The following is a 72089-nucleotide window of genomic DNA, read 5'->3' on the forward strand; positions in this document are numbered from 1 at the left end:
TTAAGGCTACCAATCCATTAAGAGACTTCCCAGGTGGCACAGTAGTAAAGAACCTGCCTGCCAATGCAAGAGACTCAGGTTCGATCCCTGGGTTGGAAAGATTCTCTGGAGAAGGAACTGGCAACCCACTTCAGTATTCTTGCCTGGAGAATCCCATGGACAGAGGAGCCTGGTGGGCTGCAGTCCATGGGGTCGCAGAGAGTTGGACACTACTGAAGCAACGTAGCACACATGCACACAATCCCATCATGAGGGCTCCACCCTCAAGACCTAATTACTTTCCCTAAGGCCTCACCTCCAAATACCATGACTTTCAGTCTTCAACATATGAATTTTGGGGGCACAGTTATTCAATCCATAGCAGGTAGGAAGGGCTATGCCATCAGGAAAGGACCACTGGGGGTTGCTGAAGTATTGGCAATGTTTTATTTCTTAAGCTACAAGTGGCACACTGGCATTCACGTAATTATTCTTTAAACTCTACATACATATTTTATATGCTTTTCTATATGAAATATAGATTTCAGAGTTAAAAAAAGGAGTGATATCAAAGTCCCTCCGGCTAATCTCAATCAATGCATTGATGTCTTGAAATTTATGACTCTGTTTATTAATATTAACTGAGAAAAGAAAGGCACTCCTGATTTTCTCAAGCTCCTGTTTTCCCCGGCTAGTGTTATGATTAAGAGTTCTCAATCCTCGGAGAACCTAAAGGCCAAAAGATACTAAGAGGGCTGACAGCAGGGGCAGGTCTGGTTGCTGCTGCTGCTAAGTCGCTTCAGTCGTGTCCGACTCTGTGCGACCTCACAGACGGCAGCCCACCAGGCTCCCCCGTCCCTGGGATTCTCCAGGCAAGAACACTGGAGTGGGTTGCCATTTCCTTCTCCAATGCATGAAAGTGAAAAGTGAAAGTGAAGTCGCTCAGTCGTGTCCGACTCTTAGCGACCCCATGGACTGTAGCCTACCAGGCTCCTCCATCCATGGGATTTTCCAGGCAAGAGTACTGGAGTGGGGTGCCATCGCTTCCTCTGCAGGTCTGGTTAGGACCCCGCAGATATATATTCTCCCTCTACTGATCTGGGTTCTCAATAAGGGCGAGCAGTCCTGCAAGGGTGATATCCTCAACTCATATACTTACAGCTTTTAGAGAGCAGGGGTGGTTCACTGGGGGACCGCGCCAGTCTGTACGAACAGAGTTTAGGTCCAAATGACTAAGGTGGTGAACACAGGCCCAGAAGGAAAGGGATTCCAAGGCTCTCAACCCAGATGATTTGGAGAAATGTGTAGACATCCTCAGATGGCACAGAAAAAATATAAAGCCCAATATGGGTTTCTTCACAATAAACAATATCCTCTGCCAGTCACCATGGGCTTCCCAGGTGGCATTAGTGGTAAAGAACCTGCCTGCCAATGTAGGGGACATAAGAGATGCAGGTTCCATCCCTGGGTGGGGAAGATCCCCTGGAGGAGGGCATGGCAACCCACTCCAGTATTCTTGCCTGGAGAATCTCATTGACAGAGGATGGGTGGGCTACAGTCAATTGGGGCACAAAGAGTCAGATACAACTGGAGCAACTTAGCCACGAGCGCACACCAATGACCACAAGTTGAATATGCATAGGATTCACTAGGGTATCTGGTAAAATTGCGGCACAATAGATGTGAGGCCCAGCATGAGAGTCTGCATTTTCAACTAGCTACCAGTTGAGAGCGACAGGGCTGGCCCACTGAGCATATTTTAAGTAGCAATATCCTGGAAACCACCCCCCAAGAGTGGACACACCAACAGACTGTTCTAGCAAACAGCACACTGGTGAGTCTGAGCTAGTCTAATCCCTCTGACAGGCTTTGAGGTGGGAGGGACACCCTGAGAGACACAGTCGGTAGGTGTCAGGGTTGACAAGTGATCTCAGCTCTGGAAAGGGGGCTGTGCTTTTATAAATTCATCTGTATAATACTGAACAGAGTTCAGCCCATATTCAAGAGACATGACTCCTGCTTTTGTGTGTCTTCTTGACAACACATAATCCCATTTCTCTTGTATCAGAAAGCATTGTTTTTTAATATTGAACCCAGTGAACAGGAAGCTTCTCTGCATCATGTGTTACAGGATATGCCTGTGTGAGTCACCTGCCTTCCAGCAGAAGGGCATGATGAACCTCTGCTCATTCACGTCATCTCTGAAGATAATTAGTTTTCATTTTCCCAAAGCTTGATGACTGTGTAGGAACACAAGTCATGACACTTTGCTTTAACTTCCTCATTCTTGGGATGTGGGGTTGTATCTGGGCATTCTCTGGGGTATCTTCCAACTCCAAGAATCCACAACTCTAAGAGAATATTAAATTCTTCATGCTACAATCTGTGCATGCAATAGAACTTTCTTTTCTAACATGGTAGGCAGCATGCTTACAAAGACACATTTCAGAGTTTCTAATAGGAAGAATCACCTGGGCTTTGGGTGGAGCTTTGAGCAATTAACATGGACAGATCTGAAATGTGCCATGTAATCCAGGGACACTAGAGACACAGAGTCTACTTCAGGCACGAAAGTGAATCATGACTTTTAGCGATTTAAAGCACTGACACTTTCAGAGAGCACTTACAATTTAACAGGGAGTTGTAAGTGCTATACGGCAGGGGAAATGGTGCGCCTTCCTCCAGGATGGTCCCATGGTTACACATCCCCTGCAATCCGCAGCCCCCAGACCTGGGTGCCAATGCGCCCCTCCAGGAACTGGCTGACTATACCTGGTGGGCATGCCTGGTTACCCCTTCTCACCTAGGGTGCAGGGAGCATGGACAGCCCCCACTTGCTGCCAGCTGTTTTGTCGTTTCTTTGCTGCTTTCCTGGTCTCTGATGGTTAGGATTATCCCAGAAAACAGAGGCTCTCAAACTTTGGTATTCAAGCCCTAAGGAGAAAAATTTGGAATAACTGTCAAAATTATTAAGATACATTGGTCTCTGGTTCCACGATTCTACGTTTAGGATTTTTTTTTCCCCTGGAGTAACACTTGTCCATACATGAAATTATATATGTTATTCACTGTAACAATGTTCATAACAGCAAAATAATGGAAACAACTTCAATGTTCATCAGTGATAGACTGGACAAATAAATTAGAAGATACTCTATAGGTGTAAGAAAGAAGGAGGAAGAACTTTATATAATGATATGGAAAGATTGCCAAGATAGGTGTGAGGTGAAGTAAGCAAGGGACCAAACAATGCCTATAATATTAAAGTGAAAGTGAAAGTCACTCAGTCATGTCCGACTCTTTGCGACCCCATGGACTATTCAGTCCATGGAATTCCCCAGGCCAGAATGCTGGAGTGAGTAGCTGTTCCCTTCTCCAGGGAACCTTCCCAACCCTGGGATCAAACCCAGGTCTCCCACACTGCAGGTGATTCTTTACCAGCTGAGCCACCAGGGAAGCCCAAGTATAATATGCTATGGTTTCTCTAAAATGTCAAATAGTGGTGGGATGCTGGAAAACACACATTTGTGTTTATTTTCATATGCATACATAATGTCCTGGAGTATACACACGTAAGACGCTAATAACAGTGGCCACCCTTTGGAGGAAGGTGATGATGGATGCTGACCGTGAGGATAGCGGACTGCAGTAGCCTAGTGTCTTCTCACTGATTTCCTTTCTGTGCTTTCAATTTTGAATCATGAGACCAGCTTACTTCTTCAAAAGTTAAATATATATATTTTAGACATTTAATGAAACAAAACTCTCATGTTCTAAGGAGTCTCCTAGGGTGTTTTAAAATGCTGATTTTTAGGCCACATCCTCAGATGTTCCAAAGTCAATAGGAGTTGATTTGGGTGCTTCTGATGTAGATGGTTCTGGAACCAAGGAACTCTGGGGCGTATAGCCACAGACTACACTCATGCAACAGCTATGTTTTTATTGAACACTGCATACATGCATCGGTCCATTTCATAAATTATGCTTTATTATATTAAGAAACAAAACACATTTCTTATCTTCTGTGACTTGAATATTCAGCTTACTACATTGGATTTGACTTAATGTTATACAGGCCAGGTACAATGTAATAGAAGCACTGGGAACATTTCTTGAAAAATAAGAGTACAATTAATGAGCACGCTTCATAGATAGAATTTTACAAGGTCACACAGTTAAGTTTGCACATTTAAAAGGATCTGAATCATTTATATTATTATTGTGAATTTCTTATAAATAATTCATTACTCTTAGGAGTCTAGGCAAAGCCAAGCCATGACATTATTTATACTTGTTCTGAGTTATTTAATACAGTGCACGTTTTTAATGCAATAAATATTTACAGTTAAGAGTAACAAGTACAATTATAATTTACAAAATATGAATCTAATATTTAAAACAAAACAGAAAATGACATTAAATAAGTTTGTGCCAGATATTTTTACAACTCACTGAATTGACCATTTAAACAAATTTTATTACCAAAACCCTGTTGACTCAGATGCAAAAACGTCATGTTTTAATCAGTTAAGCCAAAATTACAGGAAAAAATTTTTCTTTAAGAAAATGAGTTTAACTTCCTTAATGTTGTCAATATCAATAGCTAAAATTGAAGTAAAGTGATGAAAAATCTGGATTCACTACAGGCCCAATTATATAATGCAGTCTGAACACTGAAATCCTGGATTATACCAAAATTTTCAAGCTTGTCTGGGAGTTAATCAGGTGTTGAATGTGTGAGGTTTTACTGTCCATTAAAATGGTCCTTTTAAAAGACCATAAAATTATGTGCGTCCTTCCATGGCACTATATGGCTCTGGGAATGAAATTTAAATTTGAGGGGAAAAGGAAAATAATCTTATCTTCTAGAACACGAGCTGAGAGACAGCAGAGAGGCAGAGGCATCTGGGATTATAACAGGGCCCTTAAGGTCAGGCACCCAGACACCCAGGTCCACATCTGAGCCCACGACGTGGTCCCTTAGTCCAGGAGATAGTTTTGTATTCAAGGCTATTCATGTGGCCGGTGTCTCCAGACTTCAGGAACCATCCACTGTCATGTTTTACTCTTTCTTGGGGAAAGTAAGTGGCTCTACCTCTTCCTGACACCTTTTCCTCAACTAACCCTGATCTGAAGAAGGATGCCTGGACTGACTACTCTCACTGGGGTGCTCTCTGTGAACATGGCCCTTCACCAAGGTTTTCTCCTCCTCAGTAAGTCACAGAACCAGGGCCACCAACTGCAACTGAATTGTGTCTCTGGGGGCAACTGAGCTAACGGACTTCCTTGCCCACTTATTTTGTGCTGTGCTTCAGCTTCTGTCCTTAACTTACGTGCTTACAAACATCTTTGGTGCCCTTATTGTATATTACTTGACATTATCACTAGTTCAGGCCTTTAGACAAAATGCAGAGTGGGTCTATGAGGTTCCATGAACAAACTTCTCATGTGGCCTGGATTTGGGGAGCAACACTGAGCAGTTGAACAGATGAGGACATAAGACAGAGGCAGGCCCAGGTTAATGCTCTGTCATTCAGTTGTTCCAGGTGGCCCTGGAGCCGTGAATCAGTCCCCCTGCACCTCGGCTTCATCTTCTGAATGTTCTTCAAGGTGCTGGTGAGGATGAACAGCAATGTGCTCAGCACTGCATGTGACACATCCTTGGGGCCCGGGGAAGTTGAGCCCCTTCCTTCCAGCACTTCTAGAATGGCAGAACTCCATTCAGATGGAGAATGCTGTTCCAAGTAGTATGCCTCTCTTGAGGCAACCAGTGATGAAACCACTCACTCCCTTGTGCCAAGTTAAATAGACTCACTTGGGCAAGAGACTGTCCTGTAAAATGGGTGGCAATGATCAGCTGTTCTTCAATAGGCACAGAACGGGCCATGAGAATGAATGAGATCACATTACATCGAACCACATGAAATCACCTTTCTGAACATCAGTGTGGGCCAATAGCCAGGTTCATGCTTCAGCCTCATAGTTCCCTAGGCCTTTTAATCTAATCGTGGACGGTCACGAGTCAATGTCCTTTACAAATTTCCACAGGAAAGGATGTACAGCAGCTCTCTGGCCAGCAACAAAGGCTTGGATAAGATGAGTCAATGAGTATAAAAGTGCTTTACAGACCATGAACACTAGGTCACTGCAAAGCCTTTTTTGAATTAATTGTGGATATGTAATACTTCAACTGAGGATTTCTGAAACTTTTTAGAAATTTAGATAAATTCCACCGAATGCATTTCTGATGTCAACTTTCACATGAGAAAAGCTTGTTCTCAGTGTGCAATCTGTTGACTGCCAGTTAATGCTTAGCCCTCACCTAAAAATGGGTGTTTTTGAAGGCCAAAATCATGGTAAGAGATTGCTTGATATGATGATTGTGTTTGTGTTGGGCCTGTGGGGCAGGAGGTGGTTGTTGAGGTGGGGGCTTAGAGAAATGACCATCTAGATTCAGAATGAAGTAGAGTTTGTTAGGGCTTGGTTTCATTGACTAGCTCACACAAAGTTTGGTCCCAGGGGAGTGACTAATTCCTTTGTTTTCATCTGTTAATCCATTTTATGAAAATTCAGTCAAATATTAGACAAATAGGCCAAATGTGTTTCATTCTGCCCAACAACCCAGGGTTAATTCTAAACTACTCTGTGATGACAGCTCCTTCCTGGTGTGGGTGTGAAGGTCACAAATGGCAAGAAAGTTTGTACCTCCCCATCTAATCACAAGAGTTTGTACAATTATACCACTCTTATACAGTCAGGTCACCAGAGCATTGTTTCTACCTGGCTCCTGGGAAAAATGATTTAGCTATCTTGATTTAGCAGTCCATAGATTGAGGATGTCATTCTTGTAGTCCCCAAACAAAGCTAATCACTATTATCAAAAGCTACTTGGCACATGAATAGACTCCAAAAGCAATAACTGGCTGCCACTTTGGGCACAAATGAAGACTTTTAACTTAAGTGGGCCCTGTGGGTAAGTTCATTTATTTCTATTCAATGTATATTTTCATAACAAGCTGAACTTGGTTTGTGCGAAGGAGTCTCTAAACTGTTTGTTTATCCAAGGTTTCTCCATCCTTCTAGAGGAAACCAAACTGTGGAGCAAAGCAGGGAAATCCAGGGCTTGTTAATGAGGCAGAAGATCATGTTCAGTGGGGGAGCGTGAGGGCAGTTAGAAGAAGAGGATTTGGCCATTCACATTTATGGGGAATCATCATGTCAATGACAAGGCGGGGCCTTGTCTGCGCAGGGCAGGGAGGACCATCTTGCTCTGGAAAATCCCTGCCTGCAGCAGCCCTTGGTGGGAAGATTGCTTTGTTTATTGCTTAATCTATCACTGTTGAGCTGCCTGCCTCGGGGAGGCTCAATTTAAGATAGATTGAAAGGTAGTGTCTGTCAATTGAATAAACACAGATGGTTTTCTACAGCCAAAATTGATTTTTTTCCCTCCTCACCAAAGACATAGTGCTAAACGTGATTATCTTTGGAAGCCAGGCGTGAAATGTCTTAGCTCCAGCCCCTGCCATGCTAAACCCTAACACAGACGTGATACCGCATGGGGGCTTGGGTGTCTCACACTGTGATTTTAGGTTCTGGAGGTAAAATAAAAATTTGACTTCTCTAGAGAAGGGCCTGGCTAAGTTCATTCCACTGAGAAGGCTGGCGTCATCAGTTGATTCACAAAATAATGTGACCAGTCCTATAGGTCACTGTCTGGCAAAGACCTCCTCCAACCTTTTCATTCAAGAGTCTCAAAGAGGTGATAAGATTTGCCTAAGAACACATAGCTAGAGCTAGATATCAATCTTCTGTTTATTCAGAAGCTAGAAAGGAAGCCAAAGTCTATGCCTATGATGTTAACTGGAGGCATTAAGATAAGTCCTACTCCCAAAACATCTTTGGAAGCAGGTAGATCAGAGATGCTTGAACAAGTCATGCTAGGAAAACAGACACTTTAGCAACTAACTAGGTATGGAGTCACTTAGACTCAAGAGTTTTGAAGAAAGCTAAGGGTAAAACTGTGAGCAGCAGTTCAAGATAACAGGTGCATGGAGGGTGAAGAACTGTGAACAGGAAGAGTACTCTTTGCACAATGAGGAGATCAAGTAATGTGTTTTCTACTGTCTCTTTCAGCTCTAATTACAAAATACAGCAAGCTAATGGGACGTCATTCATACAGATTATTCCAAGCGATGGAATTCTCTATCTCCTTCCACTCCACTAATGTGAACATGCGTGTAGAATGGCGTAGGATTGGATTTCTCAAGAGGAATTGTTGCAAAGGTGGCAGAGGCAGGACAAATGCGGGCAGGTGGTTACATACATGCTTTAGAGACAGACCTAGAGATGATGGGGCTCAGAGGATCTTAGCAATAGGTGGAACTGTCTTCTCATTCTAGAGATTTTAAAAAATGATACTCATATCTATATATACACACACACACATACATGACTAGAGACAGAGCTGGGACATCAAGCTAAAAATCTTGGTTCTTTCAGCTACACTACCTGTCTTCTTTTCAAATGGCCCCATGTAATATGGAGTGCCAGGAAAGCAGGTGTGTACACTATATAAGTGCATGTGGCAAACAGAAGTGCAGAGGTTCATTCCAGCTAACACAATTATAGGTACGGATCTTGACAACAGTCTTGGTCCCAGCTCCTAAGCTGAAACAAAAATCTTATGAAATACGCCATGTGGAAAAGAGAGCTGGCTCTTCTATCTCACCTGGATAGAGAAACGGAACTAAAACTGTCTTAGTGTGTGAGGGCTACACATGAGGGCACATTTGCAGAATTTGGATTCATCTGAAAGTGGGTTAACACATTTGCAACCTAGCAGAATTGGCCTATCCTTGAGTAAAGAAAAACTTGATTCAGGGTTTCTAAAGTAAGAGAGTCAAATCCTTTTACTCAGTTGGAAAACAAAGGAGATTTAAATCCAGTATTTTCCTGTACATGGGCTGTTTTATAAATATACTTCATAAGTAGAAACTTAATGTATATATATCTGTCTTTCAGTCAGTTCTTAAACCTGAGACCCCTACAACTTTCTCACACATACTGAGACTGAAACATATATTACTGACATTGAATTCATTTCCTGCCACAGACTTTACCTAAAGCAGACATTAAATGTAAACATGTTTCTATTTCCACTCCAATATGATCCTTTTCGTCTCACATTCTTCAGCGTAGCAGACAAGGACAGCCAAATAGACGTCAATACAGTTGGCTGAAAACCTATATGCCTAAAATAAATACTTATTATGCATCTTTATAAATTTTTGATGAATAAATAACATAATCAATCCCACCCACCCCCCAGCCAAAGGATTTCTCTAATATGGTAATGGCACCACAGATGATTATAACTGGGTAATAGCAAAAAGGACCTGCACTGAGTCAGAGCTGTCACTCCACAGGCACATGTGGGTTTGATATATGTGTCAGTGTGTTTGGTTGTGTTTTTGCCTTAAAATGATGTGGTGAGTGTTTTTCCTATATCCTCAGCTATGTCTTTTAAAAATAATCGAAACTCAGGGATTTGTTTGAAATTGGCTTCCAGTGTTATCAATTTGGGGACTGTCCTTTATACATGGGACTCTCCGAGGGTTGGCTTTTCCCATTACAAGTGTAAAAATAAGTCCCTTGGTTTGTGATTATAAATATTCCTGAAAAAATGACTCAAATCACATTCATAAAGCACTCGCTTCTGCTTAAAGAAATGGCAAGGGGCAGTTTTTCAGAAAGCAGTCAGTGTGCAACTTCTCTGCTATATAAATCTGGTTGTTCAGGCAGTTTCTCTGACTTAGTTGAGCACATCTGTATATCTGGGTTTAATGCTTAAAATAAAGATTTCCTATTTGTTCCCTTTTCTTAAAAAGGGAAAGTTTGTTCTACCTTCGAAGCAGCGTCCACAAGTTGAAATGGAAAATGCAAGCCGTGATAGGCCTTCCAAGTGACCCATTTGGGCCTCTCCTCTACCCACCCAGATCACTCACAAGCCTGCCAAAGGGTCTTCGGAGGGTACAGAGACAACCAGCAAAACAAGGGCTCCTCACCAGCCATAAAGCAAAACCAGGGGGGCAGGGTCAAGGATGAGTCTAGACATACCCCTCGTGACAGATGTTTCCATTGATGAGGCTGAAGGTGGCGGCGGAGGGGTTGGTGCTCTTGAAGGAGGTCATGCAGCTGGTACTTCTGCCGGCACTGTGAGACCGGCTCATCAGGCCAGGCCGGCAGCAGAGGAGCTGGGTGTTGAACTGCTTCCTGAAACTCTTGCTCAGCAGGTAGAGGGCAAAAGGGTTCACGCAGGAGTTGGTGAAGGCCAGAAGGCGGGCGCAGATGCTGGTGATGAAGTGGAGCATGGAGGTGTCCACCTCGGAGTAGTGGTAGGAGCGATACAGGTAGATGATATGGTTGGGGAGCCAGCAGAAGGCAAAGAGGCCCACGAACACCAGCACTGTCTTGGCCAGGCGCTTCCTGGATTCGATCTGAGGACAGAGTCACACGCAGAGAGACAGAGGGACCAAGGGACAGGGTGGGGGATGCAGAGACAAAGATGTGGGCAGAGAAAAAGAAGGGGAAAATGCATTAGGGAAATGGACGAGCTCACAAGGCCCAGAAAATGAGTTCCATAGGAGAGAGAAGAGAAGAGAAACAGAGGAGAGAAAAGCAATAGAAACAGACAGAAAAAGAAAACAGTCAGAAACACAAAAAGGCAAATGCCAGGAAGCAGAAATGAATGAGCAGAGTACAGTGAGAGCAGCTCTTTAAACAAAGTTGATTACACACTTGAGTGGACTGCACAATGAAATTCTAGTAAGTGCCCTCTTTTTCCTCAGGAGGGCATTGGTGCAGTTATCAGCCATATGACTTCATGTCTTCCTTGGCTCCACAGTTAATAATTTCTTCTTCCCTCTGATGCTTAAAAAAGGACCAAGCTTTGTTCTTCCCCATTGGCCAAACTAAGATAACTGCCTATTACTTTTTTTTTTTTAATCTCAAGTTATTTCTAACCTATATAATATAGGAAGAGTCTCAAACAAAAGCGGGCTGAGCTTCTCCTTCTGTTCCCAACTCACTTTGCTACGGCAAGAGGAAACATCATTCTCCTTCAAGAATTTGGTATACAATGAATGTTCTCCACTGAGAGCTCCTTCAAGCAGGGAGAGAGTTTCACTGAGGACTGCTGCTTTCCCCCCATAATTGAGTGGAAAAAAAAAGAGAATTTTAGAGGTGAAGCCTCCAACTAAGTCGGCTACACATTTTAAATGAGGGGAGAGTCTTTCTGTCTTTCCATCATAAATACCACTCGATCTACATTTGGACTAGAAGGCCAAAATTGCCACAGAGGAGAAAGCCAGAGTCCGTGGTTTCTACCATTTATACCTCAGGATGAGATTATGGGGGTGATGGGGGGACTGGGGAAGAGAGGCTAACAGAGATGGAGGGCATCCTGCATTCTGGACCACCTGGGGGTATATATGCTCCTCTTGTCATCCTCCAACAGCCTTCTAATATAAGGGTTATTACCCTCATCATGGGTAAGAAACTCAGAGAGGGTAAATGAGTAGGTCAGGAAGCCTGGATTTGAACTCAAATCAATGTGAACCCATCTTAATCAAACTACTTCTTTTTCTTCAACCACCCTCATTTTCCAGCCCTTTCTGCCTTATCACATATGGTGACCCTCTTCCTACCCAAAGAATGCGACTGGAGTTTAAAGCAGGCACATCCTCTGAGACACTACATTTTATCTTTTAAAAAACACTAACATGCTTTTTTTTTTTTGGAGAAGGCAATGGCACCCCACTCCAGTACTCTTGCCTGGAAAATCCCATGGACGGAGGAGCCTGGTAGGCTGCAGTCCATGGGGTTGCACAGAGTCGGACATGACTGAGCGACTTCACTTTCACTTTTCACTTTCATGCATTGGAGAAGGAAATGGCAACCCACTCCAGCGTTCTTGCCTGGAGAATCCCAGGGACGGGGGAGCCTGGTGGGCTGCCGTCTATGGGGTCGCACAGAGTCGGACACGACTGAAGCAACTTAGCAGCAGCAACATGTTTTTCAGATTTTTCTCAGAAACAAACCCATACTCCAAAGCTTTCAGGTTCTCAGCACCTCACTAAACCTAGCCTTAAGTAAAAGAACAAGATTCTAAGGGACATCTGAATGCTGAGTCTTCTGCAGCTAGGAGCCTCTGTTTACCATCTGGCCACAGATCACTCACCTCTTCTACTGTAGAATCAGGCAGCAGGACCACTTAAATATGGAACTTGTCAATGGAGTCCTACACATAAGCAAGGGATCGAATCCCCAAGGAGGAAATGAATTACTCCTAAGCACCCACCTGCTTCTTGACATGTATATTCCCTTCCACGGGGAGATTGTAGGCACTCTGGATCAGATTTCTGGCGATGAAATAGTAGTAAACAGAGATGATCGACAGTGGGATGATGTAGAAGACCAGGAAGGAAGCCATGGAGTGGATTTTGGGATGCAGCTCATTAGAGTGTGGGTATGGGGCACAGCTAATGAAGGTCCGGTTGGTGCTTTCCTCATGGAAGGGATGTAGGTCAGAAAACACGGCCTCTGGGATGGCCAGCAGCATGGAGACAATCCAGATCAGTGCAGCTTTGAGGCAGATTTTCAGCAGGGCATGGGAGGCCTGGATATCCATTGGCCGCACGATGGCTTTGTACCTGGGGCAGAAAAGAGGGAAGTTGCTTAATACTATTACCAACTGGAAGCCAGGATCTGGACTAGGGCAAGGCCAGGGAGGCCCCTAAGGTGCGATACTTTAAGAAAGGTCATCCCAAGGCCAACTCTGAACTCATAGTGAGCGCCTCCTTAAATGCTGCCCACCAAGCTCGTTGCTCACCTCATCCTAGCCCGGCTCTGAAGGATGTCCCCCTCTCCCCATTCTCTCTTGATTTTAAGAATACTTCTCAGAAAAGCTGAAGCTTCTTTTATTTTCTTAAATCACAGAAATGAATAACAGAGCTTGTTTAACAAAGGACACTGGAACAAGACGGTTGGTTGCTTTTTGTTTTTTGGGCAAAGCTTTCATTTTGAGTATTTAAATGCAGTTTAGGAAACTTTAGTCACTGAGTATTTACAGACACCTCTTTTCTTTCTCAAAGGTTGAAGAACACATAGTTCGCTGAAAAAGTTATACACAGATGCATCGCTGTAATTATCAAACTAATTGTTCCCCTGCCCTCCTACTCTCTTTCGGCCTTATCTTCTCTTGCAGTATGCAGGTAGAGCTCTGGGGAGCAGACACTGAGATGAAGTCAGGAGGACAAAGAGTTTATTGTTGATGAACACGTATGGGGAAAGGGGAGGAGGCAGGACTGGGCAGAGGGAGCTGTCAGACCCTGAGGCAGACCTGATAAGGTGTACACCAGCCAAAGTGACCAACCATCCAAGTTTCCCTGGGCATTTCCCAGTTTTAGCACTGGAAGTCCTACATCCCAGGAAATTTCTCAGTCCCAGTAACTGTGACAGCTGGTGACCCTGCACCAGCCCAATGGGAAGCTCAGAAGCAAAGATTGCCCAGTGGGGGAGTCCTATCTCAGTGGAAATGGCCAAGCCCTTGTAGCACCACCTTGCTTGGTTACTGGCTGGGGCCACCCAAAAAGAGGGTGATCTCAATTGCTACCTGGTTCTGTCTCTGGGCAGGAAGTGCCCAAGAAGAGCATGACCATAGCTTGAAAGCTGAAGTGGACCTGGAAGGAGCTGACGTCTGGAGGTTGCCAGCTACCCATACAACACCTACCACAGTGGGCCACACACCTATTTTGGGCCCACTTGTCTGAGAACCCACTAAAAGATGAACTTCTGGTGGGCAAAGACTGGGTCTTTATCTATCTTGGTATCTATCAAGATCTGCACACACTGTACAAACATTTGTTCCACTGCACATGAGCTGCTATAGTGTAGAAGTTGACATGAGTTGGAACCATCTAAGTGTGAGTGTTCAATGCTAAAAATGCTGTGTTGACACCAGGTTCGGCCTCTGATATTCTTTTGTATCATGGCCTTCAGTGAGAGAGGTACAGTTATCTCCACTTGTTTCCAAGTTGGCTAAACCTCCACTGAGTTGCCATTCTTGGCTGCATCCTGACCGCTCCCTCACTTGCTGCCTCCCTCCAGGGAAGGGGGTGTGAGTTTGAGAAAAGGAACCTGGCCTGTGCTTATCTACGTGCCCCTAACTAGGAAAATGGTGCCTCTGATACAGGCGGTTGGTGTCTGCAAGTCCATTATTGCTGTGGACCTAGGTCACAGTCTCCAAACAGCTTTATCAGATGGAGAAGCAATTATTTTTTATCATCTGTCTCATTTTTATATCTAGTTCTCTGTTCCCACTTCAGGTAGGGAAGAAGAGGAGACTATTTATCAGATATCCCCAACACTCCAGAACAACACTATTGTCCTGCTTCAGTATACCTGCGTGTGATTTTCCATCCATAATTTGCATTTGTGCACTTAAAACAATTTAAAAAACAAACATTTCAAAAGTCCTGTGGTGCTTTCTCTAGTCACTAATAATTTCAAACATTTTAATTTCTAATTTAAAATGAAGGAAAGGAATCGATATTTTTAATGAAAGATATGTGAACATCCTCAGCCAAAGATGTATATAATTAAAGATATCTTAGGTAAATCAATTGGAGATAAATGGGTAGTCACAAGTACAATTAACTCTCCAAGGGAAGGTGATCCCCTCATGCATGAAGCGGAAGCCAGAGGGAATGGCTTCCCTCCTTCCCTCTTGGGAATCCTGTATTCCTAAGTGCAAAATGCCATGAGATATTGAGCTACTATTTCAAATTCACAACTTTTAAAACATGTAAGATAGTATAAAACATTTCTTTGATTGCTTTGTCAGAAAAATAATTTGAATCTAAATCTAAATTAGCCTCTGGATCTATGTACCAGTTTTCAAGAAATGTGGGGATAGAAGAACCAGCTAGATAATGCAGTCAGTCAAATCCTGAAACAGAAAATTCTACAGGAATAATGACCCCATTTTTTTCAACAAATATAAGGCATAAAAAAGCAGTGAGAACGGTTACAGACTGACTGATATCAGTAGCGCAATGTGTAGACCCCTTTTGCGTGATTTAAAATTTAGTTTATTTTTCGGCCATGCTGTGCAGCATGTAGGATCTTAGTTCCCTGACCAGGGATCGAACTCAGGCCCCTGGCAGCGAGAACAAGAAGTCCTAACTACTGGACAACCAGGGAAATCCCTTCTTTTGGATTCTGATCCAAATCAAACAACCGTAAGAAGACATTTTTGAGACTACTGAAGAAAATAAAATACAGATTTAGTACTGGTGATATCAAGGAATTATTTTTAATGTAATGGGTTTAATAGTGGTATTGTGATTCTGTTTTAAAAAATACTTTATTAAAAACACACCCTAAAATATTTACCAATGAAATAATATAATATCTATCTAGGGTTTGCTTTAAAATATTCATATATCATTTGTATAATTTAAAAATAAGTAAAAATGCATTGCAAACAATTTTGTTATGGAATATTAATAAAATTTCAAAGAAATTAAGGAAATCCCATTCACTAAGCTCTTGACTTATGCCAGGCAGAGAATAGCATCTACGTGATCTCACTTACGTTTTAACAGGTAGGTGCTATTATCCCTACTCTACAGTGACAAACTGAATGAAATGCAGATGGTTTCAGAAGTGGTGAGGTCAATATTCAATTTAAACCAAGTCTGTTCAGGATACTACAGCTTTTTCAGAAGAATGCTCTGGGTAAATTCTTCCTAGAGATAAACAGATCAGCCATTTCACAAATGTGTATGTAACATACCAAATGTTCCTTGGAAGTCTAATGGTTCTGTAGAGCATGGAACATATCAGTCTATATCTTCTGGTTTAGACTGCTCTGCCTGGAGCTCCCAGTGAAGGGAGATCCCCAAGGGGTGGTTCTTGTTTAGGAGTGATGGCCGGCTGAACTAGGGTGGATACTCAATATTGTAAACCAGCCAATAAACTGTCTGGCCAGCTACCAGAGAGCCTCTCTTTGTCTTAAGCATTTAAACTGAAAAATTGAGAGGATGTAATCAGTCAATCATAGATGCTACAAATAAAAGGTTATGATGTCAAGGAAGCAATCAGGGCAAGATGAATAACCAAAGTAGGTAGAGTGAGAGAAGGAGAATGAGGGAAACATAAAAGAAGAAGCTGAGATGATGTGGCCCTGAGTCCTACAGAGGGTCCTTGGTTCCTGGCCCATGAACTACTTTTGAATGTACAAGAGGTGTCCTGTTATAATCTTAAAATTCTCGTGTTCCCTTTTCACTTGAGTTGGTTTAAGTGGCCACCATTCGCTATCAACAAAAGAGCCTTATCTAGAACAATTAGACATGCTGGTCATTTAAAGCTATCATCAGATTTTATTTCCAGGGTCATTTTGCGTAAATTATCCCCTGCTTGCTGTCCTCTGAAAGAATGAGCTGTCAACTTTCAATTGTTCTCAAGACACAGACCAGTTCCTAAATCCACCATTACTTTCTTGCCTCCTCCTTTCTTCATGCTCCATCCCAGAGGCTCCATTCATCTTAAGGCGATCTTTTCAAATTCCAGCTTACAAGTACCATCTTACAGCTTTTGCTGACCAATCGAGACATCGATGATTCCCTTTCCTTCTAACTTGTCTGATTTTACTCTTCTCATTTTATGCTTCTTCTGCATTACCTTCAATTGCTTCTAGCTTTCCATGGGCATGTCTTTTCTACATAATTTTTTCATAAGTTTCTGAGGTCAAAAGTTTATATCTTCTCCTCTTCTTGTCTTCTGTATCATTGAAAATGCCCCAGGTCCCCTCTTGTGCATACCACTTATTTCAAAGTAGAGGCTCAGCAATGACTTGCTAATCAATTAAAATTAATGATAGGTGACTCGCAGATGTGTCTTTTATTTTCAACTTCACATAAATAAGTGACAACAGATTCACTTTCACACACCTAGTAAGAATCATTCTTCCACAGACTGACCGATTCACTCCTCTGATAAGAGGGGGCTGAAAGTGCTTCCCACTTCTGAAAACATCTGTGCTTCATTTTTCTTATGCAAACACTGGAAAGGTCAAAAATGTCCTCTGTGCCAGATTATTGTGTCAAAGGGGTTCTTGGCAAGTGGAAGTAGTGGGCTCCCACACCCATGGTTGGAAACTTTTGCCCACAGAAGTGTATGTCTTTTATTCAAACACGGGCAGTTTGTTTATGTTTAAGGATCCAGCAGTTCAGCCCTTATGTATTCATAATTACCTACCGAGGTCTGTAGGAATTGTTGAATGACAATATTTTAAAACCTCCATTACAATCCTAATGCACGCTACCTGGAGAGGGCTGAGGTGAAGAGAAAACAAAATGAACTAAAAGGTCTCTAGGGTAACTGATACAGTGTCGGCATTTAAATTAGAATCCTAATACCTAATAAGATTTGACAAGACTATTAAACCTTGGCTTTATTTTCTCCTGAGAATAACACCAAGAACTTTTCTGAAGAAATGTGAGGCAATTATTAGCTGGTTTGTAAAATGACTATAATCCAGAGCAACGGAGTCTTACCTCCATTGAGCCATTACTCTGCAAATGCAGAGCTTGCTGCTCCTTGGTGCCCATCCAACCGTTATCTGTAAGTATGTAACAGATTACAGTCATCCTTTTCTCTTCTTCTCTCTGGACCAAAAAACTCCAGTGCTTCTTTTCACTCGTTCTTAATATACTTCAGTTTCCTCAGGGCTCTACTGTGAATTGGGGAGCAGAGACCTAGTTCCTAATGGTGATTCTAGCCACTAGTTTTATGATCTCAGACAAATCACAGACTCTTGGAACCTCAGTATTCTCATCCCTGGGTCGGGAAGATCCCTTGGAGAAGGAAACGGCAATCCATTCCAGTATTCTTGCCTAGCCAACTCCATGGACAGAGGAGCCTGGGGGGCTACAGTCCATGGGGTCGCAAAGAGGCGGACATGACTGAGCGACTATACTTTCACTTTCACTATTCTCATCCCTGAATAGGATATAACTCCTACAACCTTGAATGTAATGACTGATTCAGGCAAAAATGATAAAACCACTGAGGGAGAGGTTTAGGGGAACAAGATACTCACATAGTCTCAAAGAGCTCCCCACATATTACTACTTAATTACAAAGGGAAAATGTACCTTTATGTAGGGGAGGTCTGGGGGTTACTCCTCTAATCAAGTGGTCAAACCCAGGGTGAACTTCTCCATTAGGTGGAACAGGCATAGGTCTGGGGCCCATGATATTTTTAGAGGCTCAATAGAATATCTTAATTCCTTTTAAAATCAGAAGAAAATAATTTAATACAATCTATCTTGGATTATGGTTATCTTTGTGCCAATACAACTATAAAATAAAAATTTTTATGCTTTTTACGGAGAAAGGATCCCATGAAGGTAAAAGTGCAAAGGGCCCAGGAAATTCATAATGTGGCCCTGATCAAACTTACCATCACCAACAGTGGGACAATATGCGATCTTGTGCCTCTTGATACAATGCAATGGGAAAGACATGGCATTGCCTACAACTGTTCTTGCCTCCAATTTTTAACCTGAATCTACCATGAAGAAACAATCAGACAAATCCAATTCTGGCACATTCTAGTAGATAACTAGCTTGGATTCACCAAAACAGTCAACATTATTGTTTTAGAAGAATGTAGGGGAGCTACTATTCTACCTTAAAGGAGGTGAAAGAGATATAACAAGTAATGTTTTTCCACAATATATAGAATACATACGTATAAACTTCTTCAGGAGTTGGTGATGGACAGGGAAGCTTGGTGTGCTGCTGTCCATGGGGTTGCAAACAGTCGGACATGACTGAGCGACTGAACTGAACTGAAGGAATTATTGTTAATTTCACTGGGTATGATAACAGCACTGGGGTTATATAGAAGAGTGTCCTTGTTCTTAGGAAATATACAAACATACTTAGGAGTGAAAGGTCAGAATGTTTGTACCTTACTTTCTAGAGTTCAGCAAAGTAAAACAAAACAAACAAATATATATATATATATATATGGTAGATATATATTATTATTATATACTTTACATACATATATGCTACAAAGAGCAAGAATAAAATCTAGGAAATGTTCATTGTGGAATGTGGGTGGGTATTATACAGGAATTCATAAACAGCTTGGGGAGAAAACTTACATTAAAATATAGAGTTTGTAAAAGATGAGCTAAGAGTAAAGTAGCAATCTTAAAATAATGTGTTATATATTTTAATAATAGTCCTTTTGTCATCGGAAAGACTTTATTATAATTTTAATGTAATTGAATGTGTCATATCTAATTCGAGTCTCCACCAGGAATGAAGGAAGCGTCTTCTCTGTTATGTTTATATTGTTCTCTTGGACTTGTGGTTTTAGTATCATCTACAGTCTATTGGATTTTATTTTGCTCTGCTTTGCTTTGGCAGTATTATTTTTAAGCTATGTGCTCATTTAGGGAGGTTAATTAAAACTAGGTCATGCACAATCAGATGCCAGTCTGCAGTTCCTCACCATTATCTGGAAAGTGCCGGGAAGAGTCAAGTTGCTGTAGAGACTTGTACACAGTGGGCACCCACCCCTGCTGCCTCAGCTGCACATGACAAGGGATCCTCTGATGTGAATTCAGTGACAGGGTGAGCTATTCACTTTTAATTCATCCTTATTTTTAAATAAAAATAAGAGTAGAAGTAAACTCCACTGTGGGGCCCAATGTCCCCAAACACACTTTCCAGAAGATTTAGCTAAGGTTTCAGGAGATTTTCTAAGGTCTTAATAAGCTAAGATTTCCTAAGTCTGCAGTGAAGACTGTCTTGTCTCTGGAGGAAGTGAGCTTTAAACTCAGACCAAGACAGAGGATCAAGATCCGTGCGACAAAGTGTAATCACGATTTTTCTTTTTCTCATTTTCTTCCAAGAGACCAAGACACAGATTGTGGATCCACGTAGGACCACCTCTGAGTAAAATCCTGAAGTTACTTCTCTGTGAATCAAAATTTCCCCTCCACTGTGTTCACCCACTGTAGAAGGCCACTGTCTGCCTGACATCAAGCCCTGCTTTGAGGAAGGGAGTGTACATCAGTCATTTGCTCTTTAGTATGGGCTGAAGTCAGTGAGATCACCTCCCTGTATGTAGAGTTCTACCTCTGATTATGGAAGGAAAGCTCTGTTTCCCAATAAAGGTATTTTTGTTTATTCCTCCAGCAGATGGAAGAGATATCTGGGGTGCAAGTAGTTAGACTTCTACCTCTTCACTTCCTTCAAAGGCTTACTCTGCAGCTACCAAGTGGGGATTTCTTTCTAATAACAGACTACAGAGGAACAAGACCATTTTGTACCTGGTTTTCAGTTAGATCAATTTTGTTAAAAACAATAATAGTAGCTAAAATTTATTAGAGATTTCATATGGATCAGGTGACTATGCTACGAGTTTTGTTTAAAATGTTGCTTTTTATCTTCACAGCAGTTCTATGTGGCAGGTACTAACATTATCGCTCTTTTACAGATGAGAGAACTGACATGAAGTAAGTTTTCCAAGGCTATCAGTGCTGAGCATTGGATACAAGATTGGAGCCCATGCAGCCTGTCCCCTAAGCCTCTACCACCAGGCCCTACTGCTTCCTATAATGATGGTCCTGAGATTAACCACACAACGTGGGCTTTCAAGTGTGGGGAAGGAAAAATCATTTTCCCTCTACCCTTCTAAGTTCTTGACTAAGACCCCCGTAATAAAAGACAGCTTAACAAGACAAAAACAAACAAGTTTAACAACATGTATACTTCTTTGGGGGCTTCCCAGGTGCCTCAGTGGTAAAGAATCTGCCTGCCAATGTAGCAGATACAAGAGACGTGGGTTCGATCCCTGGGTCGGGAAGATCCCCTGGAGGAGGAAATGGCAACCCACTCCAGTATTCTTGCCTGGGAAATCCCATGGACAAAGGAGCCTGGCGGGCTACTGTCCATGAGGTTGCAAAGAGTTGGACATGACTGAGCAACTAAGCATGCATATCTCCTTGACAACATGGGAGAGACCCAAGAAAACTGAGTAACTCCCTGAAAAGGCCCAAGCCATTGCCTTAAATACCATCTCCACCTAAAGACAAAAAGATAGGGGAGCCAGTAATAGGAGTTTATCAGGCAGAGCACAGTAAATAAGAACAAGCTCATTATATAGATTTAAATCCATACCTTCTACATTGATAAGTTTCTAGACATTCAGAGTCATCCTCTTTTTCCTGGTACCAAGAGAAAGATCACCTTAGAATGGAGATTTCCCTCATAAATGTAAATATGTCCTATAACAGGGTAACTTCTATGCAGTTTTTAAGAGCTTCTCCTATATGTGCTATTTCTTTAAAAAAAAAAAAGTCTAAAATTATTTTTATGCCAATGAGGCACATTTTGGGGCAAATTTTGCTCCCCTTCACTGGTACTAGAAATAAGAAAGAAACCCGAAGAAAGGATCAGGGTGTCTGTTCCCTGCCTGCTACAGCCATGGGGAAAATAGTGTCTTTCTAGACAGACACAAATTTCATATTCTGCCTCTTCAAGTCTGCTATACCTAATTGCCTGCATTTTCACCCTTATATGTACACCCTGATGTTCTCCATGGCCTGAGGCCAAAGTGAGGCCTGGACTCTTCGTATATTGAGAGTCCTCAGGGCCTAAAGAGGCCATCCTAGTGAGACACTGGAGCAGAAGTGAAAAGGCATCAGGGAAGGACTAAAAACCAAAGGCTGGAAGGAGGCTTACAGAAAGAGCCACGGACATGGGGAAGGTTTCAGAAGTGCGGGGTTCTGAGGGATGTAGAAGCTGAGGTATAAAATTGGAAGAGAGACGCAAGTGACTGTTGGACATCTGATGGTGTTTTGGCAGAAAGAGTTGAGCAACTATAGACCTGGGCCCAAAAACGAGTTTCAGTGGGATGATCTAATTCCAAAGCTAGGTGCTAATCCTGCAAGGGAGCCCATCGGAAGGGGTATAAACAGGATGAAACATTACAGTTGCCAGTGGGTATGTTTAAAATGACAAAGGAAAGCAGTAACCCAGTTAAATTTCAGTAGGTTTGCAAACATCCTGGCACAAGTTGTTCGAAGGCCATTCCTCAAAAATGTTATGGAGAGAGGAACATATAACTTGCAAGACTTTTTTCAGCAATTTATGAGCCAAAAAGTTTGAAGAACGTTTATAAGTCCCATCTGTAAATTATTCTTAGACATGGCCTGCATTTACTCTACTGTGTGGCATAGAAGATACACAGAGAATTCAGAAGAAAAATCACCCATGCTCTATGGTGGAGGGTGAAAGTGAAGTCGCTTAGTCGTGTCTGACTCTTTGCGACCCTATGGAATGTAGCCTACCAAGCTCCTCTGTCCATGGGATTTTCCAGGCAAGAGTACTGGAGTGGGTTGCCATTGTGGAGGGTATAATAGGCTCTGGGTCATAAATTGTCTGTATAAATTGTCATTCATCCCCAAACAGAGCCTGGGACAAGGATTTGGGTTCATGTAGTTTATTTGGGAGGGGCTCCCTGGTAGCATGGGGAAGGGGTGGGGAAGTGGCACAGGGAGGGGATGAAAGGCAATGAAGGGTATCACTCAAGGCAACTGAATCACAGGCCGGCTGGGGACCCCCTGAGAGACTATGGTGAGTACATTCCAGAACTTGCCACCAAGGTGTGAGGAGGTTGGGGTGTTTATCCCTTGACTCCTGTTCATCTTTGGTAGAGAACTGTCCTGCAGTATTAATTTGGGGATACTCTGGCCTGCCCCAAATCTTACCTTGGACAGGATCACCCTCTGTCAGAGAAACACAGGAAGCCCAGATCTGTAAGTGACCTCCAGGGACCACTAACAGCATTCACTATGTTAACTCTTCCTCTGATCCAGTCAAATCAAATATATACACAAAAAATGAAACAATTTCAGTTTTTAAGTATATTTCAAATTATTGAGAATAAAAATAGAATTTCTAAGTTTCTAAATTATCTCAATAAAATACATTATCATTTTTTTTCTTCTTCAAATAAGAATCATTAAAGCTCAAAAATACCATCATGGCATATGAGTCATTGTGTATAATTACAAAAATATGAGTACTATATTTAAATTACCTTTTGTGAGAGGTTTTATACAGGGGGAAATGGTGGGCCAACTTTGTAGATTAATCTTTTAATTTTTATTGAACCCAAACTTATTAGCCCTGTGCGCCTGGTACAGCTCCCAACACTTTTCAAGTGACTGTCCACTAGAACATCAATCAGTTGCAATTTCAACCACATCCTCTCAGCTCCCTTATGAACATGAACAACAATCATGCTAATGGTACACTCACTTTTTTGACTGGGAATTCTAACATTTCATAAAGAAGTCAACACATTATTTCATTTCACTCTTACAAAAATTACAAGTCTTATGAAAAGTAAATACCCTATCCCCTTTTAACAGATCAGAAAACTGAGGCCTGTAATTTGCCCAATGTCACACAGCTGATCATTAGAAAAATTAGGGCTCAAATTCAGACATCTCTTCAACCAAATTCAGTACTTTTGAAGTTATCCTTACTATAAATTGGGCTTCCCTGAGAGCTCCGTTGGTAAAGAATCTGCCTGCAATGCAGGAGACCCCGGTTTGATTCTTGGGTTGGGATGATCCCCTGGAGAAGGGAAAGGCTACTCACTCCAGTATTCTGGCCTAGATAATTCCACGGACTGTATAGTCATGGGGTCACAAAGAGTTGGACACAACTGAGCGATTTTCACTTTCACTTTACTATAAATAGTGCTCTATTAAATGTGAACCTCCAAAACATAATAAGTGAAAGGAAGGAAGGAAAAGGGAGGGAGGGAAGGAGGGAGGGAGGGCGGGCGGGCAAAAGAGTTTGGAAGTTTGTCACCATGAAATTTGGGGGGGGGTGTCATAAAAACCAATTGGAAATTTGCTTTGATTCAACAAAGATAATGTCAAGGAAGGTGGTTGAGAGGCAATTAGCTCATTTGAACATTTTTCATTTAAAAATTTAATACAAAAGCATTAACAGCTCATTGTAGACATTTAGTCAGAATTTTTAAAAAAGGGAAGAAAATCATCCAGAAGTCTTACATGTGATGTTTTGGTATATTTCTTTCCAATTTTCCTTTGTCTTTTGTACAGAGCATACAATTTTGTATCTTTCATTAGGGTCTAATAGCCTTGAGATGCCCATGACCCCTCTAGCCAGCAGGCAGCACTTTGCAGATGCCAGCTGGCCTCTCTGGGCACCATGTCTGTTTAGCTCCGAGGAGCCCTGGGGGTCCCTAGAGGACAGGGCTCCAGCCTTCACAGATCCCTCCTAGGGCTAGCTGCAGTGGAACACATCCCACCTAAACGAAGCAAAGCATCCTGACTCCTCAAGCGCTAGCACTTTTAATAGTCAAAAGCGTATCTTAAGCATCTACTTTTGCAGGGTCCTGTACTAGGTACAGACAGATGAGGTGAAGAGAAGCACAAGCCCTGGACACTCAGTGACATTTTCTCTCACTCCATCCTGGAAATTAAAAAGGCTCATACACCCTGGCTCACAGGACTACAAGCTTTCTAAGGGTTGGGTCTATGTCTTGTTCATTTTATGCCTATTTTATTTATTGAACAAATATATAATTAAAACTTAAAATCTTGAACTGTACACCCAATTTGTCTGGCCTGTACTGTCTTACTTTCAGATAACGAAATGGGTTCACGATGTTCAAAATAACCCACTCCTCTGCTGCCACACTCCCAGCCAAATCCTCCTTTAAAGTTCACTTATCCCCAAACCACTCTGGAAGCCATCTTATTAGGCTTTTGCCAAGATATCTCTTATGACGCAAACATTTCCTATTTTTCTAACCATTTCAAGCCCAGAAGAATCCCTAGGGGTACTGAGGCAATGATTCCCCCTGAGCACAATTTCCCTTTGTAACAATTTTAAGGTGACTTGCTTACATGAGGCTATCATGAGAAGACCTTGGAAGAGGCAGTGCCAAGCGTGATGGTGGAATATTAGGAGGAAGTGGTGAGAGGCACAGTGTATGTTTCTATCTTTACTTTCCCCAAAGGAAGGCTCTGCCCCAATGCCCACCTCCCATGGGAGCTGGAACTGACTAAGCCAGGATTTAAAACTCTCATTTTCTTTATTTAAATAACTTTTAGCATCACAGAGGACTCAGGACTTGCTGGAAAAGACACATGGCTTAAAGATGTTGGCTTGATGCTCAAGCTTTTGATGATCCAAAAGCTACTGTGTCTGACATGATGGTGCCTCATAAAGTAAAGCATCACACAGCTGTATGATCTGTCTGTATGATATCCCCTAGGAAATCTATCCTGGCTAACTGGACAAGGGTCATGGATTCCCCAAGGTCCTACTCCATTTAAATTGAAAACTCTCTACTAAATGACCACTTTGGCAAGCAAGTATATGTCTCTGTATCAGGAACAGAAAACTAAGGTCGTCTGGCCAAACCTGGCTTTCTGCCTATTTCATATGGCAGACGAGCTAAGAGTGGTTTTGACATTTTAAATGGTTAGAGAAAAAAATCAAAAGAAAAAGAATACTTTATGATGTGAAAATTACACGAAATTCCCATCTCAGTGTCCATAAATAAGGTTGTACTGAAATTCAACCATGACCATTTGCTGACATCATGTCGATGGCTGCTTTTGCATCATAAAAGCAGAGGTGAGTGGTTGCAACAGGGCCCTGGCCCTCATGGTCCACAAAGCCAAAAATATCCACCACACAGCCCTTTACAGAAAGTTTCCTGGTCCCTGGCCTGTGTGCTTTGCATGTGTGATCAGTGCTCACATTTCTGTTTCTCTCTGCCTGTCCATATTAGAGCTGTTGGTTCCTTCTTTAGACGGAGGAAAGCCCATCTTCCATTACACGCAGCACTGCCTGTTAGGCTTTATTAATTTGTGATAATGAAGATGACAGGCCACTAACCTCTGCCACTGGTCTTCCAGTGTTAAACACTCATGGCTCAAGATGCTTAGTCAATTTATCAGCGCATTAAAATACTAATTTAGTATTTCAGGCTCTCCTTGGCACTATGGATATAAAAGTCCCTGGCCACTAAGAATTTAAAATTTGCTTGAGGGAGTGAGATATACCCAGGGGAGGCTCTTGTAGAACAAGAGAATGGTACTCACATGTATACTCCCCTTCATGGAACACTCAGAACAGATGATGCTAGGCCAGTACACAAAGTGTTGTCACCATGGTACAGACGTAAGAGAATATGTTTGATTATAGTGAAAGTTGCTCAGTCATGTCCAACTCTTTTTGACCCCATGGACTATATCCTTCAGGCTCTTCTGTCCATGGAATTCTCCAGGCAAGAATACTCGAGTGTGTAGCCATTCCCTTCTCCAGGGGATCTTCCCAACACAGGAATCAAACCCAGGTCTCCCACATTGCAGGTGGATTCTTTACTATCTGAGTCACCAAACCTGCTTTAAATATAACTATGGAATATAAAGAGTCTGCCTGCAATGCAGGAGACCTGGGTTGGATTCCTGGGTCAGGAAGATCCCCTAGAGAAGGAAATGGCAACCCACTCCAGTATTCTTGCCTGGAGAATCTCATGGACAGAGGAGCCTAGCAGGCTACAGTCTATGGGGTCGCAAGAGTCAGACATGACTGAGTGACTGAGCATACACACACACACACGGAACATAAAACTTAGGTGTCCTAAAGTTGCATTTCCTTAACTTAAAGAAGAGGAAACTGGTGCCCACTAGTTTCCATAGCTGGTTAGCTGAGAACCAAGACTAGAACATCCATCTCTGGATCCCAAAGTCACTTGTATTTGTCTGCAGCACTTTGGACTTGCAGACTTTTTAAAGAATAAGTGAAGAATGCTTAAAACTAAATATTGACTACATTTATCTTCATCCTGTAGTATATGTATGTATTCCTGAAGCCATCATTTTAACCTTCAATTTCACCTCTGTTGACAATCTAGGAAAGAAAAGATGCCAAATTCTGACTTTTCTGTTCTTCTATGATGTTTCCAATCATTTAAAGGGAAAAGGGAAAAGATAAAAATGAAATCCTTAAAAATCTGTTTTGATCACCATTTATGTTAAAATAAATAAGCATTTCCCATATATCCTGACAGAGAAACTACTGTAATTTTGTTTTTAAATAATTTCATATTCTTATAAAATTATGTTTATAAAGTATCTTTCATAACAGAGGCCTGACCCTGGTATGAAACAGCCTGACAATAAAAACAAACACCACTAAAGAGAAAAAAGAAACTTCAAAAAACTTAAAGTTGACCTGTAGTTATTCTATTTATATGTAGACAGCATAGAAATAAGTGAGTCACATGAATGTATTATCTATTGCCACAGTAAATTCTTCTCACAATGGAAATAAATTTCTTTATGTGCTGCATTTCACATTTCCCCCCTATTTCTTTACTATGTAACTTTTAGCTATCACCACTGGCCAATCGGTCTGAGTACAATACAAAAAAAAGTAATGAAGAAGAGAACTTTAAAGAAGTGTATCTTAGCAACACTTTGGTGCTGTCCTTCCCATGAAATTTCAGCTGTTATTAATCATTGCATAACTACGTGTTGGCTCTAGCTCCTGCTTATTGGGGCTAAGAGACCTGGCCTAGTTGAAAGATCCCAGAGGCTTTGATGTTCCTATAATACTTGGCAGTGTCCACTGCTGAGGGCCTCAGTTGAGATTCCTGACTTACTCACTTTGAGGTTAGCCAGAGCTCACTTCTCTGAATCTAAGTTGCTGATTTAATATGAGGCTCTGAATGCTGATCCCATAGGTCTGACTTGGTAGTTCTGGACTCCTCTTTAGAGCAGCTGGAATGTGGACAGCTTGGTGGGGAGCGCATTAGGTCTTTAAGAGAGGGAGCAGAGGATTTTCCCTTTTTGATAATAGCAACCTAGCTTGTTGCTGACCAACTCTCCAGAAATTAAAAACTAGAAAATCCCTCTGAAAACATCTGAGAAATACCAAGACAGTAAAGATTTGAGGGACCAGAGTCCTGGAGAGAAGGAAGTGCAAAGAGATGAAGCTGTTATTCAGCATCATTTTCCAATTGACCAAATTTCAAACAGCAGCAGAGAAACTAAAAGCTAAAAAGAGCTTCTAGCAGTTTCAGGATGAAGGAGAATAATAAATGGAGTTCGGGGCCCACCAAGGAAGAGAAGCTGAGGTAAATACCCCAGGTTTATAGTTGAGATGTCCAAAGAGGTACATCCTAGGAGTTGGGGTGAATCAGAAATGGACCAGTTCTCACAAAGATCAAAGCTCAGCCTCCAATCTGTTCAATCTTTGATTGGGTCAGTCACACCACCACCTCTACCTGCCCACAAGAAGCAAAAGCTCATCTTTTCTGGAAGATAATACCAGCCCCAAATTATCTACACTTCTTCATATACAAAATCAGGTAGTGAAACAAAAATTGCCTTGTATACCAGAAAACAAAATGGTCAAAAAACAAGAGGCTATATAATAGAGACAGACTATAGAGTTCCACAAGTTAGAGTTACCAAAGAGGGACCTTATAATATATTGGGATGAATTCAAGAAATTATGTGATGAGATGGAACAAAATGGAAATTCCACAACTGCAATAAACAGTAACTGAAATTAAGAATTAAATGAAAGCTTCAGAAGCAGATTAGACACAGTTGAAGAGAGAATTTGTGAGCTAAAAATGGCCAGACTGAAGTACAGTGAGGAAAAAGGATGGAAAATACAGAAAAGGTAATAAAATATATAGGTGAAATGAAATTGTGTTTAAAATAGTTCCCAATCACAGAGGCCTGAGCCAAGTATGAAACTGTTTGCCTCAGTAAAACCAAAAACAACCAAAAGGAGAAAAAAATCATGAAGAAGCTTTAAGTAAACCTGCAGTTATTCTATTTATATGTAGATAGCACACAGAAAGAGAGAAAAGAGAGAATGTGGCAGAAACAATCTTTGAAGTTGTCATAGCTGAGAACTTGCCAAATATTACTGAAATCATCAAGTCACAGATTTAAGAAAAAAGCTATGAATCTCAAGAAGGAAGAATACAAAGAAAACCATACCTAAGTGCATCATAGTAATGCTGTTGAAAACCAGAGATAAAGAGAAACATCTTAAAATGAGTCAGAGAGGAAAAAATGAATAATTTTAAATTATTTCTAAAATGAATGAAACAGACATCTGAATTCACAGTGGAAGTCAGGACAATGAATGGCAACTTCTAAGTGGGAAAGATAAGAATGGCCAGCCTAGAATTTTATGCCCAGTAAAAATATCCTCTTCCAATACATTAAATAAAAACAAATGAAACCAGCAAGAGAGTTCCAGAAAAACATCTATTTCTGCTTTATTTTTTATTTTATTTTTTTCATTTTTATTTTTTTATTTTTATTTTTTTTAAACTTTACAATATTGTATTGGTTTTGCCATATACCAACATTAATCTGTCACAGGTATACACATGTTCTATTTCTGCTTTATTGACTATGCCAAAGCCTTTGACTGTGTGGATCACAATAAACTGTGGAAAATTCTGAAAGAGATAGGAATATCAGATCACCTGACCTGCCTCTTGAGAAACCTGTATGCAGGTCAGGAAGCAACAGTTAGAATTGGACATGGAAAAACAGACTGGTCCCAAATTGGGAAAAGAGTACGTCAAGGCTGTATACTGTCACCCTGCTTATTGAATTTATATGCAGAGTACATCATGAGAAATGCTGGGCTGGAGGAAGCACAAGCTGGAATCAAGATTGCCAGGAAAAATATCAATAACCTCAGATATGCAGATGACACCACTCTTATGGCAGAAAGTGAAGAAGAACTAAAGAGCCTCTTGATGAAAGTGAAAGAGGAGAGTGGAAAAGTTGGCTTAAAGCTCAACATTCAGAAAAGTAAGATCATGGCATCCAGTCCCATCACTTCATGGCAAATAGATGGGGAAACAGTGGAAACAGTGTCAGAATTTATTTTGGGGGGCTCCAAAATCACTGCAGATGGTGATTGCAGTCATGAAATTAAAGGACGCTTGCTCCTTGGAAGGAAAGTTATGACCAACTTAGACAGCATATTAAAAAGTAGAGACATTACTTTGATAACAAAGGTCCATCTAGTCAAGGCTATGGTTTTTCCAGTGGTCATGTACGGATGTGAGAGTTGGACTGTGAAGAAAGCTGAGCATGGAAGAATTGATGCTTTTGAACTGTGGTGTTGGAGAAGACTCTTGAGAGTCCCTTGGACTGCAAGGAGATCCAACCAGTCCATCCTAAAGGAGATCAGTCCTGAGTGTTCATTGGAAAGACTGATGCTGAAGCTGAAACTCCAATACTTTGGCCACCTGATGCAAAGGACTGACTCATTTGAAAAGACCCTGATGCTGGGAAAAATTGAGGGCAGGAAGAGAAGGGGACGACAGATGATGAGATTGTTGGATGGCATCACCAGCTCAACGTACATGGGTTTGGGTGGACTCTGGGAGTTGGTGATGGACAGGCAAGCCTAGTGTGCTGTGGTTCATGGGGTCACAAAGAGTCAGACACTACCGAGCAACTGAACTTAACTGAAGTGAAATACTAACGGATATTCTTTGGGCAGAAGTAAAATAATCTAAGATGATGTCACAGAGATGGAGTAAGGAATGGTGAATAAGTCTAAAGGTAACCATGTGAGCAAATATAAAAATAAACATAATGTCTTATAGGTTTTAAAGTATGGAGAGAATTGAAATATAGAATAACAAGACTTCCCCCCGCACCAAAGAAAAAGACAGGAGGGAATTAGAATGAAGTTAAAGTGTCCTATTACCCTTGTCTGGGAAGCAGGAAAGTTCTAATTTATAATAAATTTAAATGATTCAAGGATACATATTGTAAACACAAGGGTAACCCTTAAAAGAACACTGAGTTTGTATAATTTAAAAATTCATGCCAGGGGTGGGGGGAAGGATAGAATAATTTATATGTTTAATTAATTTAAAAGAAGGAAAGAAGGGAGGGAAAAAGGATTATGAAACAGGTGAAACCAACAAAAACCAATAATAAAATGGTAGATCTAAACCCAAACATATCAGCAAATCGACGTTATCAGAATGTTTGACTTTATAGGGCAGAAATCTATAGCCAAGTTACAAACAGCAAAGACATTTCTGTTTAGTCACTCATTTTATGCATACCCACAAAATACCAACATTGATGAAAGTAACTTAACATCTGTAATGCAAAGACATCCATGGCAAATAGGTTAATGGGCATCATCAAATAAATGAGTATCTAAGATTACTCAAGGTACAAAAAAACTTTGAAATTTTACAGCCCTTATAGGAAAGAAACTTGACAGTGGCTTTCTCTGATAATCTTAAACATTTGATAATAATCTTAAACACTTATATGACATTACCAGTAATGAGTTATGGAGCTGAAACTTTTCTAGCCTCTCATTAATAAGTCAATTTGAATCAACCATGCTAGGAGACTGAAGTATCTTTCTAATTTCTCTATAGAAAAGCATATCACCCAACAGGCACCTGAAAAGATGCTCAACATTGCTAAGCATCAGGTAAATGCAAATAAAAACTACAATGCCTGTCAGAGTGACTATCATCAAAAAGAACACAAATAACAAATGTTGGTGAGGATGTAGGGGAAAGGGAACCCTTGTACACTGTTGGTGGGAATGTAAATTGATGCAGCCACTGTGAGAACAGTATGAAGGTTTCTCAAAAAGCTAAAAACAGAACTGTCACAGGACCCAGCAATTCCACTCCTGGGTATATATCTAAACAAACAAACAAAAAAACTAATTTTAAAAGACACACGCATCCCAATGTTCATAGCAGCTTTATTTAAAATTGCCAAGATATGGTAGTATCCCAAGTGTCCATCAACTGATGGATGAATAAAGAAGATACGTTTTTCTCTGAATATATGCCCAGGAGTGGGATTGCAGGGTCATATGGTAGCTCTATTCTCAGTTTTTTCAAGAATCTTCATACTGTTCTCCATAGTGGCTAAACCAATTTACATTCCCACCAACAGTGTAGGAGGGTTCCCTTCTCTCCACAACCTCTCCAGAACTTGTTGTTTGTGGATTTTTTTTTATCACAGCCATTCTGATTGGTGTGAGGTGATATTGCATTGTAGTTTTGACTTGCATTTCTCTAATAACCAGCGATGTTGAACAACTTTTCATGTGCCTATTGGTCATCTGTAGTCCTCTTTGAAGAAGAGGTCTTCTGCCCATTTTTTGAGTGAGTTGTTTGTTTTGATGTTGTTAAGTGTAATAAGCTGTTTGTATCCAAGGCAAACCATTCAATATCACAGTAATCCAAGTTTATGCTCCAACCAGTAATGCTGAAGAAGCTGAAGTTGAATGGTTCTATGAAGACCTACAAGACCTGCTAGAACTAACACCCAAAAAGATGTCCTTTTCATTATAGGGGACTGGAATGCAAAAGTAAGAAGTCAAGACATACCTGGGGTAACAGGCAAATTTGGTCTTGGAGTACAGAATGAAGCAGGGCAAAGGCTAACAGTTTTGCCAAGAGAACGCACTGGTCATAGCAAACACCCTCTTCCAACAACACAAGAGAAGACTCTACACATGGACATCACCAGATGGTCAATACCAAAATCAGATTGATTATATTCTTTGCAGCCAAAGATGGAAAAGTTCGATACAGTCAGCAAAAAAAAGACCAGGAACTTACTGTGGCACAGACCATGAACTCCTTATTGCCAAATTCAGAATTAAATTGAAGAAAGTAGGGAAAACCACTACACCATTCAGATATGACCTAAATCAAATCCCTTATGATTATACAGTGGAAGTGACAAAGAGATTAAAGGGATTAGATCTGATAGACAGAGTGCCTGAAGAACTATGGACAGGGGCTTGGAACATTGTACAGGAGTCAGGGATCAAGATCATCCCTAAAGAAAAGAAATGCAAAAGGGCAAAATGGCTGTCTCAGGAGGCCTTACAAATAGCTGTGAATAGAAGAGATGTGAGAGGCAAAGGAGAAAAGGAAAGATATATCCATTTGAATGCAGAGTTCCAAAGAATGCAAGGAGAGATAATTTTATTTTTATTTATATTTTGGCTGCTCCACAAGGCATGTGGGATCTTAGTTCCCTGACCAGGGATTGACCCTGTGCTCCCAGCAATGGAAGTGCAGATTCTTAACCACTGGACTGCCAGGGAAGTCCCACAAGGAGAGATAAGAAAGACTTTCTCAGTGATCAGTGCAAAGAAATAGAGGAAAACAATAGAATGGGAAAGACTAGAGATCTCTTCAAGAAAATTAGAGATACCAAGGGAACATTTCATGCAAAGATGGGCTCAATAAAGGACAGGAAAGGTATGGACCTAACAAAAGCAGAAGAGATTAAGAAGAGGTGGCAACAATATACAGAAGAGCTATACAAAAAAGAACTTCATGACCCAGTTAACCACAACGGTGTGATCACTCACCTAGAGCCAGACATCCTAGAATCTGAAGTCAGGTGGACCTTAGGAAGTATCACTATGAACCAAGCTAGTGGAGGTGATGGAATTCCAGTTGAGCTATTTCAAATCCTAAAAGATGATGCTGTGAAAGTGCTGCACTCAATATGTCAGCAAATTTGGAAAACTCAGCAGTGGCCACAGGACTGGAAATGGTCAGTTTTCATTCCAATCTCAAAGAAAGGCAGTGCCAAAGAATACTCAAACTACTTCACAATTGCATTCATCTCACATGCTTGAGAAGTAATGCTCAAAATTCTCCAAGCCAGGCTTCAACAGTATGCAAACCATGAACTTCCAGATGTTAAAGCTGGATTTAGAAAAGGCAGAGGAACCAGAGATCAAATTGCCAACATCTGTTGGATCATCGAAAACACAAGAGAGTTCCAGAAAAACATCTATTTCTGCTTTATTGACTATGCCAAAGCCTTTGACTGTGTGCATCACAACAAACTGTGGAAAATTCTTCAAGAAATGGGAATACCAGACCATCTTGAGAAATCTGTATGCAGGTCAGGAAGCAACAATTAGAACTGGACATGGAAAAACAGACTGGTTCCAAATCGTGAAAGGAGTACGTCAAGGCTGTATATTGTCGCCGTGCTTATTTAACTTATATGCAGAGTACATCATGAGAAACGCTGGGCTGGAGGAAGCACAAGTTGGAATCAAGACTCCTGGGAGAAATATCAATAACCTCAGATATGCAGATGACACCACTCTTATGGCAGAAAGTGAAGAAGAACTAAAGAGCCTCTTGATGAAAGTGAAAGTGGAGAGTGAAAAAGTTGGCTTAAAGCTCAACATTCAGAAAACGAAGATCATGGCATCTGGTCCCATCACTTCATGGCAAATAGATGGGGAAACAGTGGAGACAGTGGCTGACTTTACTTTTCTGGGCTCCAAAATCACTGCAGATGGTCACTGCAGCCATGAAATTAAAAGATGCTTGGTCCTCGGAAGAAAATTTATGACCAACCTAGATAGCATATTAAAAAGCAGAGACATTTCTTTGCCAACAAAGGTCCATCTACTCAAAGCTATGGTTTTTCCAGTAGTCATGTATGGATGTGAGAGTTGGACTATAAAGAAAGCTGAGTGCTGAAGGATTGATGCTTTTGAACTGTGGTGTTGGAGAAGACTCTTGAGAGTCCCTTGGACTGCAAGGAGATCCAACCAGTCCATCCTAAAGGAAGTCAGTCCTGAATATTCATTGGAAGGACTGATGCTGAAGCTGAAACTAATACTTTGGCCACCTGATGCGAACAGCTGACTCATTTGAAAAGACCCGATGCTGGGAAAGATTGAGGGCAGGAGGAGAAGGGGACGACAGAGGATGAGATGGTTGGATGGCATCAGTGACTCAATGGACATGAGTTTGAGTAGGGTCCGGGAATTGGTATTGGACAAGGAGGCCTGGCATGCTGCAGTTCATGAGGTTGCAAAGAGTTGGACACGGCTGAGAGACTGAACTGAACTGAATGGGAAGAACTGATTCATTGGAAAAGACCCTAATGCTGGGAAAGGTTGAGGGCAGGAGGAGAAGGGGACGACAGAGGATGAGATGGCTGGATGGCATCACTGACTCAATGGACATGAGTTTGAGTAAAGTCCAGGAGTTGGCAATGGACAGGAAGCCTGGCATGCTGCAGTCCATGGGGTTGCAAAGAGTCAGACAGGACTGAGTGACTGAACTGAACTGAAATTTTGGAGACTAATCCCTTATCCGTCACATCATTTGCAAATATTTTCTCCCCATCTGTGGGTTGTCTTTTCATTTTGTTTATTATTTCCTTTGCTGTGCAAAAGCCTTTGAGATTAAGTAGGTCTAGTTTGTTTATGTTTGTTTTTATTTCCATTATTGTGGGAGACGGATTGAAAAATATGTTGCTGTGACTTATGTCATAGAGCGTTCTGCCTATGTTTTCCTCTAGCAGTTTTATAGTGTGTGGTCTCACATTTGGATCTTTAATCCATTTTGAGCTTATTTTTGTGTATGGAGTTAAGGAATGATCTAAACATGATTCAGAGAAAAACATGATCTGAAAGGATACATGCACGCCAGTGTTCACTGCAGCACTGTTTACAATAGCCAAGACATGGATGCAACCTAATTGTCCATTGATAGAGGAATGGATCGGAGAAGGCAATGGCACCCCACTCCAGTACTCTTGCCTGGAAAATCCCATGGACGGAGGAGCCTGATAGGCTGCAGTCCATGGGGTCGCCAAGAGTTGGACACGACTGAGCGACTTCACTTTCATTTTTCATTTTCATGCATTGGAGAAAGAAATGGCGACCCACTCCAGTGTTCTTGCCTGGAGAATCCCAGGGACGGCAAAGCCTGGTGGGCTGCCATCTCTGGGGTCACACAGAGTCGGACACGACTGAAGTGACTTAGCAGCAGCAGCAGAAGAATGGATAAAGAAGATGTGGTACATATATATAATAGAATATTACTCATCCATTTAAAGGCATGAAATAATGCCATCTGCAGCAACATGGATGGACCTAGAGAGTGTCACACTGAATGAAGTAAGTCAGACAGAGAAGGAGAAATATCATATGACATCCTTTATATGTGGAATCTAAGAAGAAATGATATAAATGAATTTACTTACAAAACAGAAAGAGACTGACAGACTTAGAAAATGAACTAACAGTTGCCAGGAGGAAGGGACAGTTAGGGACTTTGGGAAGGTCACGTACACGCTGCTATATTTAAAATGGATAACGAATAAAGACCTATGGTACAGCACAGGGAACTCTGCTCAATGTTATGTGCCAGGCTGGGTGGGAGAGTGTCTGAGGGAGAATAGACGCATGTAGATGTATGGCAGAGTCCCTTCACTGTTCACCTGAAACTACCACCACACTGTTAATCAGTTATACTGCAATACAAATAAAAAGTTTAAGTTTTTTAAAAATATAAGATATGGTATATGTATATATAATGGAATACTACTCAGCCATAAAAAAGTGACAATTTGCCATTTGCAGCAACATAGATAGTAGAACCTACCAGAATTCATTCATTCCTTTGTTCCTTCCTTCATGGATCCATTTATTCATGTAGTCAGCAAACACTTATCAAGCACCTACTACAGGCTAGAGACTGTCCTAGTGTCAGATAATGCACTAATGAACGCCATAGCCTCCCCTGCCCCCCCTTTTTTTTTGAGCTTATATTATAGTGATAGGAAACAGAAAGTAAGCAAGTAAACCAAGAAATGAACAAAATAATTCTCAAAAAAAAAAAAGTGGATGATATTTACCCAAGAAAAATGAAGATATACATCCGTACAAAAACTGTACGGGAGACAGCTTGATTTATAATCACCAAAACTGAAAACAAATCTAATACCCATTAACTGAAGAATGAATAAACAAACTGCCGTCTGGCCACACAATGGACTACTACTCAGCAACAGAAAGGAAGAGATTACTGATACATGCAACAACATGAACTGAAAGAAGCCAGACTCAAACGGCTTACACACTGTATGATATCATTCATATGATATTTTGGAAAAGATCAGTGGCTGCCAGGAGCTTTGTTTTCTTTCTTTCCTTTTTCTAGGAGCTTTATTTTCTGTAAGAACAACTTAGTGTGTAAGGGAGGTTATAAACTAAAGAAAGTTTGGATCTGGAAAAAAAATCCCCTCCTGGGTGGAGGAAGAGAATAGACTACAAAGGGACATAAAGGAATTGGGGGCTGATGGAAATGTTCTATATCTTGATTGTGCTGTGCTCTGCGTGAGTGCTAAGTCGCTTCAGTCATGTTCGATTCTGCGACCCTATGGACTGTAGCCCGCCAGGCTCCTCTGTCCATGGGATTCTCCAGGCAAGAATACTGAAGTGGGTTGCCATGCCCTCTTCCAGGGGATCTTCCCGATCCAGGGATCAAACTGGCATCTCTTACATCTTCTGCATTGGCAGGCGTGTTCTTTACCACTAGCGCCACCTGGGAAGCAGGTGATTGTGCTGGTGGTGGTTATATGACTGTGTAAGTTTGTCAAAATTCATAGAACGCACACTTAAAAATTTACTGTATATGAGTTACACCTCAATCAACCTGAAAGAAAAAACTGGATGAAGGAATAAAGTGTTAGTCATTCCTTTAGACTGAGTGATCAGTGAAGACCTCCTACAGAAGGTGACATTTAATATGTAAAATGAATCTGCAATCTCTTACTCTTGTAGCAGCAAATACCAGATATTAATCCAATACTCAGTAATCAGAATTTCAAAGATTACTATAACAAACAAGATCCCTTGATCTACTACAGGGAAGTAGAAAAAGGAATGGAGAAAAATTTTTTCTTTTATTCTGCAAACCATGTGTTTAATTAAGAGAGAATTTATGCAAACCCCACACACCAGGAGGATTTACAAGTACAAAAATGCAAATTTAGTCTATTTTCAAAGGCTGTATTGACAAGCACAGTTCAAAAAACCTCACCAGGGAGCCCTTTCAGTCTATACTCTATGTTTCATGATTAAGTATGCGCCTTTTTTTTTTTTTTGCCTCCATGCATTTTAAGTTGCCAGAAATGATAATTAATCATATAAAGGTCTACGACTTTAAAAGATAATGTGTGAGAGACAAGGTCAGAGTTCTTTGCTGCCCTTATCTGCAGAGCACTCCAACTCAAAGAGTCTTGCTGGGAACCAGCCCCCCTCCTCCCCCCCCTCCCCACCCCCCCACCCCCAACCCTTTCCCTTGCAGCTGCCCTCTGAGCACTCCCACAGCCAGCAGTTATGACAGATCCCTCATTGTGGGGAGACACGAGCTGAGTTTCCTTCAGGAGAGGCAGCATATGCTTCGGAAAAATCATACTCTATAGAAGTTTTGGACTGGTGACTCATGTAAACTCCTCCAACACAGACTTTCTAGGAAAGATGCTTACAAGAGATTAAATTGTCCTCCCTTTTGAGAAAAGGCCAATCCCCTGGAAACCAGTGAAGCTGGGCCTCTAGAACAGTAGAGAAGCTCTGTAATCACTGGGGTGATCCCCTCAGAAGGGGACCAATTTGGAATCACTCAGGACATCTTCCCTCAGAACAGTAGGGTTTTAACTCCCACTGTCCAGAGAAGGGAAATGGAATCAGACTTTGGATGGTTTTTTCAGTTTCCCTGAAGGCATTGGGACCTGAATGTGGAAAGCAGGGTTCTAGTGTACTTCCATTTTGAATTTGTTGTGACAAGGCCAAATTCCAGCACCTCTTTTGGTGTCTGTGTCAAACAAGGTAAGATATTGTGATTTATAAGAAATACATATTTGGTCATTCAGAAATATATTTCTCATATGCATTTGGTTTTCCTCTAGTCCCTGGCTCACACTCCTAAAACCCTTGGAGTTTCCTAAGTGTGTTGAGAGTCATAAAGGCGTCTTTTGTTATGTTAATAAGATGACTTTTGGAAAGCCACTAAGGATGGGGGCTGGTTTCCAAGTGTCCGACTCTTTGCGACCCCATGGACTGTAGCCTATCAGGCTCTTCCGTCCATGGGATTTTCCAGGCAAGAGTGGGTTGCCATTTCCTTCTCCAGGGGATCTTCCCGACCCAGGAATCGAACCCAGGTCTCCCTCATTGCAGGCAGACACTTTACTGTCTGAGCCACCAGGGAAGCCCCTAGGCCTGATTAGAAGGCTGGAACTTTCACTCCCAGCTCCAGATCTCTGGGGAGAAGCTGTGTGTTCAATCAGCTGTCAGTGGTCAATGGTTTAATCAATCATGCCTGTGTAATGAAGCCTGCATAAAAATCCAAAAGGACAGTGCTCACTTCAGCAGCATATATACTAAAATTGGAACAATGCAGAGATTATCATGGCTCCTGCCCAAGGATGATATGTGAATTCATGAAGTGTTCCATGTTTTTTGATGCAACCACTATGGAGAACAGTATGGAGATTCCTTAAAAAAACTAGAAATAAAAATACCATATGACCTAACAATCCCACTACTGGGCAAATAGCGTAAGGAAACCAGAATTCAAAATGATACATGTATCCCCGTGTTCATTGCAGCACTATTTACAATAGCTAGGACATGGAAGCAACCTAGATGTCTGTCGATAGATGAATGGATAAATAAGTTTGGTTCATATATACAACAGAATATTACTCAGTCATAAAAAGGAATTTGAGTCAGTTCTAGCGAGGTGTATGAAACTGAAAAGCCTGATATACAGAGTGAAGTAAGTCAGAAAAACAAGTATTGTATATTAACGCATATATATGAACCTAGAAAGATGGTACTGAAGAACCTATCTGCAGGGCAGGAATAGAGATGCAGACATAGAGAACACACTTGTGGGCAGAGCAAGAGGAGAGGGTGGGACAAATTGAGAGAGTAGCATTGAAACATACACATTACCATATGTAAAATAGATAGCTAATGGGAATTTTCTGTATGATGCAGGGAGCTCAATCTGATATTCTGACAACCTAGAGGTGTGGGATGGGGGTGGGGCGTGGGGGGAGGTTCAAGAGTGAGAGGACATACGTACACTTATGGCTGATGCACGGTGTTGTAACCAACACAGTGTTGTAAAGCAATTATCCTCCAATTGAAAATAAATAACCTTTTTTAAAAAGGACAGGATTCAGAGAGTTCTTGGGTTAGAGAACGCGTGGAGATGCAGGGTTTGTGGTGCCTGGAGAGGGCATGGAAGGTCCCTTTCTTCATACCTTACCTTCTGTATCTCTTCCACCTGGCTGTTCCTGAGGATAAAAGCATTATATCCTTTTACAATAAACTGGTGATTTAATAAATAACGTGTTTTTCCGAGTTCTGTGAGTCATTCTAGCCAATTAATGGAACCTGAGGACAGGGGGTCATGGGGACCTCTGATTTTTAGCCAGTTGGTCAGAAGTACAGGTTTGTGACTGGCATCTAAAATGGGAATGGCGGGTGGTACAGTCTTGTAGGACTGAAGCGTCAATGTGTGGAATCCAATGCTGTCTCTGGTTTGATAGTGCCAGAATTGAGTTGAATGCTCAGACATGTAGCTGGTGTTCCGAGAATTGCTTGTTGGATGTGTGGAAATTCCCCCAGTGTTGGAAATTGAGCCTCAGAACACCATTTATAGGGGTATGAACTTGTGGCTGTTGCACTTATTGTCGTGTTGCTGCTCAAACATCAACCAAGCTGTAGGTACTGTCCTCTTATTAGATGGAAGGTGGGCCTTAGCGTTGTAGCAGGTATAGACCCCATGGAACTTCCCATAGGACGAAGGGAGTAAAAAACACATCAAGAGTAACATGGAAACTTACATTACCATATGTAAAATAGATGGACTACAGGAATTTGCTGTATGGCTCAAGAAACTCAAATAGGGGCTCTGTATCCACCTAGAGGAGTGGGATGGGGAGAGAGATGGGAGGGAGTTTCAAAACGGAGGGGATATATGTATACCTATGGCTGGTTCATGTTGAGGTTTGACAGAAAACAGCAAAATTCTGTAAAGCAAGTATCCTTCAATAAAAAATAAATAAGTTTTTTTTTTTTAAAAAAGGACCCAGTAATACAAGGTAGGATAAATTCGATATTTAATTAACAGTACAGGCGAAAGCCTCTTAGGAAGGGGGAAAAAAAAATCAATGAAAGCAAAAGGGGACTGCTTCATAAAAGAGAAGGGCTTTAATTGTGCCTTGAAAGATTGGTAGCATTTGGCTAGATGGAGGGAAGAGCCTAGTCATCAGGGAGGGGGGAGTGAAGTCAAGAGCTGAGAAGTCAGGTGGCAGGTGTAGGAGGCGATAAGAGTGTAACTAGAGCAGTGTTTGCTCTGGTGAGTTTTGAGATAAGGTAAAAAGATAGGCTGGTAGATGGAAGAGGGCCTGGCAAAAGAGAATGGAAGGATTAGACAGAAGTTCACAGCACATACCCGGGAAGTGAATCCCATAGGTATTCTTTAGAAAGTCTCAAAACCTCATCAGTGGGATGCCTGAATTCCCCAAGCCTGTGACTGGTGATTGTATTGGGTTGCCTGTTTTCTTTCCTCTTAATCTTTGAGTATCTTCCAATAGAAGATATTTTATAGACAGGAAGAGCCCATGTAGCTTGGAGCATTTGATATCTGCCTGAGGAATTCCTGATACCCTCAGTGAACGAGAGCAGCTAACATGAATCCTGGAAAGAGATTTGGACTCCAAGGCACATAGCAAATGCTCTTCTGTGTTTTTGTCCAACACAACTTTCTCCAATGATTAAAATGTTTTGTATCTGTGCTGTCCAGTAGAATCACACATGGCACTGAGCACTTGACATGTGGCCGGTTTGACTAGGGATTGAATTTTTAGTTTTATTTAAATCAAATCTTGAGAGTTCCCTGATAGCATAGTCGTTAGGATTCCGGGCTTTCACTGCTGTGGCCCAGGTTCAATCCCTGGTTGGGGAACTGAGATCCCACAAGCCATGTGGCACAGCTAAAATAATAATAATAAAAAATTAAATCTAAATTTAAATAACCACATGTGGTTAGTAGCTCCCATGTTGGCTCTGCAGCTCTAGATGTCAGGAAAGGCTGAAAACTACATTATCTCATAAATTCCTTGCAATGATTTAAAAGAATCTGCACTTCAAAAAGCTTGCACTTACACATTCCAAATCACAAGGGTGGGAAAAACTTAGGAAAGGTCTTTTCCATGGAATCAAAGAAGGATCACAGTACGGTGGAGCACATCAGTCCTTGGGATTTACTCTGTCAGCCCCCTTCTAGTGGAAATAAAACTGAGTAACAATACTGAAGCAGAAACAATATAACTTGGGCATATAATATAAATGCTATTAACCTTAAATTCAGCTTTATTCTTTGCACTTATGCTAGAAAAGAAAACACAAACTCTCCTTACCCTTTTCCTGTTAGGTTTAAAAATCCATTTACATAATACTGAGGCACCTAGTACAGATGGACATCTTGTAGGAAAGATCAGTATGTAAAAAATATATCCATCCTTCCCAACCATTCACCTATCTCTCCAATCATCTGTCTATCCATCTGCCTATCCACTCATCCTTCCATCCACCTGTCTTTCCATTCATCCATCCATCTACCCATCTACCCATTGTACCCCTTTGTGATTTGCTGACTCACAAAGAATAGATTTTCTCTCATTTGCCCAAATAATGAGAGCTTAATGGAGAGGAATAGAGAAGAAATAGGTGATGAAGTGACATGTTTTTAAGAGTATGCTTTCAGATGATTAATCATACTTAACACTCCTAATAGTCTGTTGTTTACAAAGTCAAAGTAATGAATATATGAGAGACTAAAAAATGACAAATGACTAATGCTTCAAAACAGTAAGATGAAAGGCATCACGAGATAATTCATGTCTCAGATAATAAGCCTCATGTTTAGAAGAGGGTCAAAAATCTGGGCTAGAATGGTCTAACTTAGGGCTTTAAGATGGAGGCTTGAGCCAGAATCCAAGTGATGGGTAAGATGACAGATAAAAATCATGATTAAAATTTGGAAGGACCTTAGAAATAATCTAGCTCAAGCCTATTATACTAGAGATGATTCAACTAAGGTCAAAGAGTTAAGAGACTTGGTTCAATTCCTTTATGTGGGTAGCAATGGCAGGAAACGAAAATGTAGGGTTCTTGATGCCCATTCAACTTTCATGCATCGCATGAGATGGGGAGAAGGGTCTTCTAATTAGGAAAGGAGAAAGCATTCTGGAGAATGGGAGTGACACAGCATGAGCAAGGAAGCAGAGCCAGGAAGTTGTCGGTGTAATGACCATGTATGAGGATGTCAATATATGTGAGGAGGGGAAGACAGCATGGTGGGGGAGCAGGACCAATAGGGAAGGGCTTGAATATAAATCTGCAGTTGGTCAGTGGTGTGAAACGTAGAATCCTGGGACTGCCTTGAAGTCTCCCTTTTATGCCCCAGTATAAACATTTCCAGAAAAAATGCTTTGCTTTTCATATAAACAAAGACAAATTCACCTGGGGAGGGAAAGCTGAAGAAAGGTGGCTGGGATGAGTACTTGCGTATCTGGTCAACCCACAGTGGGCTGATAAGCATCCATCCTGAGTCAGGAGATTTACAATGGGAACTAAGAATCTGCATATTTTTAAGCTCCCCAGTGACTGCAATGATTACCAAGTTTGGAGGGTCTTCTGGTTCACCCTTTTACCAATCCATCAGATACAGTCTACCACTTTGGAAAACTCTTTGACAATATTTATGAAATACCTGCCCTCTATGATCCAGCAATTCCTCTCTCAGGCATATACTCACTTACGTTGCCCAACAGGCATGAATAAGAATACCCAGAGCAGGTTATTATCAACCCCGAACTGGAAACAATCCAATATCCATCAGTAGTAAAAAGAATAAATTAACTGAGGTATATTCATACAATGGAACACTACACAACAATTGAAAAGAATAAACCATTGCTATCTGCACCAACGTGGATGACTATTCCTGACATAATGATAAGCATTAAGAAGTATGATTCTATTTACATAAGATTAAAGAACTGGCAAAAATAATACATGGTAATTGAACTCAGAATAATGATTGCCTCTCTTTGAGGGTGAGGATTAACTGTAAAGGGACATAAAATACACTCCTAGGGTGCTGCAATTGTTCTATATCTCTATTTGGGTGGTGGTTATATTGTTATATAGAATATGTGAAAAATACTGAGCTCTATACTTGTTCAGTTTACTGTACAGATTAACCTTGTTGATAAGAAAAAATACAGGTATTGTGTGTGTGTGTATGTATATTTCCTTGCCAACCTTATGAGGTTGTTATAAAACTCCAATAGCTTTTCTTTTTTTCTTTTTTTATTGGAGTATAATTGCTTTACAATGCTGTATTAGTTTCTGCTGTACAATGAAGTGAATCAGCTGTATGTATACATATATTCCCTCCTTCTTGGACTTCCCTCCTTCCCCACCCTTCCAGGTTATCACTGAGTACTGAGCTGAGCTTCCTCTGCTTCATAGCAGGTGCCCACTACCTATCTGTTATACATGGTAGTGCATATATGTCACTCCTAATCTCCCAATTCATCCCACCGTCCCCTTTCCCACCCTGTGTCTACATGTCTGTTCTCTCTGTCTCTGTCTCTATTCCTGCCCTGGAGATAGGTTCATCTGTACCATTTTTCTAGATTTCATATATATGTGTTAAAGATGAGATACATAGATAAGTACAGTCATACATTTTAACTAGCTCAATACTGATTCTTGTTGAAGTTGGTTACAAGCACTACTTGTGATACAGGCATTCTGTCAGTTTTTTTAAGCCTTAGCAAAACACAAAAAGTTAGTTATATGTAAGCTTACAAGTAATTTCTGAATTTGGAAAAGACATGCAGTAACTGTTAACTTAATGGTGCAGCCCAGCTTTTGAGAGAGCCTTTCTGCTGATGGTGAATTTGGTCTGCTTTGAAACCCTGGAGAAGAGTTCCCTGCAGCTGTATCTTTTGTTGCACGCCCTCACTTTCCTCTCCCCCCATTCCCGATTCCACCCTAGGAAGACAGGAAACACTATCTGTAGCACTGCATTCACCAACCCAGAAACCAAAATCTCATCTCACTTCCTATCGTGAAAATGATCGTCATCCTGAGGTACCCTTGGCCACTGGTAACAAGCTACCTACCTGCTGCCACTCCACAGTTTGCCTGCCCTGGCCCAACAGTAAGACTGCCTGTGGTCATGAGGCCCTGGTGGGCACATGATCAGGGTTACAGCAAGCTGAGGATGCGTGGTGGGAAGTGAAAAACCCTGTCCAGTGGGTGCCATGTGTAAACCTCATTCCTGGGCTATTATTTTTCAGTCTGTGAAAAAGTTGTGGGTACTGAGCAGTGTACTTCAGGCAGCTAAGTATAAACACATGTCTCCAAATACTGATAACACTATCTTTATTTGTCCATTACTTCACAAAGCCACATCACCTGGGGACTGTTTGTTCCCCTACAAAGTGAGAATCCAGCCCCCCCATATGTATTAAAATGTGGGACATTTTCTTCAGGGTATACATTTTCAAGAGCTGCTTCTATGCCTTTCTCAGTACACTCTTACATCCCCATGTATCTTTAACACCACAACATACAGTAGACTTTAAAATAAAAATTGATTATTTCTGGTTCCTTGCACCAGTTTTTCTTAATTTGGCCATATGGTCAACTATGTGTCTGGAGCCTATCCATTACTGTGTCCAAGTTCTAGAGCCCAGAAGTATATAAGATATGTTCAGCAATTTATGTGAACCTGCAGATATTTCCTGACTGGTTATTTCAAGCAAGGTTTTTTTATGTGACAGACATCTGATAAATGCTTAAAGAATGAATATGAATGTTTAAGAATGGATAAATGTGAATTTTTAAGCACTATGTTCACACAAGAAATGCAGTTCACAAGTATGTATATTTCCCAGAATAAAACATTGTACTGGATTCCCTACCCACTCCCCCCACCCCCGAAAGAGCCCTAAAGGTATTACATATGGAAGTACATCAAAAAACATACTAAAATCTGAAATCAACCTTGAATGGAGCTTTCTCATGAAAAAAAAAAAAAATCCTAATAATGCTTGATTTCACTTAAGAGATATTTAGAAAAACCAGCACACAAACTGTTCAGTTCCAGAGAACCAAATACAACATCAGCTGTGAGAAACATTAAACTGTCTGAAGAGAATGGATTTCAAGGAAATGCTGCTTATTTTCTCCTCTTGGTTATTTCTGAAAGAATATTTAATGAAGAAATGCAGTGGGACTTTTCTGTTCTTTGAAGACTTTGCTTCCAAGAAACATTTGCCTGGGGTTTAAACTCTATTAGGTGTGATTTTTTTTTTTTTTTTTCTCACCAGTCAATTAATTTTGCAGGGAACAAGAAGTTAGGAAGAGGCAAGGCTAAATCAATTGTCTCCAGAAAATGCACCTCAATCTTATTCTCAGAGATTTTTTTTTCCCCCTTTCCCCTGCCATGCACTGATTTTTCTTTCTTAAACCAATATATCAAACTCAAGAAGTAATCCCTAGCATAGAAACATGCCCGGAAGGGAACTGGAGTTTGAGAAGAACTTCCCTGTGCAAACGGCCCCATATCTCCCAGTGTGGTAGCTCACCTACTGAGGCATCTACCACCCTTGGCGAGAATGTCACTGTCCTCCAGGACTTACCTGTCTGCTGAGAGGGCCGTGAGTGTGAAGACAGACACCCCTACTGAAGTAAGCTGGATAAAGGGGATCAGTTTGCAGCCAATTCTGCCAAACAGCCATTTGTCAGCCAGGTACCTGCTGGCATCCACAGGTGCACAGGTTACCAGGAGGAGCAGGTCTCCCAAAGCCAGGCTGGAGATGAACAGGTTCGGCACGTTTCGCATGGACTTCACAGTACAGAAGATCTTGATCAGGGTGATGTTGCCAACGAGGCCTATCAGAATGATGACTCCATAAATTGCAGGGATGACATACAGGATCCCAGGGTGGAACCAGTCGTCATTCATGGGGAGCTCCACACTATGATTAGAAATGTTGCAGTGCACGAAATGGTCCACTTCCAAGTTCAGAAGCAAACAATCATTCAGAGCCATCCTCTGGATTCCTTCCCACCTAAAAAAGTGCCCTGAGATGCTGTTTCTTAACTTTTGACTTTGCAGTTGGGTAAAGATGAGGACAGAATCTATGCTGGGCTCTTTATCTTCTTGAATAAAAATATAGATACTGTGGCATTCAAAACTGCCTGGCACTATTTTGATGCTGGTGCTGCTCTGCTCTTTACATGACCAGTGTAATACATCTCTAAATTGAGTAAGTTAACAACAAAACAAACACAAAAACTCAGCCCCCAAAAGGCTTAGAATCAGACCCGCTCTGTACCAACACCTTTTACCTCTGGTCTAGTCCGAGTCTCCCTGGCTGTAGTTTACTAAGAACTTTGGGCCTGCTATTTTCACACGGCATTTGCTGTCTTTCCTGATATTTAGAACCTGAAGGTTTAAAGTGGGTAGAAAAAAACTGCACTGAGAAAGCCTCAAATACCATAGGCGGGAATGCTTTATACGTCACCATCTTCACCAGCAAACCGCAGCTCTGCTGAGCAGAGGCTCTGAAGAGGAACCAGGGCTACTTACAGACAGACAATGCCAGCCCCCTGCTGGACACTTCAATCACTGCCCGGATGCCTGCTCTGCCCAGATGAGACTCGCACAGCAGTCTGCGGGTCCTAGGCGACAACTTTAGCAGGTAAATTTGGGCTTCACTTTTCAGACGCAGCACTTCTGGTAGGTATTTCCTAAGTGTTGCTGGCACTATGCAAAGCACTGGAAATCCTTCTGATACTAGAAAGATTTTCCATATCCAGATTCACAGCCCATTCTCTCATCTTTTCCAATACATTAGAATATAACATGTTAAGGCTGCTATAAAATGAGGTCTGTCCCTGAATCAAACTGCACACAGATACGCAGGGCGTCCACATGTGAGTGGTCCCACGCAGCCTTCCTGCTGCCTATTTGAATGGGGATCGTTTCTGAGAGCAAACCTTCAGCACCTGACATCTGGGAAAAGTAGAAAGCAGGACACATACATGCTCTGTCCTGTAGATGGGCCAGGCCATTCCTGTTCCCTTTACCAGAGAGAAAAAAAATCAAAAGCCAGCTATTTTTTAACTCTCACAGATTAGCAGTCTTTTCCAGAAGAATGGGTATTTTCTCATTGGATCTAAAAAATACATGAATTGGCATTCTGATGCAGCTATTTGCAATTTTTAATTAATGCTTGCTGCATTTTATAGCAAATTTCCTCATAAGCTCTGAGTGGGAAATGAACTGTGAAGTAGTTACAGATAACATACTGAGGATTTGGGGAGTGGAAAGAATAACTTAGAGTTAACTTGTGCCAGGAAAGGCTTTACTGAGGCGGTACTATTAGATGTCAACTTTGATCTTTAGCAACATACAAAGGTGAATCTTTAAGACTTTATGTGCAGCCAGCTCTTCCAGATACATTGCAGGAAGCCAGTTACTAGCGGGCACTGTTACCAAAAGTTTGGTTTTTGAGGATTCATAAGGAATAAAGAAGTTTGCACTCATCACCATGCCGGGGCCCACTAATAAAGCCTCCAAGTGTGTTGTCATGGAAATTTCCAAAGGCAGGTTACAAAACCAAGGTGGCTGCCATGTTCCTTCTATAAACCCAAGGGCTTTTGCTGCTCTCAGCCAGTAGTAGTAGAATCTGATGCTACATGCCCAGAGTGCGGAGAGCTTCTCAGTGGAGATCAATAGCACCAGTAATCAGTCAACAACCATGAGCCTAATGGTGTTGATGAGCTGTTGGCAACAGAGGTTAATGCTGTACATGGACTCTGTGCTTAAGTCCTGGCTCCTTCACTCATTACCTTGGCAAGTTAGACTAGTCACTCAGTGTCTTAAGTGTCTCCTCATGAGATTAAGTTCCTCATCTGTAAAGTGGGGATAATTTAAATGAAAGTTAAATGAAATTATCCATGTTAAGACTTCATAGAATTTGGCACATAGTAAGTACTCAAGTAATATCAGCTGCTATTATTATAACTATTATTATCACTGTGATTGAAAGAGACTATTTTTGTGATTTTACTTTGGAAAAGCCCAATAAAGTCAGAATAGCAACTGACATCAAGATCAATAGGCAAAAGGTCCTATCATACACGTGAATCAACTAGTCCTCCATCTACTTGAAAGACATCAAACAATTGTCAGGTTCCAGGCACTGTGTAAGAGCTAAGGGATTGAGAAAAATAAGATGAAGATACATGTTATTATGGGTTTCCCAGATGGCTCAGCAGTAAAGAATCCACCTGCAATGCAGGAGACATGGGTAGACTCGGGTTCGATCCCTGGGTCAGGAAGATCCCCTCGAGAAGGGAATGGCTACTCACTCTAGTATCCTTGCCTGGAAAATGCCATGGATGAAGGAGCCTGGCAGGCTGTGGCCTATGGGATCGCACAGTCAGACATGACTAAGCGACTGAGCACATATAAACATGATGAGATCCGTCATGACCCCAATTATTCAAGCTTAGACTTAGAGGACTTGGTTTCAAAGAATAACTCAAGAAGGGTTTTCACATAGATACTGCAAATGCTTCTGTTTATTCTATACCATATTAACAATTCTGCTTCTTGAAATTCCTATGGTGGCTTTCTTCTCTGATCTTTACCTTTCTTCCTCTCAATGACAATGATTGCTTCTGGCGTTGTTTTTGTTCATTGCTAGAGGGACAGCCTTGTAGGAACTATGGCAAAACTCAGAGAAATTCACCATTCTTGGACTAGAAGAATAGGTGAGGCATTGAACTACCTGGGTTCATCCTGAGGATTTTGAAACAAAGGTACCAATAGCCAGAACCTGCCTATATTCTTATATTAGACTTGGGCATCTTTGGGCCTTTTAACCTTCTGAAAGTTAAAAGCTGAGTATTGTTTAAATAGAAATAAACTCCGGCTTATTAAAAAAAAAAAAATCACAACATTTAGACCCCATCCCCTCCCTAGAATAAAGCAACTACCTTTTCTCCAGAGAAAGTGACATTTGATCTTAAAGGTTAAGTGTCTGGCAGAATCCTTTGAACAGAGAAAACAGTATGCCCCTAGGATGGAGGCTTAAAGGAAAGAACGTGGCACTGAGCAGGGGACAACTTCAAGTCCAAAAAGGCCATCCAGATTGGAAGAGGGGATGGGGAAAGAGCAGTGCGAAAAGCACCCTGAGGCAGGTTTGAGTGACACTGTGATGGATCTTGGATTCTTTTTAAGAAGTTTGGTCTGAAAGGCATAATTCTGGTTCACAAAGAAGACTCCTGGATGTTGTTGTCTCCTTTTATTTCTTTAGACATCCCATATGCTGGGCCAACCTCACCTTGTAAATCCAGCTGGGCCCTTAGTGTTTCTCCCCATATAAGCTTATAGTTAGCCATGATTTCTCACGGCTGCTGGTGGTATTGAGTGTTCCACAACACGATAGACTGTTACGGTAGTATTTTAGAAGTGAAAATATAATAAAATTCAACACCTAATATTTTGGGGAGCAAGGTTATTTTAAAAAGCTCATTAGAAAATTTTGATGTCATTTCAACTAATTAGCTATAATGACTCTCCATCCCGATCATTATGTGTTACCTTCTGGCAGATCACCAAACATACTTAAAAATTTGCTTCGTTTTTTATTTAGTGGTGAGCATGAGATGCCTATGACTTATGAAAATGAGACAGAACAAACATAATACAAAGTCCCCATCCTCAGGGACTCCTTTCTGAATAGGAGTGTGACTCAGCATCCTTTCTTATGTGTTGGAGCAGGAGTGTCACTTCTATTTCAGGCTAAAGAGTCACATTTTCCATTCTTCCAGAAAACTGGATTTTTTTTAAATATGGGGGAGAGGCACAGTCCCTTGGTAGAATTTGGTAGGATGGGTGGATTCAATGGGACCAAAGAGAGTAGAGACAGTCTCTTTCCACCAGCTATGTGCACACCACTGCGGCTTCCAATAGCTGGTACTCTTGGTAGACTGACAATGAACGTACACAGAAAAGGTAAATTAGTTATAGAGTGGGTAGAACTTGTAGGTGGAACCCAAGTAAAGAGAAACGGATGCTTTGGGTCTAAGAGAGAGTCTGTCTGGAACAAAGCTGTACAGGGGAGTAATAAATGAGAAAAGGGAGATTGGATCTGCTGGGGAAGACTTGACATTTTAGGTTTCTGGTTGGACTTTAGGCTATAAAACACTGGCTCTTTTATATATATTAAAAAAATTTCATCAAGATTACCTGGAGTGATTCTTAAAAATGCAGATTCTTAGGCCATACCCCAGACCTATTGAATCAGAGATCCAGGGATAGAACCCAAGAATCACTATTTTTCATGAGGTCCCAAGGGGACTGTAGCGCTCTGCTATCCCAGAGATCATGGCAACATGACAGTCCTTGTGCCTTCCCTCTGTGGAGGGAGAGGCTGAGCAAGGAAGCAGATTTAGGAGACTGTTAGTACAGGCCCTTGATACCCAAAGTATGGGCCCTGAGTCAGAAGCCTGGGTATCACCATAGAGCTTATGAGAAATGCAGAAATTCAGGCACTACCCCAGATTTCTTTAATCATAATCTTCATTTAAAAAATGTATTTATATATTTGGCTGCACTGGTCTTAGCTGGCACATAGTATCTTTAGTTGCAGCATGCAAACTTCTTAGTTATAGCATGTGGGATCTAGTTCTCTGAGCAGGGATCGAATCCAGGCCTCCTGCATTGGGAGCTCAGAGTCTTAGGCACTGGACCACCAGGGAAGTCCCCATATTTTGCATTTTAAGAAGTTCCCCGAGGACTCATATGCACGCTAAAGTCTGAAAAGTGTTGATCTAGTGGTTAGGGAGCTCTGGCAGAAAAGGTTAAGAAACCAGGGCAGAAAAGGGGAACAGATAGGAAACTGGAATTTCAAGTTCAGAATGAAACCAGCAAGTGGACCAACTGGAAGCTGAATGAAGAATCCTTGATTTGGGGTTGTTGATATCTCTGATAAGGCTGGGAACTGTCCCAGACTGCAGGGCAGGCAAGTTGTTTTTGTCACAAGACAGGGGGCCAGAATCCCATTACAAAATAGGGAATACAGGCAATGGAGAAGCCCAGAATGATGAATTTTTTAGGCTTGTGACTCAGTCCAGCAAGAACAAGGGGGAAGCCACTGTGGAGGGAAATGCTGAATCTGGTTTCAGGCATACTGAGTTCACTATATGAACAAGGGGAAGGAAGAAAGCCAACGGAAACAATTGCTGAAGTCTGGAAGCAAAGAGGTAAATAATTAGAAGGGCTGTCTGAGAACCAGGATGTCGGATGACAACAGTTTAAATGCACAGAGAAATCGCCAAGAATCAAGTGAAGTTACGCTTTGAGGAAAAAGTCATGTGCTGAAAATTAGTGGGTACCGAACATGACTGCAATATATGTTTGTGGCAGCACCATGGAGAAGCTGCTGAAAAGATTGTAGCAACCCTTGCTTGAGAAGAATCAGAGATGTCAAATTTTAGTGCTGCAGCAGGAACAAAAGAGACAGATGACTATATCCAGATCCTGTAATGCTGGGATCACTTCAAGTTCCCTTCTCTTTTCTTAACAGTCTGTGACTTTTCATGGTGCTTGGAAACTTAGGAGAGATGGGGGGAGTCTTTTGAAAGAAAGAGTCAAGTTTCATTTTGAGCCACATGAAGCTGCAGGTTGATGCTCAGAGAAGGCCTGGAAGTGGAAGACCAGCCCCTCAGTCAGACTCAAGGCTGAGAGGACACCTCACATGGTGTTTTTAACATATTCCACCAGTTCCTGGTACTGTTTCCTTCAAAAGGTGGAGATAAGTTTCCCTCCCTTTGAATGTGAGCTGAACTCAGTGACTGGCTTCTAACAGAGTGAGGCAGCAGTGATAGTGTGTAACTTCCATGTATACCTGTGGCGGATTCATTTTGATATTTGGCAAAACTAATACAATTATGTAAAGTTTAAAAATAAAATAAAATTGGAAGATTTAAAAAAAAAAAAAAAAGAAATAGTATTGGGAGATAGTAGAGTTTAAGAAGCACAGAAAATACTAAAATAAAATTAAATGCAATAAACTAAAAAAAAAAAAAAATAAAAGACAAAGGACACTGCAGCTCCCTCTGTGCACTGTCTCTGAAGGAAGTCAGCCATCATGTTGTTAGGAGACTCAATGGACCACAGGCTGAAAAATGGAGGACTCCCATCCACAGCTCTGTGAGTCATTTTGGAAATGGTTCCTCCAGCCCCAGTCCAGCCTTCAGATGACTGCAGGCCCAGCCAACTTCTTGACTATGAGCTCAAGAGATACTCCAAGCCAGAACCATCCAGTCACAACACTCTTGAATTCTTGATCCACAGAGACTGTAAGTTATGGCAGCTCGTTACACAGTAGTACATAACACCTGGCAAACAGAATGGATGAAGGGGCCAGGGCAGGGGCGGGGACCACCAAAATGACAAAAGAAAATAGAACAAGAATATCAGAAAAGGCAAGTACTATAAACTGGTTGAATCTTGAATAGAGTGTGAAGCAAAGAATGGTCAAATCTAGAAAAGTTAAGGAGACAAATCCACGTGTTATTCAGTACCACCAAATTTTCTTACCTGGATAAAACAGATGTATTTAAAAAAATATAAATAAGCTGAACTTTCTTGACTAGCCACCATGTACCGGGAAATTAGATTACTTATATCCCATTTTTCCATCTGCTAAGTGAGCTTGGGCAAGTCAAATCAATTCAGTGAACAGTATTTGCCACTGAACTGTTCTGTGCCATAGATTCCTCCTCCATAAAATACAGGGCATTTTCCCCTGGCCTATGCTTCAGAACAACTTGAGGCATCAGTATCACCCAGTGGCACCTAAGGCAATGTAAAGTGGCACCTTCCCCACTGCCCTCAGCCATCTCTCTTTCTAGCTCTTTCTCTCTTGTGGAAGGATCCAATCAGTGAGACGGCAGGCCCCCTGAAACACATCACTGTGTTATGCCTGTATCCACGAATAGATGTCTCACAAACCAACATGTTGCTGGGATGCCCTTCTCAAAGCTTCCTCTATTGTTAACATCTATAAAACTAAGAAATTGGCATGGGCACAAGACTGTTATCTAAACTACAGACTTTATTCAGATTTCACCAGTTTTCCTGTCAGTCATTTTCTGTTCCATGACCCAATCCAAGACACCACACTGTATTTAAACACCACGATTCCTTAATTTCCTCTCTTCTGTGACAGTTTCTCAGACAGTCCTATTTTTCCTGATCTTGACACTTCTGAAGAGTACTGGTCAGGAATTTTGTAGAATATTCCTCCAGTTGGGTTTGAGTGATATCTTTTCATTTTGAGACTAAGGATATGAATTTGGGGGAGAAAAAGCATAGAAGTGAGGTGCTCTTCTCATCACATTATATCAGGGAGTATGTATTAGTTGCTCCTATAACAAATTACTATGAATTTATTTGCTTAGAACAACAGAAATGTATTCTTTCACAATTCTGAAGGATGAAAGTCTGAAATACATTTTACAGGCCTGGTTCCTTCTGAAGGCTCTAAAGGCTCCCACCATTCCTTGGCTGGTGGCCATATCACTCCAATCTATGTTTACCTCATCACATTACCTTCCCTTCTTCCATAGGCAAATCTTTTTTGCCTCACTCTTACAGACTCTTGTGATTACACTGAGCCCACCTAGATAATCCAGAATAATCTCCCCATCTCAACTGAATCTGCAAAGTCCTTTTTGCCAAATAACATAGTCACAGGTTCCAGGGATCAGGACCTGGATATCACTGAGGGCCATAACTCAGCCAATGCTGATATTCATGTGATTTATCAGTTGGCCCTGTTAATCTTGATCCCTTGGTTAAGGCTGTGTTGGCCAAGATTCTCCACTGTAAAGTGATTATTTAGGTGGGATAGATTCCTTTTAATTACCAGAAATATGATTGTATTCACACCCAAAGTAAAGATGTTGACATTATGTAACCATGCAAAACTACTTACATTAAGTGCCATTCACTCCCAGACCCAATTCTAGACCTTGGAAATACAAAAATTAACAATGGTCCCTACCCTCAAGGAGATAATTGCCTAACTAGGACAACATTTCCAATTTCTTTAAAGAAAGCAAGTCTATAAACATAAACAAGCTTTTCGTTTAAACAATCTGGACACCGTTTTGGTGATGACCTTTAACTGTATAGAGAGTTTTGCGTGATGTGAAATGGAAACTAATTTTCTTGTAGTTTCTGAAGTTCACTTGGACATTCTGTGACCATTTTCCACTTTGATATTCTCTCTTGAATTTTCTCAAAGATGAAGTATAATCTCATGGGCAAAACCAGTAAGAATGCCATCAGGCTTCTCATCAGAAAGTCTGGCTTTTATTTTGTATCCAGACAGCTTTATGGGACAAACAAAGCTGAAATGCACCCCTAGACTCTAAGCACTCACGTAACTAAAGTGAATCTCTACACCTCACACTTCACCCTTTTTCTTTGGGCTGTGAAATAATACAGCATGTTCTTCTCTAAGGAAGATGCTAAGAAATAGGATTACCCATAGATTTTTCTCTAGATGCCACTATAGCACTTCAAACTCAGACTGGTTCCATGGGAACTTTCACTCAACATAAAAACTGTTATTTTTACCGTTTGAAACGGACTCACCTCAAATTAACTCCAAGTCATGTCTGAAATATATATCCTATACTAGGTTCTTCAAGTCAAATACTCTCAAAATGGAACAACTGAGAAATACATAGGGCATTTATCATTCACATACCACAGAATTCAAGCTTCCCTTGGCCTTACCGCAATATATCAGAGGCAATATCTCACTCAAATTGTTTATTAGCTGCCTACCTTAGATAAAGTCACTTTTAAATTCTCTGTGCTTACAATTTTCTTCATGTATAAAAAGGATTTACGTGGCATTAAGGCTTTCCATCTTTATCTCTGAGAGCTGTTGTGAGATTCAAATGAGATAACAAATATGAAGACATTTAAAAGGTATAGATTCCTAAACAATTTTAAGTTACTGTGTATATTGCTCATTCCTGAGGTGTGATAATGGTATTATAGATACATTTTTAAAGTCCTTATCTTTTAGAGCAGGGGCAGCCAGCTTTCTCTAAAAAGCCCAAACAGTAAATATTTTAGGCTTTGTGGACCATCAGGTCTCTGGGAAAGCAGTCAATAGAAAACAGGTAAAGGAATGGGGGAGGCTGTGTCACAACAAAATGTATTTGTAAAACAGGAAGTTGATCCACAGGCCAGAGTTTGCCAATCTTTGTTTCTGAGAAACTTTTGAAATTGTTATGGGTGAAAGGATATGGCAGCCAGGATTTCCAAATCATATGGCAAGTGGAGAAGTGAGTAGGGGCAAAAATGAAATAGGACTGGCCAAGTAGATGATTGTTGAAGAAAGGTGAGGGTAGGTGGGGATTCATGTTGTGAGTCTATTTTGTATATGTTTTAAATTCTCCACTATTTCAAATAGTATAAAAAATATAATTTATTATTGACATGATAAACAATGCCAAACAACTAACTATACATGTATCTCTAAGACCTTGGCTGGATGGCATAGAGGGGAGCTTCCCAGAGGCTGGCAGCATCATTCTGGCCATTCATGCATTTTGTCTCTTTCCACCTTAATCTGGAGACCCAAAATTGAAGCAGCGTGGAGTACACATGATTTGGGATGGGAATGATTTCAGAGTGGCTATTGGACTGTCAGTCTAGGAAAATGGCTCTTAGATACAGTGGGGAAATGGATCGATTTCCTTTTTTTTTTTTTAACTACCCTCTCCCTCTCTCTCTCACACACATCCTTTCTTAGTCTTCTCCATGGCCACATTAGTGTATTTTAAATTCTGCTTGTGTCCTACAGAAGTCAAAAATGCGAGATCAATTTTTAGTCCAAATTTCCTTTTAAGACAAGGTGTCCTAACCTAGGTTTTTTTTTATCAAGACTATATCCCTATCTTCCTGTATGAGTTATATCAGCTCAAATGATTGTTTTCGACCCTTATGCTACAATTCTCAAAAGGACCTTCCTATACTTTAATGACAACTGAACACTTTCCCCTGCTTGAAAGCTACTATCAGCATTCACCTTTCTACTTCTCTTAGCGACTTTTCTCATCCTTTTCTTTTAAATTGCCAGATAATGAATAGTACAGGATCTATAGGAAGGGGCAAGGACAGAGGATACAATAATAGAAAGAACCAACACTGACTCCAGATGCTTTATAGGTGTTCCCTCATGGAGTTCTTACACCCACCCTATGATATAGCACTGTTAATATCCCTTTTACAGATGAGGAAACGAGGTGTAGGGAGGGGGAAGCAACCGGCCTAAATTTACACAGTTAATAAATGTGTTCCGGTAACTGGGTGCTTAACCACTAGACCACACAACTCTCAGGGAACAAAGGGTAGCAGCAGAGAGACAGTCATACCTTGGAGTTCTCATGGGAGGTAAAAGAGACAAATAGGAAAGAGGGGAAATGTGTGCTGAAACACAAGGAAGTAAGAACTAGGGATAATTAGGGAGCTGAACAACTAGTGGAAAAAAACCACAGAGAGGCTAGCAGCTGTGCTTTCTATTTCTTCCTCGGCAATAGTGTCCTGTGTTTTTGTTTTTATGTTTTTTGGGTTTTTACCTCTAGGGAAACAAACAGGATGCTCAGTTCCTGTCTCATGTCTACAGTCACATTTCTTTAATATCAAAGTAATTTAAGATGTAGAATAGAGAAAAGAAACTCACTGATTCCCAACGGTGACAGGACCTCAACTGTGCTTTCTCTTTTAATAAACAAGATGAAACATCCTCATGGAAACATGAAGCAAATTATGCACCACTTTGCTGAAAACAATGCTAGGCTTTGGGGTGACTCATAACAGTGAACATGCCCCCATTTCTGATCTCCTGGCAAAGAGGCTACTTGTGGGCTCAGAGCAAGGCTTGATACATCATTTTGTATTCCCCTCTCACATACCCGACTCTCCTAATAGTACCAATTCCACTTCTGCATTCCTTTGCCAACAGTGAGGACACCAACTTTGAAAATGAACAGTTTCAATTGTACTGCTGGGATGAGAAAGACATCACTCGAGTCATTAAAAAACATCCACTTCTCTTCCTTCATGTGTAAAGTCTTTTTTTGATGATTATGACCGACAATAGTCTTGCTCTTTGGGTTTTCTACTATTGGAATCAACTCTCCAAGCACATTCTCTTTCTTCAATCAAAGGTCTGAAAGTATGGGAGACTGCCTTTGAGAAGAGATTGAGCAGACCTCCCCACCACTACCAATCCCCTAGTTGCGAGGCTGACTTAAGGGGGACATCTCATTATGCCTACAGTAAAGACAGTCTGGTTGCCAAGCATTCAAAAAAATAAAAGAATAGACAGTTAATAACTGAGCAGTTTAGAACAAACAATGGTGTTTATGGGCTTCTGAAGCATTTTGTTTGAGATGCAGTGACTTCAAATGGTCAGGGGTGCAGAACTCAACAATTTTTTTTAAAACCTTCCATTGAAAAAATTGTTGAGTTGTAAACAATCAGATCAGAAAAAGAGTGAGGAAAAGCTTTTGTTACTATGCAATCCAGAAGCATCACAAACTGCACTCTGGAAGAAAACTACTTTCTACACTTTATCAGAAAGGAGATTAAAAAAAAAAAAAGCAGAGCTAAAGTTTGCCTTAGACTTAGCTGCTGCTGGGCTTAACCCGGACCCACTCACTCCTTAAATTCTCAGTCTAAGGTCTGGGTCCTTTCAAGAGTATCTGTATGTGGGAACATGTATAAACAGGGAATTGGAGTTCCAACTAGCATTTGCTGAGCATTCATTCACCATGTGCCAGGCACTATTCTAAATGCTCTCTTCTTTTTGGATTTTCAACCCTATTAGGTAGTTACTAGTATTATTCCCATTTTAAAGATGAGGAAAGCAAGGTTCAGAGAGATTTTATAATTCACCCAAGATTACACAATTAAAAGAGGAGAGTGAAAAAAGTTGGCTTAAAACTCAACATTAAAAAATCTAAGATGGTGGCATCTGGTCCCATCACTTCATGGCAAATAGAAGGGGAAAATGTGAAAGCAGTGACAGATTTTATTTTCTTGGGCTCCAAAATCACTGCAGACAGTGACTTCAGCCTTGAAATTAAAAGACACTTGCTCCTTGGAAGGAAAGCTATGACAGCTAGACAGAGTATTAAAAAGCAGAGACATCACTTTGCTGACAAAGGTGTGTAGAGTCAAAGCTATGGTTTTTCCAGTAATCATGTATGGATGTGAGAGTGGGACCATAAAGAAGGCTGAGTGCCAAAGAATTGATGCTTTTGAATTATGGTGCTGGAGAAGACTCTTGAGAGTCCCTTGGACTGCAAGGAGATCACACCAGTCAATCCTAAAGGAAATCAACCATGAATATTCACTGGAAGGACTGACGTTGAAGCTGAAGCTCTAATACTTTGGCCATCTGATGCGAAGAGCTGACTCATTGGAAAAGACCCTGGTGCAGGTAAAGATTGACGGCAAAAGGAGAAGGGGGAGGCAGAGGATGAGTTAGTTAGACAGCATCACTGACTCAATGGACATGAATTTAAGCAAACTCTGAGAGACAGTGGGGGACAGAGAAGCTTGGTGTCGTGCTACAGTTCATGGGGTTGCAAAGAGTTGGACACGACTTAGCAACTGAACAACAACAATAACACAACTAAAGCCGGATTTCAAATTCAGGCAATCCATGTTCTTAATACCATGGGATTTCTCCTTCCATAGGATTTCGGATTAAGAATTCTTGCTATCTGGAATCAAATACATTCTAGATTTCAACCAGAATCTCCTCACCTTCCTAGCTGAGAAAATTAAAACCAGCAATATTTAAGAGGCTGTGACAGTAAACTAATGTTGACTGCGGGTCAGAAACTAGGTCTTCTGGGAGCTTACTAACTTCTCTTCTTCCACCTCCCATTCACAGTGCTCTCTTAGGAGACACTTCATCAAAGGAACCATGGCATCCATCCACAGAGATGCATTTCTCTGATCTTCCCTGTTCAGCTACCAGGAATACAGTTAGCGAGAAATTCCAGTTGATAAGTATCTTCAAGATCCAACTTAACTTTTGATCTGAGGCCATGCTCTTCTTAGCAGCCCTCAGCCAAAGACCCAGCATGGTGGGAACACTAAAACTGTCATTTCTGCCCAATGAAGGACTCTTCTAATGGGCAATCTTTGCCCCAGAACTCCCCACTGGGTTGGTGGAGACTTTGTGGGAGCTGCATCATGGTCTGAGGCTCTCACAGGTCATTCCCTCTTCCTTCCACTTGTATCTTTCACAGGTATTACCTCCACAGCACATCTCTTCCCCACCTAATGCTGTTTCATTGTCACCTTCTGAGGAGGACCCACGAGGAACAGGAACCAAATCAACTTCTTTGATACTTCCAACACTGTAAGTGGAAGAAAACAATCAAAGGAGTTTTGTTCTGAATACTGCCTTTGCTCCTCTCTCTGGTCTTACATGTAAGATCTCTCAATACTAAGTTACAACACTGTGCTTTCAACAGTCTCTTCCATGGTGATTCTTAACGTAACATTCTCCTCTTAAGAAATTCTTAAAACAATTAAGAATGCAATGAATTTAACCACAGAGAAGTGCTTGTTCTTCTCTAGGTAGGCTCTTTTGCTGCCCTATGATTATTCAAACATGCTGCTGGAAATGCTCTGAATCCCCTTCATTCTCTCCTCTAGAATTTCAGTCCTATAAAACCTGCCTGGAGTCCCCCAGGCAGAACTGTCCCAGAGCGTCATCACCACTCCCATGCATCATCACTATTGACATCTATTGAATACTACCTATTGCCAGAACTACATCTGAATATTCTATTTGATCCTTACAACCACACAATGAGGTAGGTAATATTTTTGTACCCATTTTACAGATGAGGAGTCAGAGGCACAGAGAGGTTAAAGTCACATATCTGGAAAGGAATGGGGCTAGAATTCAAGCTCCAGATTTTAGAGAACTATTCCATGAAATAGCAGGTCCTATTCTTGTTTTTTCCTAGGCATCTCCTCTTAAGAAGTAAATGACTTGAAATTAAGTCTGAGCAATACTTTAGAGGCCTGGCAGGAGAAAGAGTGAGAGGGAAAGACTCTCTGCTTCTCCCGCTGATAAAGTTAATTCTGCATATTTCCCAGGGCCCTCTTAACTTTTACTCCCTTTATTTTTCTCTCTCCTCAGTCTTCTCCTTTCTACTCCTTGATTCTTTGAAATGTAAAGTGGAAAACAGAAATTACTGTTATAAGGGTCTGCAGATTGGAGAGTGGAGGACACACCTATGCCACTTTTTCTCTGTTTAAAGCTTTGGTATAGGAATAATGTGATTTCTTCTTAGTTCTTACTGCTGGGTGCCCATGTTTGCATTTCACTGTCATGAGGGGGAAAGAGCATGGGTCTGAGCTACAATGAATTACTGCTATGTATGAGATATGTGAACTTGGGCAAGATTGAAACCCTCCACGTAGTTCTATTTTACCATTTACAGAACAGGAATAATAATTTCTAACCCACAAGGTAGTTGTGAGAATTAAATGACACACAGCAATGCTCAATAAACATTAGTTCCCTTTCTCAAGGTTACTGACAAATTTTGTGCTTGAAATTCACAGTCAACTTCACTATAGTCTCTTGAATCACATTGTATACAATTAACTAATTCCTATATTTTATGGGAAGACTTGATTTTTTATCTATAAACACACTGCCTTTATGTGATTATATAATATAAAGTATGTGTTGTGTGTTAATTGCTCAGTCATGTCCGACTCTTTGCGACTCCACGGACTGTAGCCTGCTAGAGTCATCTGCCCAAGGAATTCTCCAGGCAAGAATACTGGAGTGGGTTGCCATTCCCTTCTCCAGGAAACATAAATTATATATACGATAAAATATATCATAATCACTATTGTTACTTTTGAATACACAAATCAAATGATTTGATAAGGAAGCTTATATGTACATTTGACTGTGAGAAGTAAAGCTTATTGGTGAGTATGAGAATTTTTTTTCAAATTTTTGATATGATGAGAAGGGGTGTTAGAGTACTAATAAGGCATGGAATGGCAAAAGAATTATTGATTGAATGTAACTCCTGGGCAATCTATGACTATGAGGGACTAAAATATTAGGGAAAAATGGGTTTTTAAACTGCTGTAACATTTATTCACACATCTATTCACTCATCCATGTACTAATTCATCTACTCATCCATTTATTTTTCATCTATCCTCCATCCATGCATCCATCTTTCTATCCATCCATTACTTTATTATCCAGCCATTCATTCACCCATGCATCCATCCTTCTATTCACCCATCCATTCCACTAATCCTTGAACTCTAGGGAGTAACACTGCAGTACATATAAACACATATAAGAAATGGTCCTTGCCATATAAGAAATTTCCATTTAATAGGGGAAAAAAGAAAAGAGAAAATATGAGAAAGGCTCCTGAGAGTTGTATGTCTACAGATTTGCGAAGCATGAGAACTCATACCTGACAGAAGAGAAAGACAAACCTCTTCAATGAAAGAGACAGAATTTATTAATACTTTGGATTTTGTAGATTCTTAAAGAATTGGCAGGATACCATTAACAGAAGAGAGTGCATTTTTGGGAAAGAGGCTGGTAGAGAGGGCAAATTAAAACTCTGGGAATGATGAATATTCTGTTTTAGTCAGATGATAGTGATAGAAGTATACTAAACACTAAAAAGTATGTTGGTGGTGGAGGGGAAAAGAATCATGAAAGAACACATGAAAGGTCTGCAGTAATGGTCTGGGAAACTTGGTGTTTTCTTGGTAGGCATGAGAAGACACTGAGATTTTTAAGTAGTAGGCTGATACAAAGTTGCATGTGCCAAATATTTTTAATCAAGTTCAACTTTCAATTAGCTCTCTAATAGACAAAATATCTAAACCCAAGGTTTCAAAACTTTCTCAGTTTACAACAATCTGTGTCTATACAATTTTTTCATGGGCTCCCTGGGCCATAAGTCCCTTGGACTGCAAGGAGATCCAACCAGTCCATTCTGAAGGAGATCAGCCCTGGGGTTTCTTTGGAAGGAATGATGCTAAAGCTGAAACTCCAGTACTTTGGCCACCTCATGCGAAGAGTTGACTCATTGGAAAAGACTCTGATGCTGGGAGGGATTGGGGGCAGGAGGAGAAGGGGACGACAGAGGATGAGATGGCTGGATGGCATCACTGACTCGATGGACGTGAGTCTGGGTGAACTCTGGGAGTTGGTGATGGACAGGGAGGCCTGGCGTGCTGCGATTCATGGGGTCGCAAAGAGTCCGACACGACTGAGCGACTGAACTGAACTGAACTGGGCCATAAGAAACACCTAACAACTCCGTTCATTAAATAGTTAAGTTCAAATGGCTTCCTGAATATTTGTATCTTAACAACTTAGTAGTCATGTGAAAAAAAACAATGCATGGATATAAAATATAAATATATATATTTATCATAGAATTTCATTCTTAAATAATCACAATTGCTTCCCAATGGGATGGGTGTACCTGCTGGGCACTGTATAGTTTCTCAAACCTTGGAGTCAGATTGGTCACCACCACCCTCATGCTCTGTTCTACACCGATTTTCACTTAGTATTTGTTTTCTACCACAGCAGCTGCTGAACAGCCAGTTTCACAAAGACATCATGCTATCAAAAGTACTGTCACTAGATCTAATGTTGAAACTGTGAACTACATCAAGAAATTAGTTTGCACAGTGTCCAAAGGACATTGCATAGCCCTATGTTTCTCTAAAAAAATTAAAATATCCTGCAGATTCCACTCCTGGGTATATCCAAAGGAAAGGAAACCAGTGTCTTAAAGAGACAGATGTGCCCCCGTGGTCACTGCAGCATTATTCACAATAGTCAAGCCATGGAAACAATCTTCATGTCCTCTGATGGATGAATAGATGAAGAAAATGTTGCATATATACACAACATAAACATGTATAATGAGATATTATTTAGCCATAGAACATGGAAATCCTACTATTTGTGACAACATGAATGAGCCTGGGTGGTTCTACAGTAAGTGAAATTAGCCAGACAGAGAGAGATAAATACTGTATAGAATCACTTACATGTGGAATCTGGAAAAAATAAAAACCAAAAAACTGATTTCATAGAAACAGAGAGTACAGAGTATAGAATGGTGGTCATGAGGGGCTGAGCAGAGGGGGAAATAGAGAGAAACAGGTCAAACGGTACAAACTTCCAGTTCTGAGATGAATACATTCTAAGGATCTAATGTACACCATGGTGACTAAAGTTAATAAGATGGTACTGTATATTTAAAAGTTGTGGAGAGTAGATATTAAACATTCTCACCACACACGCACATGTAAACACACATTAAAAAGTTAATTATGGGAGATGATAGATGTGTCAGTTATCATGATCTTGGCGATCGCTCCACAATGAATATGTGTATCAAATCACCACATTGTATACTTTAGTCATATACAATTTTATTTGTCAATTATCCCTCATTAAAATATTCTGCCTCACCCTTGAGAATTTACTAGAGTGCCCAAGGGGTATGTCAGTGCATGAGTTGAGAATTTAGTGTTCAACCATTACCATTTGCCAGGTGGTACTGCCCTAGGCACCTTATACATATTGTTTCATTTAATACTCACAGTGGGGTAATTACTATTATTACCTCCATTTTTCAGATGATGAACCTGAGGTCACAGGTCTGGAAAGTGATGAAATTGACCTTAAATCCTATGCAGCACCTCTGTTAATACGTATCAAAAGACTGTACTTAAATGCTTTGGTCCATGTTTCCCTACTTGACTAACAATATAAGAGGAGGAACCATATCCTACATATCTGTATATTCCTAGTGGCCAGAGTATCCTACTCAATGCTATTCTCAGGATGTAATGCCTTTGTTGCTCTTATGTGACCTGTTTAATTTCCCAGAAGCAGACCCTAAGACATGAATTTTAGTGCAAATAATTCATTTGTGAGGTAACTCAGGAAAGTCTGGCACGTGAGTAGGGAAATGTGCCAGGGAAGGGAAGGAATGAATAAAAAGTATGTTACCAGCCAACTTTCCACAGTGGGCAACTGGAACTCAATCACACTAAGGAACCATGTAGAATACATGGCTCAGAACTATCCTACTAGAGGGGCAAGGAAGCTGGGGTATTCACACACCTGTTCCTATCTGACGCTGGTTAAGGACAGCTCTTGGGAGAGGAGGTATTGATTTCCTGGCATTTTTGGCCTGCAATGTACATAGACAGAGAGGGTTTCAGTGTCCAGAGAGAATCCTTAGAAAAAGAGACAAGATTTTTGCAGCTAGAAATCAGATCTGCTCACTAAAATGGTAAGGCCCAACTAGATATGGGTGAGGTATATCTGCTTCACCAGTAGAATCTTCTAGGAAGCATTTATAAAGTGATTTGTGGGAGGGCCGTGCTTTTCTATGAGGGTGAATCAGAATATCTGGTAGACATGTATAGTCTGTAAAACCATACTTAATATAATTTTACATTTAGAAAATAAAAATATTTTTTGTTTTTATCTCTTTGGTGAATATATTAGAGAAGACAGTATTTTTCAAGACAGTTCAGCATCAAAGTACAGCATTGGGACAGATGAGCCTCAGAAGCATCTTAGGCAAAGTAGTACCTAAGGAGGAAAGCGTTTGCTACCATGGGCTTTCCGTTTTGTTTTTCTAAACAGAGGAAGCAACGTGCAGATTTCTCAACTGGAAAGGAAAGCTGAAGTTTAAATTCCCATTTCATCTACATCTTTAGGGCCAAGTTGAGAGCTTATCTTAGCAAGAAAAAAGTGACCTTTGGGAATATGTACAAGCATTTAGCACAAAGACTCAGTTTCTAAATGCATTCTCAGTAAAATTAAATGGGTTTACCATGTTCCAATTCAATTTAGCTATGCCCCATGAAACTGAGAAGTTTCTTACACACTGCAGTTTAGAAACCATTTAAAAAATGTCAAATAGTAATTTCTAAGGGGGAAAAACAAGATAGCTACAAAGCAAGTCACTAAAATCAGCTATTCATCATTAATTTCCCTTTTCTAATGGAAATGACTGACTTACACCTTTGCTGAATTTCATTTTGGGCTACAATATTTTTAATGTTAATCTGAGAGTTCATCTTTTAGTTTAGGCTTTAACTGTGGTTCAGATATGTCTGGTGAATTTATATTTATAAACGGATTACATCCTTAGTTGAAGGAAAAGGAAGTTAGAGTCAGAAATGATCTTTTGAATATAGGTCCCTAGCCTGGCCCTTTGTACTCATGTCTGAACTCTCTGAGGAGATGGGATAACAAGGAAACTTAGGAGCTCATTTTTATGAGAGATTCTGAATGTGCAGATCTAAGCCACATTGTACTGCAGCCCTACTGAGGACTGTGAATGAAGGCTACAGGGAACAGTGTCACTTGGGCGACTTGACGGTTCCTAGTTCCGGGGCACCTGAGACATCAGCTCTCCTAGAGGGGCTGGTGTAGCAGTGAGCAGTACCAAACCCAGATACTCTTGAGGCGTAAAGGGGAAGAAGACGAGACGGCCTCTCATGAGCCATCAGAAAGGGATTTTGGAAAACCAGTGACATTTGGACTTTTCTTTTTAATGTGACCAGTTTAACACTCACAGGCTGGAGATACTTGGGTTGACATTAAATGAAGACAGGGCCATGTTTAACATGCATCAATGTGTCATATGCCTTTGCGGATAATAAGTATAGAAATCTATGAATGGCTTTTAATTATGTGGCTGGAAAAGAGAAAAATCCAGATCAAATAAATAACTAGTTGTGCAGTGTAGAAGAATTATAGTCTTCTAACTGAGACATTATGTAGTTTTTTGACTTCAGGCAAATTTTGCATGGATGATTAAATGATTGGCCCTATTTCTTCATCCAACACTAAATCCATACCCTTGGCAGGGTCTCGTTGTGGACAGAGAGTATTTCCCTGCCCTTTGAGTTTGAGCTTGGCCATGTAACTTACTTTAGGCAATGACATTTGGGTAGAAACAAGTGTTTCATTTCCAAATCCAGACATTCAAATGCCTTGTGCACATCCACTTGCTCTCTTGTGCTTTCACCACTCAGCTCAGTTCAGTCACTCAGTCGTGTCCGACGCTTTGTGACCCCATGGACTGCAGCACACCTGGCTTCCCTGTCCATCACCAACTCCTAGAGCTTCTTCAAACTCATGTCCATTGTGTCAGTGATGTCATCCAACCACCTCACCCACTGTCGTCCCCTTCTCCTCCTGCCCCCAATCTTTCCCAGCATCAGGGTCTTTTCCAATGAGTCAGTTCTTCACATCAGGTGGCCAAAGTACTGGAGTTTCAGCTTCTTCCCTGGTAAGATGTCTCTGTACTCACTTTTTTTTATAACAACTTCTCAACTATACCATGCAATTTCTTCACATAGCAAAACAACACTATTTAACTTCTTTCAATACAGGAAGTTAACTTTATCCTTTGGTTTCCTCCTTTTCTTTGCTGCATTAGAAGTATATACAAAACCTACTGCACCACCAGCACTGCCACTACAGGTAGAATGCATGCACAGATCTGAGCTTGCCAGGCTGATGAAGGCTAAAGATTTGGGTCATCAGCTCTATCAAGAAAGAAAAGGGGAAGAGATGGAGAAAGAGGGTGTGTGTGTGTGTGTGTGTGTGTGTGTGTGTGTGTAGATAAATAGGTGGAGGGCTGAACCCTGGAAGGAACAGGGATGGGACAAGATATTGGGGGGTGTGGTAGGCTGAAAAATCCCACCACCCCAAAATATGTGATTAAATTAAGCAGATGTGATTAAATTAAGAATCTTGAGCTGAATAGGATATTCAGGATTATCAGGGTGGGCACTAAATGCAATCATATGTAGAGGGAGGTAGAGGGAGATTTGATAGATGTAAGAAGAGGAAGCAATGTGACCACAAAAGCGGTGACAGGAATGATACAGCCACAAACCAAGGAAGCCAGCAGTCTCCAGAAGCTCCAAGAGTTGAGGAATGGACCATCCCTAGAGTCTTGTTCTGCTGACACCTTGATTTCAGCCCAGTGATATTGTCAAGATCCTTAGCTCAATCACATCTGCAATCTGTCTCCATACAAGTTAACACTGCTCTCTTCTTCTCCACCCCCACCCCTGCTGCTGAAGCAGATGCCAAACTGAGGAGTGAAATAATGGCTTCCCCTCATTGTAGGGGAGTCTCTAAGAATTATTTTATTTTTCCCAATGCTTCACATGGCTTCTAATGTGGAAAAGAAAAAAATCATTATATATATATATATATATATATACACATATATATATATGAGAGAGTATATGTATTATATATTACAGTTATTTATGAAGTCATATTTTTAAAAACAAGTATAAGAATATAGGCATATATATTCATCAAGCAGTGGAACTTTCAATGCAAAGATACATGAATATTTTCCTTTCCTGAAGAACCATTACCCATGTCCTAGCCTAGGGACCCTCAGGGGATCTGGTGTAATCTGACACTTTTTCCCATTGTCCCAGTGGCTCTGAACATTGCCCAGAACCCAGTTCAGTTTTTCATGGTTTGTTCAAGGAAGATTATAGAGTCCAGGCTGATCTTCTTATCTCCCTAATTGTTGGTGAGCACAAAAAGTCCTCAGGCTGTCTCCAAATCTAGCAGTTTGCTTAATAATCACTCCTCCCTGGCTTCTAAGAAAGGAAGAGATCAGTCTCAGACATTACCAGTTACTGTGTTGTGAATTTATTATCTCAGCCCCTTTTAAGCACTCAATCAAACCTTGGATACAAAGAAGACTTATCAAGAGTTATAGAAAAAGCTCTATAAGGTGTAAGTTGTCAATAAAACTCTATTAAATTCATTTTCTTATTCTTCTCCTGCTTGTCTTTAAAATCCTCTACTGACTTTCAGAATTCACAGTGTCACTCAGCTAGGGCTGTTTCTAGTTGTTGGCAGGGAGTTCTCAATGAAATAGCAATTCTTTGGTGGGTTTTTTTTCTTTTTGGAAAATTTAATAAGTATATCACACGAAAGGGAAAGCCTTCCCTCGACCCCAGCTTTTCTGGGGAGGTGTGTGTGTATGTGTGTGTGTGTGTGTGTGTGTGTTGGCCAAATTCATTTCTCCTGTTTATTCCCTTCTGGTTGTGCACCTGCAATTTGATCACACACTACAATAACTCAATTTTGCTTAATCTGATTATACCTGACTGGAATGAAAAGCAGTGTTTATATGATATATTGGAGGATTTGTAATGGGAAAGTGTTTAAAATTTTAACAGACTGTAATAGCTTAAATGCAGGGTTTCTTTGCCTTACCTCCATTGATATTTTGTGTTGAATAATCCTTTGTTGTGGGGAAAAGTCCTTTGCATTCACAAGATGTTTAGCTGCACCCCTGGCTTCTACTCACTAGATGCCAGGAGACAAAATAATGTGCCCAGACATTGCCAAATGTCTCCAAGAAGGGGGACTGATAACCTCTACTTTAAACTGTAAATCTATTTTGAGAAGATGACTGGAGCAGTCTGAGAGAGACTGTGTTGAAAAACATGTATTAGAAAGTGTGGTAGCTAGCCTCTAACATGGCTCCCCATGATCCTGCTTTCTGGTATTCCTACCCTTACAGAGTCCTCTCCCATACTTAACAGGTCTGACTGGGTAACCAATAGGATACTGTGGAACTGAGACAAAATGATTTTTTAAATTAGGTCATAAGAGACATTGCTCTGAGATTTCTTGTTTTGGGGAAACTAGTTGCCATGTCATGAGGACACTCAGTAGCCCTATGGTGAGGTCCACATGGCAAGAGCATTATGAGTAAACCGTAAGTGGAAGTGGATCCTCCAGCCCCTGTGAAGCTATTCCTGGAAGTTCATTCCTGGATGACATCTTGACTGCAACCTCATGAGAGACCCTGAGCCAGAATCACCCAGCAAACCACTCCTGAATCCCTAATGTACTGAAACAGCTTCTTGTTTATTGTTATTTTAATCTTCTAAGTTTTAGGATAATTTGTTACACAGACTCAATGGACATGGGTTTGGGTGGACTCCGGGAGTTGGTGACAGACAGGGAGGCTTGGCGGGCTGTGGTTCATGGGGTCACAAAAAGTCGGACATGACTGAGCGACTGAACTGAACTGAACTGAATAAAAATGAATAGAATTTAGAACTGGAGAAGGCAATGGTAACCCACTCCAGTACTCTTGCCTGGAAAATCCCATGGGCGGAGGAACCTGGTGGGCTGCAATCCTTGGGGTTGCGAAGAGTCAGACACGACTGACTTCACTTTCACTTTTCACTTTCATGCATTGGAGAAGGAAGTGGCAACCCACTCCAGTGTTCTTGTCTGGAGAATCCCAGGGACAGGGGAGCCTGGTGGGCTGCCGTCTCTGGGGTTGCACAGAGTCGGACACGACTGAAGTGATGTAGCAGCAGCAGAATTTAGAACAAATACTACTTTCAAGCAAAGAAAACATTTCTATGTCCAATAGTTTGCTTTTGTTTGTTTTATAAGAGAGGCTTTCTTTCACCTAGTTAAAGATTTAAAGAATAGGTACTATTAATCACAGCATAACTAACAGAACAAGGACAAAAGCAGATCAAAAGAATAAAGCTAAAGTTTTGGTGAGGAAGAAACAGAACATACACTTTACCTGGCTAAATTCAGGGAGATACCTAGTTTCTGAAGTAATGGGACTAAGCAAATGAATAATTTAGTGAGTAAAAATATGTCTTTGTAAACACTGGCTTTTAATTTATTAATAAATAGGATTCCACTTACAATGCTGTTGGGCTTCCCTGGTGGCTTAGTGGTAAAGAATCCTCCTGCAAAGCAGGAGCTGCAGAAGATGTTGGTTTGATCCCTGGCTGGGGAAGATCCCCTGGAGGAGGACATGGCAACCCACTCCAGTATTCTTGCCTGGGAAATCCCATAGACAGAGGAGGCTGTTGAGCTACAGTCCACAGGCTCGCAAAGAGTTGGACATGAGTGAGGCAACTTAGCATGCGCATAGAATGTTGTTATAGGTCATGACAATACTAATATTTGTTTAAAAATTAAAATAACTATAGTTCATTTTGTGAGATTATGCTCTCAGGGTTGCGTATCAGTTCGTTATTACAATACTAACGCTGCATAGCAACCTCCCTCAAAAACCCAGTGATGTATAGTAACAAACACTTACTTCTTACTCATGCGTCCTGAAGTCAGTCAGCGTCTGGCCGGGCTTGACTCTAGCTCTCGGTTCAGTTCATTTCAGCTCCACAGACCTCTCATCCTCATTAGATCAGCAGCTTACTCAAGGTATGTCCTTCTCATGGTGAAGACAGAAGTGCACGAGTGTAGAGCACAAACACCTGATATCTTTTAAGGCCTACACTATGGCTGTCACTTCTGCCCACAGCCCGCTGACCAAAGCAAATCACATGGCCAAGTTTAACATCAATGTGGAAGGGAAATACGCTTTTTCCATGGAGTTTTGGGGACATGGAGTGGGAAAGAATGAATATATGGTGAATAACAGTCTAATCTATAGGCCGTTCTCTTCTTTTTGTCTGTTTCTGTGCATTTATCATTCTTATACTGTTGTGGATACATAGAAATTTATGTTTCACAATTTGCAATCATGACTTGTGCTTCACAATTTACAAAGCTGATTATACATTACAAAGCTTCACTCTCTATTGTTTTTCTGACAGGTACAATATTTTTTCCTTTGGTTCATCAGGCTATTATATTAAAACATCATGGGGGAAGGTGAGGCTTATCCCATGGATGGGATGTCAACTTGGAATGCATTCAATAGTAAATAACATGAAACTCAACTTACAGTTGCTGAAACAAACAGGAGTTCATCTTTCTCATGTGACA

General features: G+C 41.0%; 1 protein-coding gene and 1 non-coding gene across 2 annotated transcripts; one reads left to right on the forward strand and one right to left on the reverse strand.

Annotated features, from left to right (window-relative positions):
• Positions 1 to 10085: 10085 nt before the first annotated feature.
• GRPR (gastrin releasing peptide receptor) lies at positions 10086 to 47149 on the reverse strand. The gene is made up of 3 exons (NM_001192739.1): positions 46737 to 47149; positions 12338 to 12689; positions 10086 to 10475 (listed from the first exon to the last, which is right to left on the reverse strand). Exons 1-3 carry the CDS (start codon positions 47147 to 47149, stop codon positions 10086 to 10088), a joined length of 1155 nt encoding a protein of 384 aa, NP_001179668.1.
• On the forward strand, positions 39357 to 39460 carry LOC112445221 (U6 spliceosomal RNA). The gene has a single exon (XR_003033591.1). It is a non-coding gene; the product is annotated as a U6 spliceosomal RNA (small nuclear RNA).
• Positions 47150 to 72089: the final 24940 nt, after the last annotated feature.

The sequence above is a fragment of the Bos taurus genome, chromosome X (assembly GCF_002263795.3).
Source record: "Bos taurus isolate L1 Dominette 01449 registration number 42190680 breed Hereford chromosome X, ARS-UCD2.0, whole genome shotgun sequence".
NCBI lineage: Eukaryota > Metazoa > Chordata > Mammalia > Artiodactyla > Bovidae > Bos > Bos taurus.

What these genes read in the sequence shown, in the direction of transcription:
- GRPR (NM_001192739.1), bottom strand. Translation starts at nt 47,149, where the DNA reads ATGGCTCTGAATGATTGTTTGCTTCTGAACTTGGAAGTGGACCATTTC. An exon ending in ACGGCCCTCTCAGCAGACAG is followed by an intron (nt 12,690 to 46,736) that starts GTAAGTCCTGGA and finishes TTTCTGCCCCAG; the next exon opens with GTACAAAGCCATCGTGCGGC. An exon ending in ATATACATGTCAAGAAGCAG is followed by an intron (nt 10,476 to 12,337) that starts GTGGGTGCTTAG and finishes CTCTGTCCTCAG; the next exon opens with ATCGAATCCAGGAAGCGCCT.